The following is a 72,089-nucleotide window of genomic DNA, read 5'->3' as shown; positions in this document are numbered from 1 at the left end:
GCAACAAATCTAACTTATCATCAGAGAGTTCATACTGGAGAGAAACCCTATAAATGTAGAGAATGTGGCAAAGCTTATAGTAGGTCCTCAGCTCTTACTTATCATCAGAGAGTTCATAATATAGAGAAGCCTTTTGAAATGTAGAGAATGTGGCAAAGCCTTTAACCAGTGTTCTTGCCCTATTGTACAGCAAAGTCTATATACTTGAGACAAGCCTTACAGTTACAAATAGTGCCATTAGTACTTTACCAGCAGTGAGAACTTAGTGCCATAGAAGTCACACTGGGATTAAGCCTTATGAATTTGAAAAATGTGGACAAGCCTTTAAAGATATTTGTGATTTACTGTACATGAGAGACTTTATATGGAGAGAAACCTTACAGATGTAAGGAGTGTGACAAATCCTTTCCTTGTCAGTGTGATCTTATTGAACATCAGATAATTCATTGTGAAGAGAAGCCTTACAAATGTGAGGAGTTAGGCATATTTTTAAATGACCATTGGTGTCTTTCTCAACACGATACAATTCGTACTGCAGAGAAGACCTATAAGTATAATGAGTTTGCGATGCCTTTAATCAGGACTGGTGTCTCACTCAACAAAAAATAATGGAGTGAAACATTACCAAAGCAGAATATGGCAAAGCTTTTAACTTGTACTCAGACTTACTAGTAATTGGGAGGAATCATTCTAAATAGAAACAGTAAAAATATAAAGAATTTGCCGACAGATTTAACCAATGTTCCAATTTCATTGAGCATGACCAAATTATGCTTTATAAATTGTAACTAAGGTGCCAAAGTATATATTCTCATTTATATGTTATTCAACATCTGATAATTATTGCTGGTGTGAAGCCCAGCAAATATAAAGAATGTGGCGCTTTAAGGGTTTGGCTCAGTGGATACAGTGTTGCCCTGCAGACTGAAGGGTCTTGGGTTCGGTTCCGGTCAAGGGTATGTACCCTGCTTGTGGGCACATCCCCAGTGGGCAGTGTGCAGGAGGCACCTCATCGATGTTTCTTTCTCATCGATGTTTCTAACTTTCTATCCCTCTTCCTTCCTCTCTGTAAAAAAATCAATAAAATATATTTTTAAAACAAAAGAATTTGGCAAAGTTTCACTTCGCACGTGAACCATATTTGAGATCAGAATTCATACTCGGGAGAAACAATGAAAATGTAAACGGTGTCCAGAAGACTTTATTCCACATTCATAATTTATTCCTCACATTGAAATTTCTAGTAGAGGGAAACGCTAAAGCCAAAGAATTGGGAAATCCTATAGTTGGACCTGCAGTCTCAGTCAATATCAGGGATTGCAATTTGGACTTAATTCTACGTTCATGATATAGGAGGGAAGACTTCTCTAAAAAAAAATATGCTTCTCAAGAGCCTAAAATATTTTCCAAAGTCTGTATTTGAAATTGAATTTTAAAGTATCACAGAATTCACACTAGATGAATAGTCAATACTTTTCAGGTATTACTGTAAATCAGAATACTTATAGACAATAATCTAATGTTTAAATGAACATAAGTAATTTTTTAAAAATAAATCTTTATTGTTCAGATTATTACAGTTGTTCCTCTTCCCCACGCCCCCATAGCTCCCCTCCACCCAGTTCCCACCCCACCCTCTGCCCTTACCGCCCTCCACTGTCCTCATCCATAGGTGTACAATTTTTGTCCAGTCTCTTCCCACTCCCCCACACGCCTTTCCCCGCCGAGAATTGTCAGTCCACTCCATTTCTATGCCCCTGATTCTGTTATATTCACCAGTTTACTCTGTTCATCTGATTTTTTATTCACTTGATTTTTAGATTCACTTTTTGATAGATATGTAATTGTTGTTCATAATTTTTACCTTTACCTTTTTCTTCTTCTTCCTCCTCTTAAAGAATACCTTTCAGCATTTCATATAATACTGGTTTGGTGGTGATGAACTTCTTTAGCTTTTTCTTATCTGTGAAGCTCTTTATCTGACTTTCAATTCTGAATGATAGCTGTGCTGGGTAAAGTCATCTTGGTTGTAGGTTCTTGGTATTCATCACTTTGAATATTTCTTGCCACTCCCTTCTGGCCTGCATAGTTTCTATTGAGAAATCAGCTGACAATCGTATGGGTACTCCCTTATAGGTAACTGACTGTTTTTCTCTTGCTTCTTTTAAGATTCTCTCTTTGTCTTTTGCCCTTGGCATTTTAATTATGATGTGTCTTGGTGTGGTCCTCTTTGGATTCCTATTGTTTGGGGTTCTCTGCACTTCCTAGACTTGTAAGTCTATTTCTTTCACCAGGTAGGGGAAGTTTTCTGTCATTATTTCTTCAAATAGGTTTTCAATATCTTGCTTTCGCTCTCTTCTTCTGGCACCCCTATAATTCGGATGTTGGTACGCTTGAAGTTGTCCCAGAGGCTCCTTACATTATCTTCATATTTTTGGATTCTGTTTCTTTTTGCTTTTTCGGTTGGGTATTTTTTGCTTCTTTGTATTTCAAATCTTTGACTTGATTCTTGGGATCCTCTTGTCTGCTGTTGCATGTCTGTATATTATTCTTTCTTTCAGTCAGTGTATGCTTAATTTCTAGTTGGTCCTTGTTCATACCCTCGAGGGTCTCACTAAATTTATTGGGAGTTTCTAGAAAATTCTTGAAAAACCTTATAACCGTGGTTTTGAACTCTAAATTCAGTAGTTTTCTTTCCTCCATTTCTGTTATTTGTGATCTGTTTCTTTGTCTCCACATTTTTTATGCTTCCCTGTGTTGATAAGAGTGACTTTGTGTGCTAGGTGTCCTTTAGGGCCCAGTGGCTCAGCCTCCCCAATTACCTGAGCTGGACACTCTTGGTGCACCCCTTTGTGGGCTTTGTGTCTTGTAGTTTAGCCTTGATTGTTGGTATCACTGGGAGGAATTGACATCGAAGCCAATTGGTTGTGAGAATCAGCTGTGTCTACAGTGGGAGAACTTCTGTGCTGAAGGCACCCTTATGGGGCAAGACTTGCTTCATTGGGGCTTTTGTCCTCACTGAGTCTGCCCCCTGAGTGTGTCCCTTATAGATCTGAGAAGTTGTAATCTGGATGGTCCCAATCTGACCACTGGGTACACGGGCTCTTGGATCTCTTAGGAGGTGCTAATTTAGCCTCTGCCTGAGGCTACCCAGCAGGAGGTATGGAGAGATCTGCAGATTCCTCTTCTTTGTTTGGGGTTTGGAGGTGCCCAGATGAGGCCCAGCTGTGAAGCAGTGCAAGCTGCTGTGGGGTCTTGGGCCTTCTTTTGGATATTCTGGGTCTCTCTGACCCTGCTTCAGTTTGTTAGGTAATTTTAGATCTCAAGGGGCCAGCCCATTCATATGCAAAAGCCTCTGCTCACAGCTTGGATGGGGCAGGGTCTCAGGGAATCAACAGGGCAGAGCAAACAGCTATGGCTGTTTCTCAGCCCTGTTCGGAGAAGCCCCGGGTCTCATTGTCCTTCGGTAATCGTTGCAAGCACCTCTGAGAGAAAGCCGCCATCGATTTATGCCCGCTGCCATACAGTCCAGTTTCTCCCCACATGAGTCTGGCTCCCCAGGGGTGCGCCGGGAACTGGAGTTCAGAGTCGTGGGGAGCTTGAGACTCCCTTCTGATTGAAAAAGACACCAGTGTCCTCCGTTGCCAGCCCTTTTGCGTGCGCCTCTGTACCTCTGCACTTTACTTCTGCACCTCCTTAGTCTCATTGTGGTTTTCTCTTTCCTTGTAGTTATAGAATTTACACTCAGACAGCCTTCCTGGATGATGTCCATTTTGTCTTTTAGTTGTATTTTTGAAGTGGTTGTGCGAGGCAGCAATTTCCGGTGTTTACCTATGCCACCATCTTGGTTTCTCCCCCAAACATAAGTAATTTTTAGTATTTATAAATATACTAGGGGCCCGGTGCACGAAATTCGTGCACTGAGTGTGTATGGGGGGGAGTGTCCCTCAGCCCAGCCTGCCCCCTCTCACATACTGGTAGCCCTCAGGCGTTAACCCCCATCACCCTCCAATCGCAGGATCGGCCCCTTGCCCAGGCCTGACGCCTCTGACAGAGGCGTCAGGCCTGGGCAGGGGACCCTCATTTCCCCCCATCACTGGTTCTGTCCCCAACCCAGGCCTGAGGCCTCTGGCCCAGGAATCATGCCTGGGCAGGGGACCCCCATCTCCCTCTGATCGCTTGCTCCACCCCCCGCCCAAGCCTGACGCCTCTGACCCAGGCTTCAGGCCTGGGCAAGGGGACCATCATATCCCCCCAATCCCCGGCTCAGCCTCCCGCCCAGGCCTGATGCCTCGGCCAGAGGAGTTGACCCTCATCACCCTCCGATCACCAATCACCGGATCGGCCCCTTGACCAGGCCTGAGGCCTCCGGCAGAGGTGTCAGGCCTGGGCAGGGGACCCCCAGCTCCCCGCGGTTGCAGGCTCTGCCCCTGCCCAGGCCTAATGCCTCTGGCCTAGGCGTCCAGCCCAGCCAGCGGGGACCCGCAGCTGCAGCGGCCCCGTGATCGTGGGCTCTGCTTTAGGCCCAGGCAAGGGACCCCTAGCTCCCGGACTGCCAGCTTCGACCGTGCCCAGCTCCTATCGCTGGCTCCACCCCTACTTCCTGCTATCACTGGCCAGGGCGGAAAAGGCACCTGATTCTCCGATCATGGCTGGGGGGCAGGGCAAAGGCGGTCCCAGGGCTGCCTTTGCCCTGCCCCCCAGCTCTTAGCTCCCCCCTGGGTTTCAGATCACTGTCAGTGGCAGGGGGCTTCTTCCTGCTTTCCCTTTCGCCTCCCTGCATTGTGCCTACATATGCAAATTAGCCGCCATCTTGTTGGCAGTTAACTGCCAATCATAGTTGGCAGTTAACTGCCAATCATAGTTGGCAGTTAATTTGCATATAGCCCTGATTAGCCAATGAAAAGGGTATCGTCGTACGCCAATTACCATTTTTCTCTTTTATTAGTGTAGATTAAAAGAAGCAATGTTTCCATAAGTATAGTTACAGTGTTGTCTATTTTTTATTGACATTATTTGAGACATACTGAAAGGGAAATATTAATGTGATTCTGCTCCCATATCACTGATGCTACCATGTTTTATTCCTGGTGTATGTGTGAAATCATGCGGTTGTTACTGCCATAAAGACTTGTGAGTTATTGTATATTACATGGGTTTCACTGACGTATCCTTTTCCATGGCATATTGCATATATTGTAAGGCACACTGCTTGAAGACCATCTAAATGGAGATTGTGGTTGACTTAGAATTTTGTTTTATGTGATCACTAAGGGCATTATAAATTTCGACTAAATTTGCCAATTACTCCTTCAGGAAAATATGGTGGCAGTTCATTAAAATCCTGATGTATCTTCATAGTAGCCATAGGTAGAAGTGATGCACATTGGTTGATGTGGTGAAATAAAGAAGATATGAGGCATATCTGAGAAGGTATATAGACCACTCATCCCTAAGTGCATAAAATTATTGTATGTCCATGTTTTCTAAATGATTAGCCTCCATTCAAAAGACCAAATGAAGCACAGTTATTACATTATTATATCAGAATGCCACGACCTTCCCGGCGAGTTCAGGATGGCTTGTAGGAGGGTCGACAACACAATAAATACACTATACAAAAAATATGAATTTATCCACAACCAGTAGCTGGTGGGAGTGTGCTTCAACAGAGCAACACACCCATTCTTTTTATAGGCCTGACCCAGAAGAGGCACATAACATTTTCACTGATATCCCACTTGCCAGAACTTTTGTCATACCTGGCTGTAATGGAAGCTTGGAAATGTAGTCTTTGGCTAGGAGGTAATGTGTCCAGCCAAAAATCAGGTGTTCTGTTATTAAAGGAAGGAAGGGGAAAGGAAAATCTCTGAATCATTTTTTCATAAAAATACTGATTTCTTGTTTTATTTGATAAAATTACTACTTGCTCCTTGACTTAAGACAGTTATTGGCCTTCAATATAAAGGAGGAAATTATACTTGCTGCCCATGTAATTATAAACACCTCTGTAAAGTCTGTAATTTAAAGTCTGCTCTGTAATAAAATTGACAGTTTGTATCGCATTATTCAACTCTAAAAAACCCCCATGAATTTAGAAGGCATTTGGGGGGCCAGGTGGAATCACTTTCATGAAGGAGAACACAGAGACTGGGTCCTGCCTGCTTTTAATTCACTCTGAATACACATTTGCCCTTTAGCAATGCATACGGGCAGATCAAACGTAAAATTTGGTCTACAGTGTAAAGATTATCAGGTCAGGAAATTGCCTGGAGCCATTGCAATCGCAGCTGGGCAAACTTGTGCTGATATTCAGCCCTGCTGAAGTCGATTGGCCTTCCAATGTCTCTTTTACACTTTTATGCTAAGTGCTGTTTGCTTTAGCCTCCAGCTTCAGAAGATTAGTAATATATCTTAAGTGCTTGTAATGTGCATTTTGACAAATGGTTGCATTTACGGTGTTGTTTTCATATGTTAGAGTATGGGTGAACTTGCTATTTTCTTTCTTTTTTTTTTTTAAATATATATTTATTGCTTAAAGTATTACAAAGAGTATTACATATGTCTCTTTTTTTTTATCCCCCTTGACATTCCCCGGCCTCCCCTATCCCCCAGTGCCTTGTGTCCATTGGTTCTGCTTATATGCATGCATACAAGTCCTTGGGTTGATCTCTTACCCTCCTCCCCCACCCTCCCTGGCCTTCCCGCTGTAGTTTGACAGTCTGTTCAGTGCTACTCTGCCTCTGTATCTATTTTTGTTCATCAGTTTATAATGGTCTTTATTATCCATAAATGAGTGAGATCATGTGGTATTTTTCTTTCATTGACTGGCTTATTTCACTTAGCATAATGCTCTCCAGTTCCATTCATGCTGTTGCAAATGGTAAGAATTCCTTTTTTTTACAGCCACATAGTATTCCATTGTGTACATTTACCACTTTAAAGTATATTTTTATTGATTTAAGAGAGAAAGGGAGAGGGACCAAGAGATCAAAACATCAATAAGGAGAGGGATTTATTGATTGGCTTCGTCCTGCATGCCCCACACTTGGGATTGAGCTCGCAACCTGGGCATGTGCCCTGTTGGGGAATGGAACTGTGAGGTCAGCGCTTAACCACTAAGCCATGCTGGCCGGGCCTATTTTCTTTTTTATTTTATTTTTTAATATATTTTATTGATTTTTTACAGAGAGGAAGGGAGAGAGATAGAGAGTTAGAAACATCGATGAGAGAGAAACATCGATCAGCTGCCTCCTGCACATCTCCCACTGGGGATGTGCCCGCAACCCAGGTACATGCCCTTGACCGGAATCGAACCTGGGACCTTTCAGTCCGCAGGCCGACGCTCTATCCACTGAGCTAAACCGGTTTCGGTGCTGGGCCTATTTTCATTAATAAAGCTGAGTGAGTGTGGATGTGTTCATGTGTTCAACCTTCAAGGTTGTAGGTAACAGTATTGGCGTTGGTAATGCGGTATAGTCATGTCACTAGCAAACCCTTTTCCAAGTGGTCTTGAAGTTTAAATAATGTGGACAGATTTCTCAATTGTTGATATATTTTTCTTGTTCTTATATCTACAGGGAAATTATGATAGTCACAGCTTTCAACTAATGATATATAAAAAATTGTAAAGAGATATATTAGTAAGAAAATTAGTTCTCATAGGTTAGTGTGGATCAGTGGTGTAGGGTTTGATTCCTGGTCCAGGGCAAGTAGCTCCTGGGTTCCTGCGGTAGGCAGCCAATCCATGTGTTTCTGTCTCTCTTTTACATTGATGTCTCTCTCTTTTTCTCTCTCCCTCCCTCTACCCGTTTCTTACCTCTACCTTCCTGCCAAAAGTTAATGGAAAAAATCTGCCCAGGTGAGGATTTACAATCACAAAAAGGAAACAATAGGTCTAGCTTGTTCTCTATCCTAATGTTTTTCTCCTTATCTGTACTAATAAAACATGCTAATAGGACCAGATGTCCTTCCTGACTAAGCCTTCCCCTGGCAAAGCCGCCACCTCTCCCTTCAGTTGGGGAGACAGGGAGGGGCTGAGAGAGCAGGAGCCCTTCCCCTCCCCCTCCTCACTGAGGTTTTAAAGATCCTGGCAAATCACAGGCAGAAAGTTTCAATCTGCCCGCCTTTTGAGTTCCCTGTAACTTCACTTTAAGAATGTGCTCCCGGCTTGTGAAGATCCTGGGAAAGACCCCTCCCTGGGACACCTGCAGCTGAAGGGCAGACCAGCCAGTAGCTCTAAGCACAGCCTCTGGGAGCTGGGAAACTTGTGTGTGAATTCCAGGTTCCTCCTCCCTCTTCATGCTTTTGCCACAGCTGCCATTTACTCGCTAGCACCCTAATAAAGGAACAGCCCCTCTATCTGGGGTGCCTTGTGCCATCAGAGGGCACCTGGCCCTTTCCTCCCTTTAAAGAAGTAAAATAAACGCCCTCCCTCTGCTCCTGTCTCTTCTCTCCCTTGTGAATCCTTTCGCAGCCGCGTCCCCAGCCATAACCCTGACAATGACGTGGGAAACTCCCCCAGGAAGGGCTGTCCCTGTGGGAGGAGGTGCGGGGACCCGGGGCTGCCCCCTCGCTCCTGCCCCGCCCTCCCTCCCTCTGTCCCTGCACAGGCCTGGCCGCCGGGCTCGGCCCCGCCCCCATCGCGGAGCCGCTCAGCTCAGGCTCTGGCCCCGCCCACCCCGCAGGGAGGCGCATGCGCAGTTCCTTGCAGACGCGGAAGCGGCTGTGGAGGGGAAGGTGGCGGTTCCCCCTGAGGAGGGTGTTTGTCTTTAAAGCTGACGCTCCCCGTCCCCCTCCCCGCAGGGAAGGCTGAGGGCGCTGCCGGCGCTGAAGTCCTTGTTGGGGTCCCCGCCCCGGAGCCTCTCTCAGCGGTGAGTCCGCGTCCCGGGAGGCTGCGCGGTGCGGGCGCCACGTTCCTTTGGGAGGAAACGGAGGCCCGGCCCGTGGTCTCTCCGCCTGTGGCTGTGGCCACCGCCTGCCGCGCGGTTTTCCCGCTGAAAACCGTTCCCGGAGCCGCCTGTGCTCCCCGCGGGGCTGAGAGTCTGGGTCAGGGGGTTCCCGCCCTTTGCGGCCCTCCCCCCGCCCGGCGCTTTCCGCCCAAAGAGCCCGGATGGCTCCCGGCCTGGGGGTCTGCACCCCCTCCTAGGCCCACCCCCATTTAATAAGGGGTCTGCGTGCCCGGGGAGCACAGTGTCCATGGGGGGGCTCAGGGGGAAGGACGCGGTGTCCCCTGAAGAGGCGACCTGCCCGCGGGGAGGGGCTTTGTGGGCGCGGTGACTGCGGGGGGCGGGGGCCCAGGCTGGGGGGTCAGGAGAGGGAGTGAGAGACAGACACGTGGGCGGGAGAGAGGGCAGCGAGGGGTCCACAGAGAGGGGGGCTCAGGGATGAGGGAGCAGAGGGAGCAGCCCTGAGTCAGCAGCTGTGGGAGCGGACAGACGGGAACAGGCAGCAGAGGGGCCGCGGGCGTGGGGAGGGGGAGACGCAGCCGTGTGTGGAGATGGAGCCTCAGAGACCAGGAGACAGAGCCCCTGAAGGGAAGTAGGTTTCAGGAGTTTCATGGTCCAGGTGTAGGACAGACAGAGAGAAAAGGGGAGAGGGGGACACAGGAAAGGACCACAGTGGAGAGAAAGGGAGCAGGAGACAGACAGATCCACAGACAGAAATACATGTAGTGGGAGGAGGGAACCCTGATCTGGGTGAGGGGTGAGCTGATGGGGTGTGGATGGTCATGTTGTGATATACTGGTTTGTGGGTTTATGTGTGTGTGTATATATATTACTATTGATCTCTGAGAGACAAGGAGAGGGAGAGAGAAACATCAATGGCTAGAGAGTATGGTTGATCAGGGGCCTCCTCAGGGTCCTTCACTGGGGATCAAACCTGCCACCTGGCCACATGCCCTGACTAGAAATCTTACCATGATCTGGTTCAGAGGTCCGATCTCAACCACTGAGTCTTGCCGCCTAAGCATGGCTTTATATATTTAATTTAACAGCTGAATTGTTTTAGTTATACAGATTGAATGAGAGTGACAAATCTCCAGTTTATAAGGCTTGGGAATTTATAATAATTTGTTTCCATTTGCAACCTTTCTTCACTCAGAGTGGAGAGACTTGTCTGTTTTCATGGTTCCCCATTTCCCGGGATGGCCACGAGGAGGTGACCTGTTTCTGTCACTATCTGATGCTTTTTTCAAGGAATATTAGAAGCCTTAGGTTTGTTGCTGTGGTGTTTAGTGCCTGCGTGTGTGTTTCTTCCATGGATTTACTTTTTCTATGTCTTGACACTTAATTTATTATTTAAAACCATCCTGAGATAAATCCTCTGTGTCTAATCAGATCCCCCAAAGAGCTTTAAGAAATGCCCTCAGGCCCTAACTGGTTTGGCTCAGTGGATAGAGCATCAGCCTGGGGATTCAAGGGTCCCAGGTTCGATTCCGGTCAAGGGCATGTACCTTGGCTGCGGGCACATCCCCATTGGGGGGTGTGCAGGAGGCAGCTGATGGATGTTTCTCTCATCGATGTTTCTAACTCTCTATCCCTCTCTCTTCTCTGTAAAAAAATCATTAAAATATTTTTTTAAAAAAAGAAGAAATGCCCTCAGGGCACTTTCCCCCTATAGTTGGACAGCTGCTCTGGGTGGGGTATATAGTTGGACAGCTGCTCTGGGTGGGGTATCATTGGTTACTGAGGGCCTCCAGGTGATTGGAAGGTGAGGACAGGGATTAGCAGGAGGGGTGCAGGATGCCTTTGTGAGAGTGGGGAGCAGGCTTTGTTCAGGGAAGGTAAGGGGGTGCTCTGTTTGTTTGGGGGGTTCTGGATAGCAGCTCAGATTCTCTTTTCTGTAGGAGTTTGTGGAAGTCTTTTGAAGGACAGATACATGAAGACAGAATAAAACCCCTCACAGTGCGGTCTCCATGTAGGAGCTCATTATTCCTCACTCTCTCCTGTGACCAAGGACAGGAGGGGTGGCCTTTTCCTCATTTCCAGGTCCTTCTGACTGTGAGTGTGAGGGGAGCTGATTAAGAGCCTGTGTTGACTTCTTTGAAAGCATATCCTGTGATCCTCCACATAGCGTCAGCTGAGAAAACATCCCAGACCCTGATCAGGACCAGGACCAAATGGCTGCTTCTCAGGTAAAAGATGTGTCCTGGTCACAGGCTATCTAACATCTGGTGATTTATTTGTCTACTTCCGGTGAGAAGTAGAGAAATACTCAAAGGGTATTGTTCTTGTCCTTGCAGGTTGTTTTTCCTTATGTCATTATTTTTTTTAAAATATATTTTTATTGCTGAACCGGTTTGGCTCAGTGGATAGAGCGTCGGCATGGGGACTCAGGGGTCCCAGGTTCGATTCTGGTCAAGGGCATGTACCTTGGTTGCGGGCATATCCCCACTGGGGGGCATGCAGGAGGCAGCTGATCTATCTCTCTAATCGATTTTTCTGGCTCTCTATCCCTCTCCCTTCTTCTCTGTAAAAAAATCAATAAAATATATTTTAAAAATATATATATATATTTTATTTATTTTAGAGCAGAAGGAAGACATAGAGGGAGAAAGATCAGTGATGAGAGAGAATCATTAATTGGCTGCCTCCTGTGTGCCCCCCACTGAGGATTCAGCCCGCAAACCAGTCATGTGCCCATGACCGGAATCGAACCTGGGACCCTTCAGTCTGCAGGCCGAAGCTCTATCCACTGAAACAAACTGGCTAGGCCTCATTACTTTTTTTTTTTATCATAGTCAATGTCAGTAGTTATTATTGTTCTCTCTCTCTCTCTCTCTCTCTTTCTCTCTTTCTTTTTTACCCCTCTCTTTTGAAAAATATTTTTTTATTGAATTTAGAATCGAAAGGAGAGGGAGAGAGAGGTGGAAACTCAATCAGGAGAGAGAATCATTGATCAACGACCTCCTGCATCCCCCCCGACTGGGGATCCAGTCTGAAACCTGCAGTGTGTCCTGACTAGGAATCCAACCCTTCCCTCCTGGTTCATAGGTCAGCACCCTACCTCTCAGCCACACTGGCGGGGCTATAATTCTCTCCTTTGTCCCAGAGCCTTCTCTGCATTCATTTCATGCAGCCTCCCCAGGTCAGGAAGCATTCCTTACCTTTAATTAGTGACTTTTAACTAGTATAAACACACCTTCTGTGACAGATCAAACTAAAATCTATACTGTGGATTTGTGGACATGTGTCATCATCATGTGTCAGTGTTAGAAAGCACATCAGAGAATGTTATTGGGGCATAGTGATCTTACTGGATAATTCAGAATACCCCCTAGGTCTAAACCTCTTCTGACACTGTTTTCTTGTTGGCTAACATTGTGAACTCTTCTGGTGACCTCTTGGTAAATGTGTCTTTTTTTTCAGGGACCATTGACCTTCAGGGATGTGGCCATAGATTTCTCTCAGGAGGAATGGGAATGCCTGGACCCAGCTCAGCGGAAATTGTACATGGATGTGATGATGGAGAACTACAGCAACTTGGCCTCCCTGGGTGAGGATGACTTCCTTCCTGACTTCCTCCTCTACCCCTAGGGTTTTGTTTCTTTAATTTTAACATCTCTAAGGGCTTCTGCTTTCTATGGTAAATTCTTGCTCTCAAGGAACAAATTGCACCCTAGCTGATTTGGCTCAGTGGATAGGCTCAGTGGCCTGCAGACTGAAAAGTCCAGGTTTGATTCTGGTCAAGGGCTAATGCCAGGGTTGCGGGCGCACTCCCCAATAGGGGGTGCAGGAGGCAACATATCAATGATTCTCTTTTTAAATATATTTTATTGATTTTTTTCCAGAGAGGAAGGGAGAGGGATAGAGAGTTAGAAACATCGATGAGAAACATCAATCAGCTGCCTCCTGCACACCCTCCAATGGGGATGAGCCCACAACCCAGGTACATGCCCTTGACCCGAATCGAACCTGGGATCCTTCAGTCCGCAGGTAGACACTCTCTCCACTGAGCCAAACCAGTCAGGGCTCAATGGTTCTCTCTTATCAGTGAAGGCTCTATCTCTCCCTCTCCCTTCCTCTCTGAAAACAATAAAAATATTTGTGTGTTTTTTTTAACAAGGAACAAATTAGGGATTCTTTGGTGTAGTAAAAGGCTTTGTGATGTCTGTGAATTTGGAATTCAGTATTTGCACGCATTATGTGTTGTCTAGAGTAATTAAGGTTCTATCAGAAAATGATATTCTGGATAATAATTTTCTAGAATATTCTAATATTCTGCCATGTCTTCTGGCCAGAGGACAACCTGGATTGGAAATGGGAAAGCCTCTATCAAAATTCACACTCCATTTTCCTTTATTTTTTTAATTTTTAAGATTTTGTTTATTTCAGGGAGGAAGGGAGAGTTAGAGGGAGAGAGAAACTTCAGCTGGGCATTAGTTGATTTTTTTGTATGTGCCCTGACCAGAGATCAAACCTATAGTTTTGGTATATCGGTACAATCCTCTAAGCAACTGGGCTACCTATGCAGGCAGATTGGATTCTTTCACTTAATTCTATGTATCTAGGCTTCTATCATGTCTATCCATGGCTTGATGTATTGTTTCTTTATAGTAGTGAATAAGACTTCATTTTGTGTCCTTTAGTATATTTATCCATTACGAATAAACAGCTCTTTGTAGGCTTTAGTGTAGATCAAAGGCTTAACTCTTTAATAGTAGGGAGCTGAGTTATAAATTTTATCGCCTTACATGTCAAATCAAATGAAATCGTTTATTTCAAATGGTAGAGCATCATTATAAAAATAGTCGTTTTTTTCCAGTCTGTTATGTTCACTATTGCAAATAGTGCTGCAGTGGATATATGGGTGGGTATATCTTTTTAAATTCATGTTCTCTGTATAAATCGCCAGAAATGGAATTACTGTGTTAACTGGTACTTGTTTATGAATATTAGAAAATTCTCTATCGTGTTTTGTGAGTGGCTGCATGAATCTATATATATCTGAAAGCCTAAGTGACTATTACACCCTGTCAACCGCATGACTGGATGAACGGTCGCCATGAGGATGCACTGACTCCCCAGGGGGCAGATGCTCAAAGCAGGAGCTGACCCCTGGTAGTCAGTGCACTTCCACAGCCAACCTCCCGCGGCTGGCCAACCTCCCGTGGCCCCTCCCCCTGACCTGCCTGGTGGTCAGTGCGCTTCCACAACTGACTGGCCGGCTCCAATCGCCAGCCAGTCCGAGGGACCCCTCCCGTGCAAGAATTCGTGCAGTGGGCCTCTAGTTTGTTTATAATCTTGCTGACAGTGCACGAATGTTCTCATTTCTCCACTTCATTGGTGATGCTTGTCGTTTTTTGATTTATGGATAACTGGCATCTTGTTAGGTGTTTGGTAGTATTTCGTGGTGGTGTCCATTTGCATTTCTCTGATGATGAATGAGTTGAACATCATTTAGTACCAGTATGTTTATTGTGCATCTCTATGTCCTGTTTGGGAAATGTCTATTCAAGTCCCCTACCCATTTTTCAATCATGTTGTTTGTCCTTTTGGAGTTAACTTGTGTGAGTACTTTGTATTTTTTGGATCTTTAGCTTTTGAGGATGTAACATTGCTGGGTTTTTGTGGTGATTGTTATTTTGTGGTTTCTTTTGGTATGCCAAACTTATTCTTTAGTAGTCTCATTTCTTTATTTTTAGCTTCTTTGTTATGTCTAGAAGATATATGCAAACCAGAATTTTTAAGAGTGATGGTAAAGTTCATTGACTGCTTTTTTCCAGTGTTTGCATGGTTTCAGGTCTTCTATATTAGTTGTTCATCCATGCTGAGTTCATTTTGGTTCATGGCCTATGAATGGGGTCTAGTTTTATTGTTTTTGCATGTATCTGTTCCGTTTTTCTAGTACTACTTCGTGAAGAATCTGTCTTTACCTATTGTGTATTCTTGCCTTCTATCTTATAGATTAGTTAACCATATAGCTTTTGACATTTTTAAAAAAAATAAATTTTTGATTGATTTCAGAGAGGATGGGAGAAGGATAAAGAGATAGAAACATCAATGTTGAGAGAGAATAATTGATTGGCTGCCTCCTGCATGCCCCCTACTGGGGATCAAGCCTGCAACCTGTGCATGTGCCCTTGATTGTATCGAACCCTGGGACCCTTCAGTTCGCATGCCGACGCTCTATCCACTGAGGCAAACTGGCTATGGTTAGCTTTGGACATTTTAAAAGTTTTGTTACTTCTTTTTTCATGTTGATTTTTAAAAGGTCGTTATATATTCTGGATATTAACTACTTATCAGATAATATGCTTCATAGAAATATTTTCCCATGCCACAGCTTGTATTTTGAATGCACTGAGAATTTGCTTTATTGGAAGTTATATTTATATGGGGTGTAATGCCTTTTGACTATTTTGTTTTGTTTACCTTTCCTCTTAGTGCTATAATACAAAATCAAATGTCATAGAAACTTTTCTATATGGCCTAGCCCAGTGGTCGGCAAACTCATTAGTCAACAGAGCCAAATATCAACAGTACAACGATTGAAATTTCTTTTGAGAGCCAAATTTTTTAAACTTAAACTATATAGGTAGGTACATTTTTATTAACTTATAGGGTACTCCTAAGGCTTAGGAAGAGCCACACTCAAGGGGCCAAAGAGCCGCATGTGGCTCGCGAGCCGCGGTTTGCCAACCACGGGCCTAGCCAGATTGGCTCAGTGGGTAGTGTCAACCTGTGGACGAAAGGGTCCAGGGTTCGATTCCAGTCAAGGGCACAAGGCCAAGTTGCAGGCTCGACCACCAGTTGGGGCCATGCAGGAGACAGCCAAACAATGAATCTCTCTTAATGTTTCTGTCTGTCTCTCCCTCTCCCTTCCTCTCTGAAAGCAATAAAAATGTATTTAAAAGAAAAACAAAAACTTTTCTGTAATTCGTCATTTAACAGATTGAGTTATTATTAGCTTTATGTTTCAATATTTTATCCATTTTGGTTTAATATTTGTATGTGATGTTTAATAACAGCCCAACTTCACTCTTTTACACGTAGACATCTGAGTATCTCAACACTATTCACATATGTGAGAATATCCTTTCGTGGTGTAGATACCCTTGTAGAAGATTATTTTACCTCATGAGTGAGAAGTTGTAAGTAGGCTCTTTATCCTACAGTGCTTCTTTTTTGTAGTTGTTAATCCTCAGTGAGGACATTTTTTCCATTGCTTTTCACAGAGAGTGGAAGGGTGGGAGTGAGGACAGAGGACAGAGAGGGAAACATCGATGTGAGAGATACATGTCAGCTGGCCCCCTTCTGTCCCTACTTCAATGCAAGTGGGGTGGGAATTTGTCACTGAGGTATGTGCCCTTTAAGGGGAATTGAACCTGCCACCCTTAAGTGCACAGAATGATACTCTAACCCTGAGCCTCACTGGCCAGGGCCTACCGTGCCCCTCTACTTATCTGTGTCTTAATTTGTAAATGGTACTTTTGGATCACACCAGTTTTGAAATATTTTTTTAAATCAGGAAGCATGATGCCTTTAAGGTTTTACTGTCTCTTCCATGTTTGTTTTGGTTCCCTGGTGTCCTGTGTCATTAATTTTAGGATGAGGTTTGCCAATTTTGTGAAAAGTGTCATTGGGACGTGGATAGTGACTGCTTTGAATGTTTATGTCAACCTTGGGTACTTGTGACAGCTTATATTGTTAGCATTGAAGTTTAAGATCATTGCATGTGTAGTTCATTTATTGAATTCTTATTTAATGACAGCCAGCACTACTTTGTACTTTATTTTTATTGATTTTAGAGGAAGAGAGCAACTTGGGGGGGGCGGAGGGGGAGATGAGAGAGACTTTGAAATATACATTCATTTCCCCACTTAGTTATGCATTCATTGGTGAGTTTTTACTGTGCCCTGAGCAAAGATCAAATCTACAGTGTTTTGGTATGAAGACCACACTCTAAACAACTGGGCTACTTGGGCAAGGCGGGAATGTCCTTTTCTGATCTGTGGTTTAGGCACCCTTGGTGAAGATCTTTAGACCCTATCCACGAGGATTTCTATGTCGGCCTTTTATTCTACCTTGCTTCATTATTTCCCTCTGCCTTAATGTTTGTATCACAGATTTTTGTTTGAGTGTTTATATTTTATTTTTTTATTGATTTGAAAGAGAAATGGAGAAGGACAGATAGTTAGAAACATCAGTGATAAGAGAGAATCATTGATAAGCTGCCTCTTGCACGTCCCCTACTGGGGATCAAGCCCACAAACCTGGCCTGTGCCCTTGAGAGGAATTGAACCCAGGACCTTTCCGTTCACAGGATGGTGCTCTATCCACTGAGCCAAACCGGGTAGGGCTGTATTATAGTTTTTTTGATAGCAGAAGTTTTGAAGTATGTTTTAATATTAGGAAGGCTGAAGCTTTCAATTTCATACATTCTTTTTTATTTTTTTAAATATGTTTTTATGGATTTCAGAGAGAAGGGAGAGGGAGAGGGAGATAGAAACATCAATGATGAGAGAGAACCATTGATAGGCTGCCTTCTGCGTACCCCCACACTGGGGACCGAGCCCACAACCTCCACCTGCTCCCTTGACCAGATGCAAACCTGGGACCTTCAGTCTGCAGGGCAATGCTGTGTCTACTCCAGTGGTCGGCAAACTGCGGCTCACGAGCCACATGTGGCTCTTTGGCCCCTTGAGTGTGGCTCTTCGACAAAATACCAGCTCTTCCACAAAATACTAGCTCTTCCACAAAATACCCACTTCTGCTCATGGGCCATGAAGTTTCAATCGCACTGTACGTGCGCGCCCACATGTGGTATTTTGTGGAAGAGCCACACTCAAGGGGCCAAAGAGCCACATGTGGCTCGCAAGCCGCGGTTTGCCGACCACGGCACTAAGCCAAACTGTCTAAGGCCATACATTCTTTCCTTTAAAAAAAAAATAAATTTTTATTGATTTCAGACAGGAAGAGAGAGGGGGAGAAAGAGAAACATTAATGATGAGAGAGAATCTTTGATCGGCTGCCTCCTGCACACCCCCCACTGGGGATCGAGCCCGAAACCTGGACATGTGCCCTTGACTGGAATCGAACTTGGACCCCTTCAGTCCGTAGGCTGACTCTATCCACTGAGCCAAACCAGTTAGGGCTTGCCAAACATTCTTTTCACAATTCTTTTGTTACATGGAGTCCTGTGACATTCACATTACTTTTAGAAAGAGCTTTTCTATTTCCACCAAAAGTGTCACTGAGACTTTGATAGGGATTACTTTGAAGGTTTAGCTCACTTTGTGTACTAATGACAGCTGATACTGTTAGCATTGCAAACTAGACTCATGGAATGTGTTTTCCAACTTACTGATTTCTGCTGGGGTTCATGTCCCAGCATCAAGAAAGGTTCAGGAATCTGGAAAAGGGGCTGCGCGTAGATGACATAGAAATCCAGAGACTAATAAAGAGTCCGGAGACGAGTTGAAAGGCAGTCGAGGTCAGAGGACCTTCAGCTAAAGGAACTGAAGAGAGCCTCCTTGTCTAGGACCCTTGCTTTTATTAACACAATTTGTCCTAAGGCAAGGTGGAGATAATACACTTCAAAGCGTAAGGTTTCAAAGGGTACAGAGGAATTTTCAGAATGGGGGAATAGCCTACGGCTGTTCAGGTGTTTGGCCAGTAGGAGGCAATAACATGTAGATTAAGATGCCCTTTAACTGTGTGGCAGCCACAATCAGTTTCCTATTCAGGTTTGGGGAAATGCCTTGTTAGTGTCTTAGGAGTTCCTTAAATTCTCTTCATATTTCCTCACGTTTTTTGGCTTTTCAGAATCAAAATTTTAATGATTTATGTACAAATTCATCATTTAATTATTATTTTTTACATGTATCTTTATTGATTTAAGACAGGAAGGGAGAGGGAGAAAGAGAGAAACATCAATGAAGAGAAAGCATCATTGATCAGCTGCCTTCTGAATGATCGGGGATTGAGCCTTCAACCAAGGCCTGTGCCCTGACCTGGAACTAAAGTGTGATCACCTGGTTCATAGATTGAAGCTCAACCACTGAGGCACCACTTCCAGGCAAATTCTTTGATGTTTTAAGTTAAACACGTCTTTCATTAATGATTCTATTGTATTTTTTAATTCGGGTATTATGTTTTTCAATTTCCCCTTTTTGGTGTGGTGTTTATAAAATACTTTCTCATTGTATTTTTACTTTAGTTACATAATATTTTAGTGATATTATTGTCATTTTATTTCTCCTTTTTAGCTTTAAGATATTTAGTTCTATTCTTTTTCAGGTAATTAATATATTCCCATTAATGTAGTGCATGTTTGATTACTTTTATTTTGTATTTCTGACATAATACTTTTTGTTTCTTTGCATGACTTGATATCATTTGTTGAGATTCCAGAATTGTAAACAAGCAGGCTTTTGAACATGCTTTCTATAGGAGGAAACAATAATAACCATCAGTGGAACAAATCCTACTTTCAGTCAACACTGTTTTCAGGATCTGTATTCTAGATTCTATTGTCTGTTTAATTTCCCAGTTGAATTATTCTGTGTTTCTTTCTCAGGCCCACGGTATCTTTTCAGACTTGATATACATCTTTACTCCTGTAGTCTTTGTGGTGCTTGAACACTTTCTCATTGTTTCTTCGTAGCAGCCACTGCAGGTCACTCACATATACTGCCATTCTTTTCGCACTCTGTGTCATGAACAACAGACATATGTTCTTCACGATGCTTCAAAACAGGGAGATCACGGAGCACCCACTTCACTCCTCTCTCTCTCTTTGCAGTGAAGAAACTGGGAATTGGGAGTGTTTTTATAATATTGTCGTTGTGTGCCAGGGGGTTTGAGCAGGTATCATTGGCAAATGTCAGCAACTCTTTCTTCCTCTTTGATGTGTTTTCTTCATTGTACCTATATTGAGCTTTCTTTGAATCCTTCACTGACTCTTGGAGTACTCAAAATTGTCATTTGGTCAATACTTGCTGTTAACTTCAAAGTGCACTCACCTGATTGTCAAAACTGAAAATTTGTTTTCTTTCAGCTATGTCATCTGAAGATGACCAGGCCTTTATGCCTAAGCCCGGAATACAAGATTTATTCTCTGAAATAATACTGGTAAGATATAAAAGGTGTGGTTTTGATAATGTACACTTAATGAAAGAAAGCCTTGGAATTTCAGAAAGAGTGGGATGAGAAGGGAGGATTTTAATATAAACAGAACTAATCTGCAAGTTATCAATAAATTTCTTGTTACCTATAGAGGTCAAGTGTATTACGCATTAGGGGAACCTCCCAATTTAAAGTCAGTTACATTGGAAAATCAGTGTGTTTCTGCACGTGATGGTCGAAAACAACATTAACTGTTATGCATTCTTGGAAAGGGAATCGGGATAAACTAGGAATTCACATAGTCTGTAGTGTAAATAATCATTTGAATTGTTTAAAGTATAGGGTGGTATTAAATTTTCCTTCAATCACTTCTAAAATGTATAGATTTATTCTGTATCCATAAAATTAAAATGTGCTCAATTTAGCAATCTTTTATGATATTTTTTATTTAAAAAATATATTTTTATTGATTTTAGAGAGTAAGGGAGAGGAAGAGAGAGAGGAAAACATCAGTGATGAGAGAATCATTCATTGGCTGCCTCCTCCATGCCTCCCACTGTGGACTGGTCCTGGAACTGGGGCATGTGCCCTGAACTGGAACAGAACCATGACCTCCTTGTTCATATATTGAAGCTCAACCACTGAGCCATGCTGGCTGGGCAGTTTGGCAGTCTTTTATTTTTTTTTTTTAAATATATTTTATTGATTTTTTACAGAGAGAAAGGGAGAGAGACAGAGAGCCAGAAACATCGATGAGAGAGAAACATCGATCAGCTGCCTCCTGCACATCTCCCACTGGGGATATGCCCGCAACCCAGGCACATGCCCCTGACCGGAATCGAACCTGGGACCCTTCAGTCCACAGGTCGACGCTCTATCCACTGAGCCAAACCGGTTTTGGCAGTTTGGCAGTCTTTTAAACAAGGATTCATTCTTCTTCCTCTGACAATTAATGTTTTGTACTAGTATTTACTTTTTGTCTATAATTTTGATAAATTAGGAAAGCTTTTTCTATACAACCATCTTGGTTTAATGAATATCACAGGATGGTTCTTATGAACCAAATGTACATGTTTAATGAAATTATAACTGTTACTAAACGTCTTTCTATCTCCCATTATTACCAGCATACACATAATGGAAATAGCAGCTATCAGTGGATTGAACATTGGAAAAAGTTTAAGCAAAAGTCATATTTTAATCATTGGAGAAGTGAGCTTGCAGAGGGCCATTATAAAAGTGGAAATGTCTTTGACCAAATGTCCAATCACAATATACATCAGGTTATTCCTATTGTGGAGAAAACACACAATGGAAGTAAATGTGTCCAATCTTTTCAGCAGTCCTCAAATTACGTTGAACAGGAGAATATTCATTCTGGGGAGGAGGCTTACAAATGGAATCCATGTGGGAGAGTCTTCAGTCAAATATTCAATCTAAATATAATGGAAAAAATCCATAGTGGAGAAAAACCTTATCAATGTAAAGATTCTGGTAAAACATCTAATTGGCTTTCAAGTTTCACTCTAAATCAGAAAATTCACACTGCAGAGAAGAGTTACAAATGTAAAGCATGTGGCAAAGCCTTTAAATGTCATTCATCTCTTATTGTACATAAGGAAGGAAATCATACTATAGCAAAATTTCACAAACTGGGGGAAAATGGAAAAGGCTTTAGTCAGTCCTCAAGACATAATCAACATCATAGAATTCATACAGAAGAAAAGTCTTATAAATGTTCAGAGTGTGGCAAAGTCTTTAGCCGGCCCTCAACCCTTAATATTCATCTGAGAATTCACACTGGAGAGAACCCTTATAAATATAGAGAATGTGGAAAATTCTTTAACAGCCATGCAATTCTTAGTAATCATCACAGTGTTCATACTGAAGATAAGCCTTATAAATGTAGAGAATGTGGTAAAGGATTCCTCCACATCTCAAACATGATTCGACATCAGAAAGTTCACACTGGAGAGAAACCTTACAAATGTATAGAATGTGGCAAAGCCTTTAACCAATCTTCCTCCCTTAATCGTCATCAGAGTGTTCATACTGGAGAGAGGCCTTATAAATGTACAGAATGTGGCAGAGCATTCAGTGAGTCCGCAACCCTTAATCGACATCAGAGAGTTCATACTGGAGAGAAGCTGTATAAATGTAGAGAATGTGACCAAGCCTTTAGCTGGCCCTCAACCCTTAGTAATCATCAGAAAATTCACACTGGAGAGAAACCTTATAAATGTAAAGAATATGGCAAATCCTTTACCAGCCATGCAGGTCTTACTAATCATCAAGGTGTTCATACTGAAGATAAACTTCATAAATGTAGAGAATGTGGTAAAGCATTCCTCCATGCCTCAAACGTGATTCGACATCAGAAAGTTCATACTGGAGAGAAACCTTACAAATGTATAGAATGTGGCAAAGCCTTTAGCGATTCATCTTCCCTTATTAGACATCATAGGGTTCATACTGGAGAGAAGCTTTATAAATGTAAAGAATGTGGCAAAGCCTTTAGGCAGTCTTCATCCCTTAGTTACCATCACAGAGTTCATACTGGAGAGAGGCCTTATAAATGTAGAGAATGTGGCAAAGCCTTCTGGCAATCCCAAACTCTTACTGACCATCAGAAAACTCATACTGGAGAGAAGACTCATGAATGTAGACAATGTGGCAAAGTCTTTAGCCGGGCCTCAATTCTTACTGCACATCAGAGAATTCATACTGGTGAGAAGCCTTATAAATGTAGAGAATGTGGCAAAGCCTTTAGCTGGTCCTCAAACCTTACCACGCATCAGAGAGTTCACACTGGAGAGAAGCCTTATAAATGTGGAGAGTGTGGCAAAGCCTACAGGCATTCCTCAGCCCTTATTTACCATCAAAGAGTTCATACTGGAGAGAAGCCTTATATGTGTGGAAAATGTGGCAAATCCTTTGGCAACGCTTCAAACCTCTTGGCACATCAGAGAGTCCATACTGGAGATAAATATTAAAGATGTGAGGAGAGTAATAAATCCTTTACCATCATTGAGAACTTGCTGAACATCACAGAATTTTAAATGGGAAGAAGCTTTCTGAATGTGAAAAGTATAGAAAAGTCTTTAAAAGGCATTTTTGTATTACTGTACATGAGAGACTTTCATACTAAAGAGAGACCTTACTAACTTGGAGCATGTTCAAGCGCTCAAAATTTACTGAATAACAGAGACGTTTATATTGGAGGAAACCTTACACTGTAGAAAATGTGAGAAAGCGCTGGCTGGCATTCCTCGGTGGTTTAGCTTTGACCTATGAACCACAAGTCAGGGTGCAATTCCTATTCAGGGCACAGACCCTGGTTGGGGACTCAATCTCCAGTGTGGGGCATGCAGGAGCCAAGTGTTCCATGATTTCCTCTGATCAGTGATATTCCTATTACTCTCTCTCTTTTCCTGTCTAAATCATGATGGCGGCGGCTCTGAGTGGTCCCAATGGCCGCTGACACTTGCCCAGGGCTGGGACGGGCGGGGGAGGTGAGGCCCAGTGGTGGCAGCTGTGAGTGCTCCTGATGGCCCGCAGGCGCTGCTTCAGCTCAGCCCACAGCTCCTCTTGGCACCTCTCATAGCCATCGCCACATGCTGTGGTATAAAACATTGTGTAAGTTAACTGAAGCACAGGCACCACCTCCACGCCACACCCCCACTGAACCTGAGGCGCCCTCCCCATGCTGTTTCTCCTGAGGCCTGTGGGAAGATCCTGCCCTCGGAGAGAACTGGCCACAGAGGAGGAGGGTGGCACCACAGACATCGGGGTGGGCAGCCTGGCTTCCTGCACACCGAGGGCCTGGGAGGACCCCAGCCACAGAGGTGGCACAGGGCCCACTGACAATGAGGCAGCTGTGGTGGCAGTGGCCCCTGTAACTGAAGGTGTGCTGATCATCTGTGGAGCCCTCTCAGCAGGCCGCCCTCGCCCTCCCCATCGCCGCTGGCTCATCCCCGTGCAGCCTCCTGACTCCGAAGGTATGCAATTGCAGGGACATTCACTGTGGCAGGCCAGATTCACACCCTCCTGGCCATGCTGCCTGGGTTTGCGGACCTGCACAGGCACATGCCTCCTGTGCGCACATCATCTTCTCCCTTCCCCCTGCTCGTGTGTGAATGTCCCCCAGCGCATCGTCACCCATGTGTGCCTGGACCACAGCGCATGCACGTTTCCCGTCCTCTGCCACACTTCCCTCAACCCTGTCATACCTACAGGGTTGACACAATGTGCACACGTCCCCTCTGGCACGCTCAAGTCCTTTGGAGCGTGTCTGGGTGCTCAGGGTGAGCACTCTGTGATGTGACAGAGGGCAGAGCAGTGACACCCTGTTCCCGTGTAGTCTAGTGTGGTGATGAGATTGCCTCCGTGGGGCTAATGCAGGTGCTGAGGTGAGAGCAGGTGTGGACAGACACACCTGGTGGGCTTGGCATGGCCCTCGCTGAGGTGCCTTCGCTCAGTGTTCCAGATCAGGAACCCAGAGGAGGTGAGGAGGTTCGTCCTCTCAGTGAAACGGCGGGAGAGCAGTGCGACTGCAGAGGAGGAATGTGCACTCTGGGTGTCGGGACCCATGAACGAAGCCTGCCCTGACTGAATGTTGCTCGCTTGGGGCCTAGCTCACTCCTGCAGGGCAGTGGGTGACAGGACATGCTTTTCCAAGTTAATGAGAGAAAACATTGATTCTCCTGCTGCCCACAAAGGTGGGAAGCAGAGTGGGGAGATATGCAGGAAATGAGTGAGATTCCCCGCCTGGGGGTTCCAAACCTGCTGTTGGTTCCTTTCACCATGACTAGAGAAGTACAGAATGTCCCCACAAAATATATACACACTTTTGAATACCTACTAATTACAATGGGTTTAAGTATGAAAAGAAACAACGGAGCTGTCATCTGTTAAAAGTGTGGGCATAAACTGGCAGTCGGACATCCCCCGAGGGGTTCTGGATTGGAGAGGGTGCAGGTCAGAATTTTGTGCACCAAGCCTCTAGTATATATGTAAAAGCCTAATATGGAAATTATCCGCTGGGGAGTTCAACTGGGAGAGTGGAAGTTTCATCACTTGCCATGATGTGCACTGACTACCAGGTGGCAGTGATGCTCTGAGACCTCTTGCAAGCTACTTCAGGGTAGGGGTGATAGGGCCAGCAGTCTGGTGAGAATGCAGGGTGTCCACCAAAGTCCCTCTTCCCCTGCTACCTGGGACACCAGGGCTCATGCTCCAGGGAAGCCCCCTGTGCTCAGGTGCTGGCATCCACGAGGAACCTGCCCCACAGCTGTGCAGCCTCTCCCAGCCACTGGGACCACAGGGGCTGTTTGGGCTTCCCTTGGGTTCACTTGGGAGCCAGCCTGCAAGGCTGGCTGGGAGAGAACAAGCTGCTGCCCGGCTTCCCTGTGGTACTGCTGGGTGGCCCAGAGGCCCACACTGCGCCCCTGACTGTGGTGTCTGGCTGTGCTCACCACATCTCCACGTGGGTACTCGGGCACAGTGACTCTGTGTGAATAGACACCCCTTCTCAATGTGATTACCTCACCAAAGCCTGTGGCCAAGTTCCATGTTACTGCCTCATGCAGAGACTTGTGGTAAGGATGTTCATTTCCTTATCTATAATAAAAGGGCAATATGCTAATTAGACCACACATATTCTGGAGGTCATTTTGGATGTGCTTCCTGATGAAGCTGAGGCCGGAAGGAAGCCAGCCCATGTCCCAGCTGCCTGCAGACAGCTGGAGGAGAGAAGCAGCCCAGGTCCTGGGTTCTGGAGGGAAGCTAGTACCAGCAGCTGGGGGAAGGAAGGCCTACTCTTGCATGAATTTTAGTGCATTGGACCTCTAATGTGAACATAAAAGGAAACAGTAAAACTAGCTTTCAAATTTTTACTGGCATCATTTATACCCCAAATAATTTTAAACTTGAAATATACAAGTTAATATTCATTATTATATTTATTGTGGAAATTCTGAAGATGGTACTGGTGGATTTTGCATAAACCAGATCACGTATGTATGTTCCACAGACATTTCTAAAAGCTTATTTCCAATGGAGGGCTTCCTGGTTCTTTTTTCAGAAATAATATAAGTTTTGAAAAATTTAAAGTGTTTTTATCCTAATACGATTTTATTTTATGTTTGTACTAGAGGCCCAGTGCACAAAAATTTGTGCACTCGCGGCCAGGGGAAGGGGGGGAGGTCCCTCAGCACGGCCTGTGCCCTCTCGTAGTCTGGGACCCCTCAGGGGATGACCACCTGCTGGCTTAGGCCCACTCCCCATGGGGGGGGGGGGATTGGGCTAAGCTGGCAGTCAGACATCCCTCTGGTAGCCCGGGAGCCCTCGGGGGATGTCCACTTGCCAGTGGCAAGCAGACCTAAGCTGCAGTCAGACATCCTTAGCACTGCCGAGGAGGTGGGAAAGGCTCCCAACCCCACTGCTGTACTGGCAGCCGTCAGCCTAGCTTGTGGCTGAGCAGAGCTCCCCCTGTGAGAGTGCACTGACCACCAGCGGGCAGCTCCTGCATTGAGTGTCTGTGTGTCATAGTGACTAGTTATTCCCAGTCGTTCTGCTGTTAGCAGCAATTTGCATATTGCCCTTTTATTATGGGGATAGAGGCCTGGTGCATGGGTGGGGGCCGGCTGGTTTGCCCTGAAGAGTGTCCCGGATCAGAGTTGGGGGTCCTGCTGGGGTGCCTAGCCAGCTGGGGTAAGTGGCTGATGGCTGTTTGCAGGCTGGCCACAGCCCCATCAGGGAGGGGTGTCTGGCCAGCCTGGGTGAGGGGCTGAGGGCCGTTTTCAGGCTGGCCACACCCCCTTCAGGGTGGGGGTCCTGCTGGGGTGCCTGGCCAGGCTGGGTGAGGGGCTGATGGCTGTTTGCAGGCTGGTTAAGCCCCCCAGGGGGAACTCACCCCATGAGGGTGTGGCTATCGTGGATGAGGGGCTGAAGGCTGTTTGCAGGCTGGTCACAGCCCCCAGCCACTCAAGCTCCCAGTGTAGGCTGGCTGGAAGCAGGTATATGGTATTTATTTGTCTTCTATTATTGAAACTTTGTTGCCTTGAGCGGAGGCCACACGGCTGTGTGGAGGCCACACGGAGGCCAGGGCAGGCAGGAAGCTTGGCTTCTTCCATCGCTGGGGCAACCAAGCCTCGTGCTTGCTCCAGCTCTGTGGCTGCTGGCCACCATCTTGGTTGCGTTAATTTGCTCTGATTCGCTGGTGGGCGTGGCTTGGGCGTAGCAGAGGTGCAGTCAATTTGCATGTTTTTCTTTTATTAGATTAGATGTTCACATTGAAAGCATTTTTTTTTATTGATTTCAGAGAGGAAGGGAGAGGAAGAGATAGAAATACAAATGGCGAGAGAGAAATCATGGATCCCCTGCTTCCTGCATAGCCCACACTGGGTATGGAGCCTCCAACCAGGGCATGCGCCCTGACCAGGAATGGAAACCTGACCTCCTGGTTCTTGGTTCTATGCTCAACCACTGAGCCACGCCGTCTGGGCAAATTTCATTATTTTAAATAATTATATGCTTATGCTGAGATAGATTTAATGTTCTGGACAAAAAGTATAAATAAAATAAGCCGATATCCCAGGACTCAGCTTACTCCCACTCATGTCTACTCACTAGGCAGAGAATGTCCTGCTGTTTGTTTATAGATGAAATCTTTTTCAGTGAAACATACTTCATATTAGATGTTCACTAACACATATTGTGGTAAAAATTGTTTTGGGTATAGAGGGAGATGTAATTATTGGGTATTTGATCAATGGTTTTAGGCCTACATTTCAGAGAATGTGCCACCACACAAAATGTTGCAGAATTAATGATTCCTTTGTTGTTTATTTTTGACCCTAAATGTGCCGCAGTCTGGGCTTGAACCCGCAAGCCTGGCACAATGGGATGAGGTTCCAACCAACAAAGTTACTTGTTGGCCAGGACAAAATTAATGAATCTTTTTGTTGTAAATCCTCACCTGAGGCTATTTTTCCATTGAATTTTAGAGAGAGTGAAAGGAAGTGGAACAGACAGAGAAACTTCTTTGTGAGAGAGACACATCCATTGGTACCTCCTGCAAGGGCCAGTGATCCACCCTGCAAGGTAGGTACGTCCCCTTTACCACAATCTAAGCCAGGACTGTCAGTCCATGAGCCAATGCTGTATCCACTAGTGATGCCAGCTAAGGCCAGATTTAATGATTGTTGAGCTAAAAATATATCCCAGTGTCTTCAGTGTGTATATTTGGTAGGTTTGTTATCCATACATAACAGATCACTCAGAACTAGAAAATAAGAAATGGGGGATTCGGAACTGAAGAAGTGGCCAAATAGGTTATAATCTTATATAATAAAAGCCTTATACACTAAGTGTCCAACCATTCATTCGACCGACTGGTCACTATGACGTGCATTGACCACCAGGGGGCAGATGCTCCTACCAGTAGGTTAACGTGGTGTGGGTGTCTGGCCTATGGGGACTTGGCAAAACAGGCCAGACACCCCATGGAACCCTCCCGCGGTACCTCCCTGACCCCAATTGTGCACTGGTGGGGTCCCATGGCCTGGCCTGCTTCCTCTCACAATTCGGAGCCCCTTGGGAGATGCAGGAGAGTCAGTTTGGGCCTGATCCTCGCAGGCCAAGAGGAAGAGGGATCCCACCAGTGCACCAGGCCTCTAATAATATAAGAACTAAACGTTCTGGCCCAGCCTGTGTTGCTTAGTGGATGAGCATTGACCCATGAACCAGGAGTTCTGGTTAGATTCCTGGTCAGGGATCATGCCCAGGTTTCCCCTTCAATCCCCAGTCAGTGGAACATTGATTCTCTCTCATCATTGATGTTTCTTTCTCCCTTCCTCTCTGAAATCAATAAAATATTCAAAAAAATAAATGTAGTTGCTCTTTTTTATAAATCCTTGTCCAAAGATATTATTTCCATTGATCTCAAGAGAGAATGGGTGGGATAGTGGGCAGAAAGACAGAGAAACATTGATATGAGAGACACATCAATTGGTACCTCCCTCAGACACAAAGGGCGGGCTGGAGATCAAACCCTACACCGAGGTACTAGACCTGACTGGGAATGAAATCTGTGATTGTAGGGAGGACGGCACTGTAATCCACTGAGCCACACCTGCTGAGCTGTAGATTCTCTTTGAAGGGACTTAAAATAAATTTGAAGGTACATTATATGAGATATGACTAACATAAACATATCACCATGTGAAGAAGTTTATCTCAAAGGTATTTCTAACCCTGTCCCCTTTGGCTCATTTGTCTGCATGTAATGCCATCCACCAAAAGGTTGCAGGTTTGATTCCTGCTCCTACAAATGCCCAGATTGGGGGAGTGATTCTAGATCTCCTCACGGCGCTTTCGGGAAGCAACCAATGGATGTTTGTTTGAACATGGATGTTTCCATCTCTCCCTCTCTAAATTCAGTTTTAAGAAAAAACACAAACTTTAAAAATATCTTCAAAGCAAGGCATTTCCCAGCTTTCTGCTGCACCAGAGAGCTGTTCTGCCAGCTGGAGGCACCTGTGTGTATGAGCCTAAGTGAAAGCAGTGGAGAAGGGCTCAGCCACCCCGGAGCTATGTGCAATGATGAATTTTGCTTGATGTAAGCCACTAAACTTTGTGGTGTTTTATTCCGCAACAAAGACGAGTTGTAAGAGAAAAGACTTCCTGAGATTGAGGTGCTCAGTAATAAAAACCTAATGCATGTGACTTGGCTGGATGGAGACTGTGGACGCTGCAAGCGAAGCAACTAGGATGGCAGTCTGGAAGCACAGAAATCCTGTTTTTTTGTTTTGTTTCTGGAAATCATGTTTAGATCTAGGGGAAAAAACTTCTGCCAATAGCACATGAAGCAGAGCAACCACCCCATAGATTCATAAGACATACTGAAGTATTGTTGCATTAAGAGAATCATTTTGGGGTGGTTTTATATAACAGATAATGAAATTGAAGCGCTCTTAAGGACTGAATTGTGTCCCCTCAAAATGGATATATTGAAGCCCTAACCCCCAATATGTCTGTATTTCTAGACATATTGGAAATATGGGGGTTTAGGGAGGTCTTTGAGGCTATATGAGGTCACAAGAGTGGGTTCCTTATAAAAGGAGGACATAGAATAACCTGTCTGTATGTATTCTTGACATTTTATTTGGATAATATCAAGAAAGGATAGTTCAGCCCTGACTGGTTTGGCTCAGTGGATGGAGCGTCGGCCTGCGGACTGAAGGGTCCCGGGGTCTATTCCAGTCAAGGGCATATACCCTGGTTGCGAGCACATCCCCAGTCGGGGGTGTGCAGGAGGCAGCTGATCGATGTTCCTCTCTCATCAATGTTTCTGGCTCTCTATCCCTTTCCCTTCCTGTCTATAAAAAAATAAAATATATTTAACAAAAAAAAGAGGATAGTTCAATGTCTTTTTCTGAGGTAAATGGGCAATGTTTATTTTTGATGTGATTATTTTGGATTAAGTGTTATATTCAAATGCTTGATGGAATAATAAAAGGTGTGTAGTGAAAAAACAGTATTTAAGGTAATTCAAGTGTTGGACACAACATTTGTTTTAGTTTATAACAATGTTCTTTAAAAGGTTTATTTTTAAGCAATGCTAATGTCCTAAATGATCACATGTCTTAGTCATCCAAGTCTCATATCCCAGGTCGAGTCCCTTTGTAAGACTCTGGAACTCAGCCATGTTGAGTCTTGGTTTCCTGGGGATTGAGGAAGGGAGCAGGAAACAGGAAAGGCTGCTGGTGTGGGTATGAAATTGCCCATCTACCCAGGGAGAGTTGTGGTTTCACTTTCTAGTTATTCATGCTCACACAGACCATTGCAATTTTTTGTTTAATGAAAGTGCTAAGCCTTGCATGAATTCCAATTAGAGTCATGTTCCTGGGTTCAAGCCCCTCCTCACCTCCAGCCCCTCACTGAGATCCCAGTTCCTGCAGAGTTGCTTCAGCCTCACTACCAACATCAGCCTGCATGGCTGGGGGATGGAAGGGCAAATTAGCTCTTGACATAACCCTTTTCAACTGTTAGTTTCCAACACACATGGATATTTTTCTTACTGCTTTTTAAAAAATATATTTTATTGATTTTTTACAGAGAGGAAAGGAGAGGGGTAGTTAGAGACATCGACCAGCTCCCTCCTGCACACCCCCTACTGGGGATGTGCCCGCAACCAAGGTATATGCCCTTGACCAGAATCAAACCTGGGACCCTTCAGTCCGCAGGCCGACGCTTTATCCACTGAGCCAAACTAGCTAGGGCTTTCTTACTGCTTTTATAATATACTAGAGGCCTGATACACCAATTCGTGCAAGAGTAGGCCTTCCTTTCCCTGGCTACCAGTACCATCTTCCCTCTGGCACCCGGGACCTGGGCTTTCTGCCCACTGCTGGCAGGCACCCAGACTCCGGCTTTCCTCACAGCCCTGGCTTTGTGCGGAAGGATGTCTGGTCTAATTAGCATATTACCCTTTTATTATTATAGATATGAAGTTAAATGTGTGAGTCACTGACTTCCAAACTTCACGATTGGAAATGGAGAGGGATGTTGATAAGCAGGCATCACTTCCAGATGGTGTTTCATTCCATCATCAATTTTAAGGAGGGAATCCACAGAAATGTCAGAAAGTTGGGGATCATGTTTAACACATCATTTCTGGAGGTTGCATTTGCTCCTCTGCCACAGAGAAGGCTCCTGTTTGATACATAAGGCTTCATCAGGGTTTAAGTGAGGGCATTCCCCTCTGTTCCATTGGTGTATGGATCTGTGTTAATCCAGGATCACACCCACTTAGTTATTCTTGCTTTGTAAAATTTTTTCCAGTGTAAAAAAGTGAATCTTCCAACTTTATTAAATTTGAAGTATTTTGCCTCTCCTGAATCTGTTTTGCTTAATTTTCAGCCAAAACTGTCTTGAATTTTGATAGGCCATCAATTTATTGTGTGGACATTGGGACATATTAAGGAATGTCTTTCAATTTATTTGTATCTGCTTTCTTTAGCATTGTTGTGTCATTTTCAGTGTGTAAGTTTTTCACCATCTTTGTAGAATGGATTGTCTTTATGTGTTTATCTGTTTATTATATATGGTGTGTTTCCTGGCTTCAGGTGACAATACTAAGAGGTGATATTTCATTGGCCTAAAGCAATTAAATACTTATATAGTTTAAACATAATCCTCTGTTCTGGCTTACTCTAAATTACATGTTTCTAAACAAGTCATATCTTTAAAGTAAATAAAGATTTATAAAACTCGAATGAATACCTATATTCATGAAAATACTGAAAAGTAACCAAAATAAAAAATGGTGATGGGACTAAGTACTCTGGTAACAGTTATTATTCTTATAACTCTGTTTTAAATATTCTTGATTTTAAAATTGTATTGTTTCCCAGATATAAGGAAAACTAACAGGAGATATTCTACATTAATATCCATGTTCCATTAACTAGGTTATAGGGACTACTAATGTCAAAATATTCATTCAAAAATGCATTCCCAGAACACAAAAACTTCAGAGACCACAACTTACAACCAGAAAATTTTTATCCCTTGAAAAATACCTAAATTAAAATCTGTTTCCCACTTTGATGGATGGGACTACCTCATCAGGTGCCTAACCATGAATGGATATCTGGGTCTGTCTCTGACACCCCCATCCACCTGCTTCCCTAACTCAAGCTGCCTCTCCCTTCACATGGGGAGACAGGGAGGGGCTGAGAGAGCAGGCTGCCCTTCCCCTCCTGCCTCTTCACTGAGGGTTTAAGGACCCAGGCAAATCACAGGCAGGAAGTTTCTGGTTTCAAACCCAATCTGCCTGCCTTTTGAATTTCTTGTAACTTCACTAAGAATATGCCCCCGGCTTGTGAAGATCCTGGGAAAGACCCCTCCCTGGGACACCTGCAGCTGAAGGGCAGACCAGCCAGTAGCTCTAAGCACAGCCTCTGGGAGCTGGGAAACTTGTGTGTGAATTCCAGGTTCCTCCTCCCTGTTTATGCTTTTGCCACAGCTGCCATTTACTCGCTAGCACCCTAATAAAGGAACAGCCTCTCTATCTGGGGTGCCCTGTGCCATCAGAGGGCACCTGGCCCTTTCCTCCCTTGCAGTGGTTCTCAACCTTCTGGCCCTTTAAATACAGTTCCACATGTTATGACCCCAACCATAAAATTATTTTTTTAAAAAATATATATTTTATTGATTTTTTACAGAGAGGAAGGGAGAGAGATAGAGAGTTAGAAACATCGATGAGAGAGAAACATTGATCAGCTGCCTCCTGCACATCTCCGACTGGGGATGTGCCCGCAACCCAGGTACATGCCCTTGACTGGAATCGAACCTGGGACCCTTTAGTCCGCAGGCCGACGCTCTATCCACTGAGCCAAACCGGTTTCGGCCATAAAATTATTTTTGTTGCTACTTCATAACTGTATGTTGCTACTGTTATGAGTTGTAATGTAAATATCTGATATGCAATATGGTAGTAGGCAACCCTTGTGAAAAAGTAATTCGTGTGCCAAAGGGGTCGCGACCCACAGGTTGGGAACCGCTGCTTAAAGACCTAAAATAAACGCCCTCTCTCTGCTCCTGTCTCTTCTCTCCCTTGTGAATCCTTTCGCAGCCGGGTCACCAGCCAAAACCCTGACAATGACGTGGGAAACTCCCCCAGGAAGGGCTGTCCCTGTGGGAGGAGGTGCGGGGACCCGGGGCTGCCCCCTCGCTCCTGCCCCGCCCTCCCTCCCTCTGTCCCTGCACAGGCCTGGCCGCCGGGCTCGGCCCCGCCCCCATCGCGGAGCCGCTCAGCTCACGCTCTGGCCCCGCCCACCCCGCGGGGAGGCGCATGCGCAGTTCCTTACAGACGCGGACGCCGCTGTGGAGGGGAAGGTGGCGGTTCCCCCTGAGGAGGGTGTTTGTCTTTAAAGCTGACGCTCCCCGTCCCCCTCCCCGCAGGGAAGGCTGAGGGCGCTGCCGGCGCTGGAGTCCTTGTTGGGGTCCCCGCCCCGGAGCCTCTCTCAGCGGTGAGTCCATGTCCCGGGAGGCTGCGCGGTGCGGGCGCCACGTTCCTTTGGGAGGAAACGGAGGCCCCGGCCCGGGGTCTCTCCACCTGTGGCTGTGGCCACCGCCTGCCGCGCGGTTTTCCCGCTGAAAACCGTTCCCGGGGCCGCCGGTGCTCCCCGCGGGGCTGAGAGTCTGGGTCAGGGGGTTCCCGCCCTTTGCGCCCCTCCCCCCGCCCGGCGCTTCCCGCCCGAAGAGCCCGGATGGCTCCCAGCCTGAGGGTCTGCACTCCCCTCCTAGGCCCACTCCCATTTAATAAGGGGTCTGCCTGCCCGGGGAGCACAGTGTGCATGGGGGGCGCTCAGGGGGAAGGACCTGGTGTCCCCCGAAAGGTGACCTGCCCGCAGGGAGGGGCTTTGTGGGCGCGGTGACTGCGGGGGGCGGGGCCCAGGCTGGGGGGTCAGGAGAGGGAGTGAGAGAGAGACACGTGGGCGGGAGAGAGGGCAGCGAGGGGTCCACAGAGAGGGGCCCATAGGGGGTGTGGGGGGGACTGGACGGCGACGGTAGGAGTGAGGGGGTCACTGGGGAAAGTGGCCTGAGGAGGAAGGAAGTGGAGACACAGGGAGGAGGGGGACCCAGAGAGAGGAAGGGGGGCTGAGAGGGGGCGGGTTCTGGGGAGCGGGGGCCTCACAGGAGGAGGCACTTGAGACAGAGACACGGGTTCAGAGGAGAAGAGTTGGGGAGCGAGTGCAGGGACAGAAAGGGGGGCTCAGGGGTGAGGGAGCAGAGGGAGCAGCCCTGAGTCCGCAGCTGTGGGAGCGGACAGAGGGGAACAGGCAGCAGAGGGGCCGCGGGCGGGGGGAGGGGGAGACGCAGCCGTGTGTGGAGATGGAGCCTCAGAGACCAGGAGACAGAGCCCCTGAAGGGAAGTAGGTTTCAGGAGTTTCATGGTCCAGGTGTAGGACAGACAGAGAGAAAAGGGGAGAGAGTGCAGGGGAGAGGGGGACACAGGAAAGGACCACAGTGGAGAGAAAGGGAGCAGGAGACAGACAGATCCACAGACAGAAATACATGTAGTGGGAGGAGGTAACCCTGATCTGGGTGAGGGGTGAGCTGATGGGGTGTGGATGGTTAAGTTGTGATATATTGGTTTGTGGGTTTTATGTGTGTGTGTGTGTGTGTGTGTGTGTGTGTGTGTATAGATATTTAAAGATACTACTATTGATCTCCTGGAGGCAAGGAGAGTGAGAGAGAGAGTTAGAAACATCAATGAGGGAGACAATCATTGATCAACTGCCTTCTACACGCCCCTCCCTGGAGATCAGACCTGCTAGCTGGCCATATAACCTGACTAGGACTGTAACTGTGATCTCCTGGTTCACGGGTCCAATAACAATCGGCGAGCCATGCCGCCTCGGTCTGCCTTTATATATTTAACAGCTTAATTGTCTTAGTTATACAGATGGAATGAGATTTATAAATCTCCAGTGTGTAAGGCTTGGGAATTTTATAATAATTTGCTTCCAATTGCAGCCCTTATTCACTCAGAGGGGAGAGACTTGTCTGTTGCTCCTGGGTCCCTTGTCATTTCTTAGGATGGCAACCAGGAAGTGACCTGTGTCTGTCACCTTCTGATGCTTTTTCAAGAAATATTAGAAGCCTTAGCTTTTTTTGCTGTGGTTGTGTGTGTGTGTGTGTGTGTGTGTGTGTGTGTTCCATGGATTTACTTTTTCTATGACTGAGACTTAATATATTATTTAAAAACATCCCGAGATAAATCCTCTGTGTCTTCTCATATCCCCCGAGGATCTTTAAGAAATACCCTCAGGTGGGCTTTCCCCCATGGAGGTGGACAGCTGCTCTGGGTGGGGCATCATTGGTTACTGAGGGCCTCCAGGTGATGGAAGGTGAGGACAGAGATTAGCAGGAGGGGTGCAGGATGCCTTTGTGAGAGTGGGGAGCAGGCTTTCTTCAGGGAAAGTAAGGGGGTGCTCTGTTTGGTTTGGGGCATCAGGACAGCAGCTTAGCTTCTCGGTTTTGTAGCAGTTTGTGGATGTCTTTTGGAGGAGAGACACATGAAGACTAAATAAAACCCCTCACAGTGCGGTCTCCATGTAGGAGCTCTTTGTTCCTCACTCTCTCTCGTCACCAAGGACAGGAGGGGTGGCCTTTTCTGCATTTCCAGGTCCTTCTGACTGTGAGTGTCGTGTGAGCTGATTGAGACGCTGTGCTGACGTCTTTGAAGGCAGATCCTGTGACTCCTCAACATATCCTCGCCCGAGAAAAGATCCCAGGCCCAGATCAGGACCAGGACCAAATGGCTGCTTCTCAGGTATCAGATAGGCCCTGTGTCAGAAGCTATGATTGCTTTTCCTCTAACATCTGGTGATTTATTTCTCTATTTCTAATGTATTGCCTCTGCCAGTTGTTTTTCTTTCTTTATTTCATTACTTTATTCATCATAGTCAATGTTAGCAGTTTCTAAATTTTTCTCTCTCTTTTTGTGTGTTTTTTTCTTTTTTTCTGTCTCTCTTTTTTAAAATATATTTTTATTGATTTCAGAATGGAAAGGAGAGGGAGAGAGCGATTGAAACATCATCAGTTAGGTTAGAGAATTATAGATCAGCTACTTCCTCCACTCCAGCCTGCACTGAGTATGGAGTCTGAAACCTGGAGTGAGCCCTGACCAGGAATCCAAACCTGCTCTCCTGTTTCATAGGTCAGGCCTCTAACTCTCAGCGACACTAGCCGCGCTATAATTCCTACCTTTAGTGACTTTCAACTACTCACAATATCCCTTTTGTGACAGATCAAACTGGGACGGCATCTATGTCTACCATCCCTACTGGGATGGAGTCAGAGGCTCTGGTATAATTGAAGAAGGCAAATGCAGGTTTTAGGTTCACGTGGCCTCAGCATCAGCTCTAGATCAGGGGTAAGAAGATGCACATCTTACTGCTCAGAATAGCCCAGAAAGTTCTGAAAAGAAGGGCAAATAGAAGAGACTTGCTCATTAGATTAGTATGAGAGACTTGGTCGGTAAATGTACTGTTAGCTTACAGAGCATGAGAGGTACACATGGATTGACACTTACAAAAATTAATGTTTATTTAAGATCATTTCCACAAATTTATGTATTTATTTATTGATGTATTTTTAATAGTAATGTCAGCAGTGGTAACCTGACCTTCCATGTGCCTCAGTGCACCTGATGTTCACATGGCAGAGGTGCTCCCCTCACTGTAGAGTTAACAGTCTCCCTTTCTCAGGAACAAGGGTTTAGTTGGGATTTAATGAAAGTTACACAAAGACCATCACTTCACATCTGGAAATATCCCTCTTCTTAGTTTGTGTTTCCCTGGAAAAGGGAAGGATTTACTTTTCTTTCCTACAGATCATTGGCTTTTGCATGGGAGCTTTAAACTAATCAGGCTTTGATTTTTTACATTTTTCTTATATTCTCTACTCCCATCATGCACATCCCCTGCAGTCTCATATTTTGTATTTTCTAGAAAGTTTCCAAGAATGACATTATTATTATTTTTCTAATTGCGTAAAGTATTACATATGTCTCCTTTTTTTTTTTTACCCACCCCCCCTTGACCTTCCTCCGGCCTCCACTACCCCCCAGTGTCTTGTGTCCATTGGTTAAGAATGACATTATTTTTTTTTAATATATTTTATTGATTTTTTACAGAGAGGAAGGGAGAGAGATAGAGAGTTAGAAACATCAATGAGAGAGAAACATCGATCAGCTGCCTCCTGCACATCTCCTACTGGGGATATGCCCACAACCCAGGTACATGCCCTTGACCGGAATCAAACCTGGGACAAATGGAATCCTCGTGTTATAATCTCCAGTCAAATATTCAAGAAAAAAATCCACAGTGGAAAAAAATCTTATAAATGTAGAGAATGTGGTAAAGGATTCCTTTCTGTCTCAAACCTGAATCGACATCAGAAAATTCATAATGGAGAGAAACCTTACAAATGTAGAGAATGTGGCAAAGCCTTTATACCGTTCTCACACCTTACTACGCATCATAGAGTTCATACTGGAGAGAAGCCTTATAAATGTAGAGAATGTGGCAAAGCCTTTAGCGAATCCTCCTCTCTTAATACACATCAGAGAATTCATACAGGAGAGAAACCTTATAAATGTAGAGAATGTGGCAAAGCCTTTTGCGATTACTCCTCTCTTAATATACATCAGAGAATTCATACAGGAGAGAAACCTTATAAATGTAGAGAATGTGGCAAAGCCTTTACTGGTTACTCCTCTCTTCATCATCATCGGAGAGTTCATACTGGAGAGAAGCCGTATAAATGTAGAGAATGTGGCAAAGCCTTTAGTGCTTCCTCCTCTCTTAATCAACATCAGAGAGTTCATACTGGAGAGAAGCCTTATAAATGTAGAGAATGTGGCAAAGCCTTTACATCTTCCTCCTCCCTTAATCGACATCAGAGAGTTCATACTGGAGAGAAGCCTTATAAATGTAGAGAATGTGGCAAAGCCTTTAGACGGTCCTCACAACTTGCTAAGCATAAGAAAGTTCATATTGGAGAGAAGCCACATGAATGAAGAGAATGTAGCACATCCATTGGCAGCTCCTCAAACCTTACTGCACATCAGAGAAGTCATACTGGATAGGAGCCTTATAAATGTGAAAATGTAACAAAGCCTTTAATCAGTATTTTTGCCTTATTGTACAGAAGAGTTCATACTTGAGAGAAGTATTACAGATATGTGAAGTGTCATAATCCTTGACCAGCAGTGAGAACTTACTGAACATCACAGAATTCTGACTGTGAACAAGCCTTATGAATGTGAAAAATGTAGTAAAGCCTTTGAAATCCATTCATATATTACTATACATGGGAGACTTCATACTGAAGGAGACACCTTTAACATGCAGAGCATGTGCAAGATCCTATACCTATAGATGTAATGAATATCAGATTCTTATAGTGAGGAAAAGCTTTAAACTATAAAAATGTGAGAAAGCACTGACTGGCTTGCCTCAGTGGTTTAGCTTAGATGTATGAACCAGGAGGTCAGGGTGCAATTCCTGCTCAGGGCACAAGCTCCAGTTGGGGGCTCAATTCCAGGTGTGGGTCATACAGGATCCAGCCGATCAGTGATTCCCTCTCATTGATGTCTCTATAGCCCCATCTCTTTTCCTGTCTGTGCTATAATAATGGCATCTAAACTTCTTTCTCCCCCACATCAGCCCTTCAGGCCCCTGTAGCTTCTGTTCAGTACTTTGGAATTTTACTAATGATGTAACTGACATCAGAATTTGGCAAATATATAACTTTACATTCATGAAGTAGGAACTCACCATTCTATTTTTAGCAGGATTCTAAAGTTTTGAATATTATTAATTTTTGGAATATAATAAATTGGCTTCTGTGTACTTTATAACTGGAGTGATTTTTCTTGTCCTGATTTTCATTGGAACCCTGAAGAATTTCTCAATGTAACCTCATTAACTTTTTTCTTGGGGTAGAATCAACTGGCGTAAAACTGATTTTATTCTCAATTACTTGAATGTAGCTGAATGTTGGTCATTCTTTCTAGAGGAACCGCAGAGACCATGGCAGATTTGCAGTTGAAGAATTTTATTTTGCATCAAAAGTTACTTTGTATAGTGATAGCATGACCACAGGTATGTTTATAGGCAATAGTTATTCTTCCTGGGTTTCCCAAGCCATCACTATAAGTTCCAGGGACAGGAAGCTAGCAGAGATTGAAATGAAAGCCCCCCATTCATTGCTTCTCCAATGTACTGTTGTAAATTGTACAAGCTGGTAAATATCAGATGCTTGGCATGGGCCAACCCAAAGGATCACACAATGATTAAAGAAACTAGATGTTGGATACTCTTCTACTCTACTTCCTGACATTCCCATGGAGCATTCATATGTATAAGAATCTCCTGATATTTTGTCTCTAGTTCTCATTATCTGGCCCAGGGGCTTTATGGTTTTGTTCTGTTCCGGACAAACTATTGGATCCAGATCATTCATAGGAATTCGGTTCCATGTTTTGGTACTGTAGTGAGGAATATGGAGGAAGTGTATTGATGTAAAATATACATAAGATTTTTTTTTTCACACGGTCATTAGGAAAATAGATGAAGTAGACATTGTCCCTTGGGTTAGAGGGTATTCTTGTCTTCATTTTTTCCAGAATGCATATTCTTCTGCTGTGAGGTTAAAAGCTCTTAAGTCAAAGATTTTAGCATTGGCTACCAGTGGTCAGCAAACTGTGGCCCGCGATGCACATGCGGCTCTTTGGCCCCTTGAGTGTGGCTCTTCCTAAGCCTTAGGAGTACCCTAATTAAGTTAATAACAATGTACTACCTATATAGTTTAAGTTTTAAAAATTTGGCTCTCAAAAGAAATTTCAATCATTGTACTGTTGATATTTGGTCTCTTGTCTAATGAGTTTGCCGACCACTGCGACTTGGGTCAGTGGATAGAGCGTCAGCCTGTGGACTGAAGGGTCCCAGGTTCAATTCTGGCCAAGGGCACATGTCTGGGTTGCAGGCTCGATCCCCACTGGGGGTATGCAGGAGGCAGCCAATCAGTGATTCTCTTTAATCATTGATGTTTCTATCTATCCTCCCTTCCTCTCTGAAATCAATAAAGAAATCTATTTTTTTTTTTAAAAAGATTTCAGCATTGTTTATCTCATGGCACATATGAGCTAACTACAGAAATTCAGTGGTCCACCAAGATATATATTTTGCCAGTTTGCCAAAAGAAATGTGTCATGTGTGTTTCCTTCCCATGTCCCGCGTGGGTCAGGGTTCAGGACTTAGAAGCAGAGCCGCACACAAATGAAAGAGAAAAGACACGAGATAATTTGAAATATTGGGGAGCCAGGCGGGCAAGTCCAACTCAAAGAGAAAGACTTCCACTGATGCTCAGGCCGCTCCAATCTTTTATATGATCTGGGGTAACCCTAGGGTAAGGAGGTTTCAATGACACACAGACTAGGTCATAGCATGACCCTTTGGTAGGCAAGTTCCAGTAACAGGCAGAAAATCTAATCAACAATAATCAACAAGGAACTAAGGTGGGGATGATGCTTCAGCTACCATTATCTAGATTAACTGGGTGGTGCACCTGACCGTTGGTAGAGATTCAAAGGTCACCAGGTTTTGGGGTCCCTACACTTCTCAGCTAGTGAAGACAATAATTGGTTACCGACACAAATGTATGATTTTGATTAATGCATACCACACAGCTGTTACTCTGTTGCCTGTTGTCATATATATTATTAGACATTTTATGGATAATGTAGTTTGTGCTGCTTACTAAATAGTCAGATGTTGCTTGTTCTAAAAATTCTTGCAGCACACCAGTTTTCCTGTGTGACACTTCAGTAGAAAATCTCTGGTGTAAACTTATCCAACCCATTTTGTGTAATGTGTCATTTAATACCACTTTTTCCTTATTGATTTATGTCTGGGAGAACTGTCCATTGATGTCAATGGGAAGCTAAAGTCCCTTACTATGAATGTATTAATTTAAAAATGTCAAAAGCTATTCACCTGTCAATAATCACTTAAAATATAAATGGGCCCTAACCGGTTTGACTCAGTGGATAGAGCGTCAGACTGCGGACTCAAGGTCCCAGGTTCGATTCCAGTCAAAGGCATGTACCTTGGTTGCGGCATATCCCCAGTAGGGGGTGTGCAGGAGGCAGCTGATCGATGTTTCCAACTCTCTATCCCTCTCCCTTCTTCTCCATAAAAAGTCAATAAAATATATTAAAAATATACTATATAATAAAAGCCTAATATGCAAATTGTCCCATCAACCTGGAATTTGACCAGGAGTTTGAACGGGTGGGGGGTGGGCGGTGAAGGGCCAGCTGCAGCAGTGGCTACAGGTAGCAGGAGGCAGGGGGTCGGGAGGCCCTTCCCACAGTGGCAGCAAGTGGCCGCTAGGGACCCTACATGTGCATGATTTCATGCACTGGGCCTCCAGTATATATATAAATGGATTGCCCTAACCGGTTTGGCTCAGTGGATAGAGTGTCGGCCTGCGGACTGAAATGTCCCAGGTTCGAATCTGGTGAAGGGCATGTACATCCCCAGTAGGGAGTGTGCAGGAGCCAGCTGATCGATGTTTCTCTCATCCATGTTTCTACCTCTCTATCCCTCTCCCTTCCTCTCTGTAAAAAATCAATAAAATATATTAAAATCTACACTAATAAAAGACAAACATGCAAATTGACCATACCTTTGCTATGCCTTAAGCCACACCCACCAGCCAATCAGAGCGACTATATGCAAATTAACCCAACCAAGATGGTGACCGGCAGCCATGGAGCTGGAGCAAGCAGGAGGCTTGGTTGCCCCAATGATGGAGGAAGCCAAGCTTCCCACTTGCCATGGCAGCTCTGAGCTCCACTCAAAGCAACAAAGTTTCAATTATAGAAGGTAAATAAACCCCCGATACCTGCTTTCAGCTGGCTGTGGCTACGGAGCTGGAGTGAGCAGGAAGCTTCCCTCCCGCCCGCCCTGGCTGGCTCTGAGCTCCTCTCAAGGCTACAAAATTTCAATTATAGAAGGTAAATAAATCCCAGAATAAAAAAGCAAAAAAGGAGAGGCTGGGAGCTACCGTTGCCGGGGGGCTTGGCCACCTGAAAACAGCCCTCAGCTTCTCAGACTGGCCAGGCACCCCAGTGGGGACCCCCCACCCTAATGTGTGTGTGGCCAGCCTGAAAACAGCCATCAACCCCTCACCCAGGCTGGCCAAACCTCCATGGAGTGAGGGTCCCCACTGGGCACGGGGGCTTGACCATTCTGCAAACAGCCATCAGCCCCTCACCAGGGCTGGCCAGGCACCCTGGCGGGACCCCCACCCTGATCTGGGACACCCTTCAGGGCAAACCAGCTGGCCCCCACCCATGAACCAGGCCTCTATCCTATATAATAAAAGGGTAATATGCAAACTGACCCTAATAGCGGAACGACTGAGAATCACTTGTCACTATGACACCCACTGACCACCGGGGGGCAGATGCTCTATGCAGGAGCTGCCCACTGGTGGTCAGTGTGTTCCCACAGGGGGAGCTCTGCTCAGCCACAAGCCAGGATGACAGCTGCCAGTACAGCGGTGGTGGTGGTGGGAGCCTCTCCCGCCTCAGCAGCGCTAAGGATGTCCAACTGCAGCTTAGGCCTGCTCCCTGCTGGCAAGTGGATATCCCCCAAGGGCTGCTGGGCTGCCAGAGGGATGTCTGACTGCCAGGTTGGGCCTGATCCCCCAGGGAGCGGGCCTAAACCAGCAGGTAGACATCCTCTGACAGGTCCCAGACTGCAAGAGGGCTTAGGCCCGGCTGAAGGACCCCCCCGAGTGAAGACACTGGGTGGCTGAATGCGTTAGAAAATAAAACCCATACATATGCTGTCTAAATGAGACCCACTTCAGATCAAAAGACACAGCATGAAAGTAAAGGGCTGGAAAAGAGTTATTTCATCTCTACCTTTGGGTCCCCAAGATTCTTTTCTACAGAGAACTTTACTGTAGTGAGAGCTCTAATTGTGGACTGTGTATATTTAATGGGTGTGAGAATAAATGTGCTCAGAGTTAGCTGACCTATGTGGAAGCGCTGACTCTTAAAGAAGTCAGCATGTAAACAGTTTTTCAATACCGAGAAACCTGTGGTGCATGGAGCTGGAGCAGGTCAGAGCAGGCCTGCTGGGAATCTCAGGTAAAGATGCCTCTTTTATGTGAACCACTTAATTGATGGCTTTACGTTCTGTTTCTAAAATTTGGAAATCCTATAAAGGAAAAACTGTGCCCTTGGAGGGGAAAAAGTTTGCTTAAGGCATGCAAGGGAATTGAATGCAACACAATTATAGTAATCAGTCATTTGCTAACATTGTAGTTCATTGTTAATACCTAGATGCCAGGTGCAAGAATTCATGCTGACTACTTTGAAGGCACATTCTGTGACTCCTCAACATTTTGTCACCTGAGGAAACAAACCAGTCCCTGATCAGGACCAAATGGCTGCTTCTCAGGTAAAAGATGTGTCCTGTGTCAAAGGCTGTTTGCTTTTCTTTGAACTTCTGTTGATTTATTTCTCTTTCTCTTCCCACACCTGTGTCTCCTCTGCTGCCACTGTTACAGTCTGCCCTGTCCCCCACAGCTGGCTGGCTCTCATTGCTGCTTCTCCCTCTGCCCCGTGATCCCTAAACCCCCCCTTTTTGTCCCTACACTCGCTCCCTTTAATTTATCTCCTCTGAACCAGTCTATCTGAAGTGTCTCCCCCTTTGTTGCCCCCTCTTCTGTTCACCATGACCCCTCTCCCTCCCAGCTGCCCTTCATGTCTCTGGGGCTTCTTCCTCTCCTCCCTATTTCTCAAACTTTTGATGTTCTTGCCTTTCCAGGTTTATTTCCTTTCCTTATTTCTTATGATAGTGTCAGCAGTTTCTATATGTCCCTCGCTTTTTTAATATATATTTTTGTTGATTTCAGAATGGCAAGGAGAGGGAGAGAGAGATAGAAACATCAATGAGCAGAGAGAATCCTTGATCAACTGCCTCCTGCACACGCCCCACTGGTGATCGAGTCTGAAACCTGGAGTGTGCCCTGACCAGGAATGGAAACCGGCCCTCCTGGTTCAGAGGTTCACGCTTTTCGTCTCAGCCACTCTCACCAGGTATACTTCTCTCCTTTTTCCCAGAGCCTTCTCTGCCTTCATTTTATGCAGCCTCCCCAAGGCAGGAAGCATTCCCTCCTTTAATTAATGACTTTCAACTACTCAGAACATCCCTTTTGTGACAGATCCACCTGGAAAGGCAGCCATGTCTAACATCCCTATTGGGATGGGGTCAGAGGCTCTAGTACAGGGGTGGGCAAACTTTTTGACTCGAGGGCCACAATGGGTTCTTAAACTGGACCGGAGGGCCGGAACAAAAGCATGGATGGAGTGTTTGTGTGAACTAATATAAATTCAAAGTAAACATCATTACATAAAAGGGTACTGGTCTTTTTTTTCAATAGTTTTATTCATTTAGTTTGCCCACGGCTGCTCTAGTATCTTGAAGAAGGGAAATGTAGATTTATGTTCAAGTGGCTGCAGCATCAGCTCTTGATCAGGGGTAAGAAAATGTACATTTTACTGCTCAGAATAGCTCAGAAAGTTCTGATAGAAGAGTAAATAGTAAATAGAAGGGACTGGCTCACTAGATTAGTACGAAAGACCTAATAGTTAAATGTACTATTAACTTACAGAACATGAGAGGTACATGTGGATTAACACTTGCAAAAATTAGTGTTTACTTGTGATCATATCCAGATAATTATATTTTTAAGTAAATTTTCTTTTTTAAAAAAATATTTAAAAAAATATATATATTTTATTGATTTTTTACAGAGAGGAAGGGAGAGGAATAGAGAGTTAGAAACATCGATGAGAGAGAAACATTGATCAGCTGCCTCCTGCACACTCCCTATCGGGGATGTGTCCGCAACAAAGGTACATGCCCCTGACTGGACTCAAACCCAGGACCCTTGAGTCCTCAGGCTGACGCTCTATCCAATGAGCCAAACCGGTTAGGGCTTTTTTATTGATTTTTTTACAGAGAGGAAGGGAAAGGGATAGGGTCAGAAACATTGAGAGAGAAACATCGATCAGCTGCCTCCTGCACACTCCTCACTGGGGATGTGCCCGCAACCAAGGTACATGCCCTTGACCGGAATTGAACCTGGAACCCTCTGTCCTCAGGCTGACGCCCTATCCACCGAGCTAAACCGGTTAGGCCACATCATTATTTCTTTATTGAAGTATTTTTGGCAGTAATGTCACAGCAGTGGTGACCTGACCTTCCCTGTGCCTCAGTCACCTGATACCCATTGTCTCAGTCCACCTGATGATCACGTGGCAGAGGTGCTCCCCTCACTGTAGAGTTAATAGTCTCCCTTTCTCAGGAACAAGGGTGTAGTAGGGGTTTAATGAAAGTTGTGCAAAGACCATCACTTCACATCTGGAAATGTCCCTCTTAGCTTGCATTTGCTTTGGAAAATGAAGGACTTACTTTTGTTTCCTACAGATCATTGGCTTTTGCATGGGACCTTTAAACAATCAGGCCTTGATTCTTTACATTTTCATTATATTCTATACTCATATGAGAGACATACCCTACATTATCACTTTTTGTATTTTTTAGAAAGTTTCTCTCTCATCACTGATATTTCTATTTCTCCCTCTCTGAAATCAATAAAAATAAATATTAAAAAACTAGCCAACAACCACTACTTCCTCATTAGTGAACTCAGGAGCGAGCCTCAAGATTGAGGGGCACAGGCCTCCTGGATCTTATCAGAGTTGTCATAGTGGGACTTGTGGCAAAGGCAGTAATAAACACCAAAATTTCCTGCATTTGCAATGGGCATACAGCCAAGGCGTGAGCAAAAAAACTATCAGGATGGCCCGGCTGGCATGGCTCCGTGGTTCAGTGTGGACCTGTGAACCAGGAGGTCATGGTTAGATTTCCGGTCAGGGCAAATGCCCAGGTTGCTGCTAGAGCCTCAGGATCCCGTGTGGGGCTTGCAGGAGGCAGCTAATCAACGATTCTCTCTCTTCACTGATGTTTCTCTTTCTCCTTCCCTCGCTGAAATCAATAAAAATAAACAAACTATCAGGGCCCTAACCGGTTTGGCTCAGTGGATAGAGTGGCGGTCTGTCGACTCAAGGGTCCCAGGTTCGATTCCGGGGTCAAGGGCATGTACCTTGGTTGGGAGTGTGCAGGAGGCAGCTGATCGATGTTTCTCTCATTGATGTTTCTAACTCTCTCCCTCTCTCTAAAAAATCAGTAAAATATACTTTAAAAAATAAAATTAAAAAACTATCAGGATGACGCACTCATTGTTCTAATCTAGATCGTGCTGCGGATCCCTCAGGTGGGACATGTCCATGGCGGCTTCCTGGTCAACTTCCTTCTTGGTTCTGTGGCCCTGCGCTTGCCTTCGGGGATGACGGGTAACTTCATTTTGATTCTGGACCTGGCAGAGGCGCTCCTGCTGGAGACAGTGATGATATTCCTGGCGGTGTACGCGGCGGCCACTGGTTGCTGCAGTTGCCAAAACAGAAGAAGCCCTTTCTGGCCTTTGGAGACTTCGTACCATGTAGCACTTCCGTGGGGCCGCCATCGTAGAAGTCGGGCACTTGGCCGTCTGTGTGGGAATGACGGACAGAGCGGGGACATGGAGGCCCCCGAGGCGACCCAGAGGCCGGCTCGCGGCCTGGCCGCTCAGCGACTCCCGTCAAAGGAAGTTCCCCTTCTTGTCCCCTACCAGCGGCGCCGAGCCGCAACGCCCGCCACAGCGCAGGGCGTGGCCCACAGGACCGGGACGCTAGCGGGCGACGGCCGAGGACATGGCGACAGCCGACCTCAGAGGAGCATTTCTTTACCCGAAAAAGACACTTTGGGAGCTCAGCCCTGCCCAGACGGCTTCCCACGCAGGTTCAGGTTTATTTTGTCGCGGCTACTGCGCATGCTCAGCCTCTTGGCTCCGCCCCTTCCCTAAAGCTCCCCTCAGGCCACGCCCCTGGCGGGTGGGTTTTTGTTTTTTTGTGTGTGTGTTTTTTTTTTTGCTGCAAACCAAGCGGAAGCCAGACTGAGGACCGGTCCCGCCTCTGCAACGATTTCCTTCGGCTGTCTCCCGGGCCTGCGCATGCGTGCCCCCCCTCACTAGGCCCCACGCCTGCGCATGCGTGCCTCCTCACTAGGCCCCTTACTAAACATGCAGGCCAGTTCCATCGCAGATTTTTTTTTTCACCTGCAGGTGGTAGCGCAAGCGCGGCCTCTCCAAAGCCCCGCCCCTCGCGCGAGCCCCGCCCCTCGCGCGAGCCCCGCCCCCGGGACGCCTCTTACCCTCCGCCGCCATCTTGTAGGAGCTCGGAAGGTGGGAGAGACGTCCCAAGTCACACTGCGGAGCGTGAGTTTGTCTTTCTAGTTTCATGACCGTCCCCTCCTCTCCGCAAGCCCTAGGGGTCGCCCTGCACCTTGACGTCCCCGCAGGCGGCCCTGTCCTCCGTGTAAATGTAGGCGTCGTCCTCCTCAGAGGCCCGGGCACTTCCCTTGGGGTTTAAAATGGCGCCTGCCCTAACCGGTTTGGCTCAGTGGATAGACTCAGCGTCGGCCTGCGGACTGAAGGGTCCCAGGTTCGATTCCGGTCAAGGGCATGTACCTTGGTTGCGGGCACATCCCCAGTGGGGGATGTGCAGGAGGCAGCTGGTCCATGTTTCTCTCTCATCGATGTTTCTGTCTCTCTATCCCTCTCCCTTCCTCTCTGTAAAAAAATCAATAAAATTTTTAAAAAATTAAAATTAAAAAAATGGCTGGCGCCCAGGCTGCTCCCTACCCTCAGCAGTCGGTCCGTGGGTACCGTCTTTCCACGCGTTTCCCTTTTTTTCCTTTAGCGACATTGCTGCCCCTTAGGGGCCACTGACGTCTCTAGGTGGGTTCTCTGCTTCCGGGCCTTGGAGCGTCTTCTCCACCAGGACCGCCAGGTCCTCCCCTGGGTCCTAGGATTCCGAAGACCCCGTCCAAGGGCCCAAGACACCCTTTTTGACCCCATCCTGTGGCGACCTCTATCCCCGAGTTTCGGCTCCTCAGGTTTGTTTCCCCGGGTGTCGCCTGACACCGGAAGGGAAGTGTTGGCTCTGCAAAGGTTCCTACCGCTGGTGGGTGTGTGTGTGTCCACGCGCGCACAAGATTTGAAGAAAAGGTTGGGAAGGGGCCCTAGCCCCTTTGGCTCAGTGGATACAGCGTCGGCCTGTGGACTCAAGTGTCCCGGGTTCGATTCCGGTCAAGGGCATGCACTTTGGTTGCAGGCACATCCCCCGTAGAGGAGGTGTGCAGGAGGCAGCTGATCTATGTGTCTCTCTCATTGCTGTTTCTAACTCTATCCCTGTCCCTTCCTCTCTGTAAAAAGTCAGTAAAATATATATATTTTTTTTAAAGGGGGGGGTGGGTGGGAAAACTCACTTGTCTCTGCTGTTTACTGCCCCTAAAACCTCCTGTGGCCGTGAGGAGCAGACCCAGTCTTTTCCACATGGTGAGGTCAGTCCTGTGGATGGTGGCGGCGCAGGAAAGGGGGTGTGTTGGTAAATGGCATACTTTCATCTGTCCATTCGCTGCTAAACTCTCTTGTTGCCCGAGGCAGAAGCCCAGAAGAGGAGGAAGAGGAAAGGGTTCAGTAGTGGCTGTTTCTCAGGTAAAGTCATATTCTCAGTGGGTTGTGTCCGCCCTTCCTGCAATGCCCTTTGACTTGTTGATATTCTCTGACCGAGTTGTCCCGCCTGACATTTGTTTGTTCACACTCAACCCGGGCCTTCCCTCAGTCCCTCATCTTAAATTCTGGATCATGTCACCATGATCCAGTGACATCAATTTTTTATCAACCCGGATAAAAGAACATGCCGATAGGCCAGCTGGTGTTGCTCCGCAGTTGAGCATGGAAGCAGGAACCAAGAGGTTACATGGTTGGGTCTGGGCTTGGTTCCCGGTAGGAGGCGTGCAGAATGTTTCTCTCTTTCTCTTTCTAAAAATCAATTAAAAATTTATTTGTGAGCCCTGATTGGTTTGGCTCAGTGGATAGAGTGTCAGCCTGGGTATTGAAGGGTCCCGGGTTCGATTCCAGTCAAGGGCATGTACCTTCGTTGTGGGCACATCCCCAGTAGGGGGTGTGCAGGAGGCAGCTAATCCATGTTTCTCTCTCATCGGTATTTCTGTCTCTCTCCCTTCCTCTCTGTAAAAAAATCAATAAAATATATTTTTAAAATATATATATTTGAAAAGAATATGCACATAAAAGTCACATAATAATACGCACAAATATTTGGTAAGTTCTGGTGAAGAGACCAATAAGCAAAAATATTTCTGTGTTGATAATACATTTGAAGCTAAATGAGCAAATCATGCCATTATCAATTTTACAATAGGAAGTCAGCAGAAATGTCTGACAGTGGGAGGTTCTTTGGATCATTTTTATCACATCCACTTTTTTGGAGGTTACATTATTACCCTGTGGATTAGGTTCTTTGAGACAGAGAAATCTTTATGTTTGTTGCAGTTTGGGTTTATTGCAAGGCATTTTTTTATGTTCTATTCCTTTAAGTATCTGTGTTAATATGCTCTTCAGTCTAAAAAGGTGAAGCCTCTAACATTCTTTTATGTGAAGAAAGTTTGGCTTCTGCTAGATCCCTTTGCTTGCTTCCATATGAATTCTAGTTTTGTTTCGTTTTTTAATGCAAAAAGATTTATTTGTCCACACACCAGTGAAGGAAGGCAGTCTTCTGTCAAATGGAGATTAAGATTCTTAAGTGGCTGATTTTGGGACCTACTCCAATGGGAAGACTTGCTTTGCTGCCTTCGGGCGTTAGGTCTGTTTACCTAATACTACAGCAGGCTTTTTCAATGGGGCTTCCTCCTCCTGGGCCTGATTTTCTAACTCCTTATGATATACTAGCTGGTTTTGCAGGTACTTTGTGTTACTCTTTGTTCATCAGGCACTTTCCCATGAAGCATAAGACATATTCATTTTTGGCAGAAGCTATGTTCTTCAGGTCTAGCAAGAGCTAGCTAGCTTATTCTCCAACTCCAGGACAGACTGTAGAGCTTGTGTGCCAATTCCCCAGTTATCTGTTTCTTAGTCACTGGAAGGCAGTTATTACTCTCACATCCTGTATCTCAAGAATTGCTTTCCATGTTCCCTCTTCACCTCAGCTTGGTCTTCAAAGAATGCAGCAAAACAAGGTTCTCCTAGGCCTTCAATGTAATAACAGGCCATAGATAAATGAGCATCACTGATGTGCAGCTCGTAAGATGCCACGTGATTAATAGCAACCCTACAGTCTTCAGAGAGTGGGTGCTTGGCTGCCATCTCAGCTTTGGAGAATACCAAGCATAAACAGTGTTCTAATTTTTGATGTTTTTATTTCTGCCAAATTGCCCTTGTAGAGTGAGAGTGAGAGAGAGAGAGAGAGAGAGAGAGAGAGAGAGAGTGTGTGTGTGTGTGTGTGTGTGTGTGTGTGTGTGTTTTGTTAATCCTCACCCTGCGGAGGTTTTTCCATTGATTTTTAGGTAGAATAAAAGAAAGGAAGGTGGAGAGGAGGGAGAAACATCAATGTGAGAGAGACACATCAATTGGTTGTCCCTTGCACCAGTCTGGGGATCAAGAACCTGCAACTCAGGCACTGTGCTCTTGATGGAGAATTGAACCCAAGACTCTCTGGCCAATGCGCTAACCATTGAGACACAGGTTAGAGCTGACTTGATAATATTTTAAAATATATTTTTATTGATTTCAGAGAGGAAGGGAGAGGGAGAAAGAAACATTAATGATGAGAGAGACTCATCAATTGGCTGCCTCCTGCATGTCCCCTATTGGGGATCGAGCCCGCAACCCGGGTATGTTCCCTGACAGGTAATAAAACCCTGACCTCCTATGAACTCAACCACTGAGCCACAACGGTCAGGCTAAATCACATATTTTTATGTAGTCAAGTTTACTTGCTGCAGTTTTCCCATTTTCTTCCTGAGCTATTTTGTTACCGTCATTATTCTATGGTATTTGATGGATCATGTCTCTGCTTGGGCATTTGTGGAAATGAAATAATGCTTTTTTAAAAAAAAAAATATTTGAATCCTGGTCAGGTGGCTGAACTGGTTGGAGCATCATCTCATACACTGAAAAGTTGCTGCTTTGATTCATGGTCAGGGCATATATGTAGGTTTTGGATGTGATCCCTGTTTGGGGCCTCTAAGAGAGACAACTCATCAGTGTTTTTTCTCACATCAATGTTTTTTTCTCTCTCTCCCTAAAATCAATAAGCAGATCCTTGGGTGGGGACTAAAAACAAGTATTTGACATTTCAGTATTTAGCAGGTTGAACGTAGAGATCTTTCTCTTGTTTTCCGATAGGTAGCACTGAGGCACATGTTTTTATTTTATCTTGCTTATACTGCTGAGACTTCTGTTGGGTGCTGTTGCCTTGGCTGTGGAAAATGCCCTGTATTCCCTAGGGTGGTGGGAATGCCCACTGTTTCCAGGTCACCTGTGTCTAATCGTACCACCTTCGTGGGGGAATGTTGTGGCCCCGCAAGATCCCAGTGCTGCCTCCTGCCACCAGACGCTGCCACTAGTGCTGTTCTCCCTGAGGTGTCCCAGGTGGCTCTACTGGGTTCTGCTGTCATGGGCTGTGTCAGGGAGAGGCTGGTTCTGCATTTACGGACTGGTTCTTTTCCCAGTGATGGCAGCTGGTGGACCTTAGCTGCTACACCTCTTTATCTCTGCACCGTCACTGGATTTAGCCACCGTGTGCACCTGCCGAACAGAAATATTTTTGCTCCACTGGTCCTCAGGGCGGCTAAGAGTGTACGCTGTTATTCCACACACTTCCCCTGCTGCAGCGTGTGCAGGCTCCTCTGGGAGCTCTAGGATTGTGAGGGGAGGTGCTCCATGTCCTACTTTTGTTCTCTGCTTGGTAATGCTGGCTGCTAGACCACAGCTGCCACACATTTGTGTACCATTTCTGCTCCTATCTCTGGTTTCAGCTGCAGTTACACTCAGGCAGGGATATTTCTTTTAACTTTTTGCTCTTTAGGGATGCAAGTGTGTGCCGGATGCCTTGACCCCTCTTCTAAGGGCCATGATGGCTCTATTTGAAGCACCTCTCTCCTTTGCTTATCACTGTTGTTTTAGAAACATCCACCTTCGTATGTTTTGATTTGAGGGTTTCTCAGGTGGTCACTTGTCCTTAACCATGAGAACTTGTATCTGGGCGCTCTCTTGTGCTTACCTCTATGTCTATCTTTCTTTCTGTACTATAATTTTAGGAGAACACTAGCTTTGGAATATGTTTTAAAATCAGGAAACATGCTGCCTCCAACCTTATACATTCTTTTCATGATTGTTTTGGATTTCTGATGTTCTGTAACATTTTATGTTAATTTTAGAAAAAAACTTTTTCTATTTCTCCCAGAAGTGTCATTGGGGATTTTGCTAGGGATTGCTTGGAATGTGTGGATCGCCTTGGGTAGTATTGACAGCTTTTTTTTTTTTTTTTTTATTGACAGCTTATAATACTAAGTATTTCAACCCAGGACCATGGGATGTGTTTTTAGTTTTTTAAGTTAACTTCTTAAGTGTCTTATAGTCCTTGACTTTGTTACTGTCAACATATTCTTAATTTTTCAGATTATTTATTGTTACTGTGTAGAATGAGAAGTAATTTTTGTGTTGATTTTGTATCTTGCATTTTGCTCTATTTCTTTGAATTCTGTATATAATAATTTTTTAAAAATCTATTTTTATTTATTTCAGAGAGAAAGGGAGAGGGAGAGAGAAAAACATAAACGATGAGAGAATCATTGATCAGCTGCCTCCTGCACGCCCCCTACTTGGGATTGAGTCTACAACCTGGGCATGCGCCCTTGACTGGAATCAAACCCAGGACCCTTTAGTCCACAAGCCGATGCTCTGTCCACTGGTTAGGGCTATAATCACTTTTTAAAAATATTTTTTTATTGATTTCAGAAAAATGTGGAGGGGAAGATAGAAACATTGATGATTAGAAAGAATCACTGATGGGCTGCCTCCTGAACGCCCGACTCTGGGGATGCCCACAACCTGGGCATGTGCCCTTGACTGGAATTGAACCCAGGAACCTTCAGTCCACAGACTGACACTCTATCCACTGAGCCAAACCGCCTAGGGCTATACTAACTTTTTTTTTTAATCCTCATCTGAAGACATGCTTTCATTATTTTTCATCTTTATTGTTGAAAGTATTACATTTCAACATTTTGTTAAAATTATTATGTATGTCCCCTTTTATCTCCCACTGACCCCTTTGAGCTTCTGGGGTGTTTTTTATTTTGTTGAAATTGGGGTATTGAGCTTTCTTACTACTGTGTGGCTATTTTTTTAAAAATATATTTTACTGATTTTTTACAGAGAGGAAGGGAGAGGTATAGAGAGTTAGAAACATCGATGAGAGAGAACCATCAATCAGCTGCCTCCTGCACACTCCTCACTAGGGATGTGCCCGCAACCAAGGTACATGCCCTTGACCGGAATCGAACCTGGGACCCTTGAGTCCGCAGGCCGACGCTCTATCTGCTGAGCCGAACCAGTTAAGGTTATTTTTAATTCTTTCATGTGTTCTGCCTGCATTTGGGAGCCCTGAGATTGCACATCCATGTTATTGTATATTGTTATAGTAATTGTTATAGCTTTCTGTTGAATTCACACTTTTATCATTATATAATATCCTTTTTGTGTTGTGACACTTCTTTAAAAAATATGTTTTTATTGGTATTAGAGAGAGAGGAAGGGAGAAGGGTAGAGAGATAGAAATACTCACGAGAGCCCTGGCTGGTTTTGCTCAGTGGCTAGAGCATCGGCCTGGGGACTGAGGGGTCCCAGGTTCGATTCTGGTCAAGGGCACATGCCTGGGTTGTGGGCTCGATCCCCAGTAGGGGGGGCATGCAGGAAGCGGCTGATTGATGACTCTGTCATCATTGATGTTTCCATCTCTCTCCCTCTCTGCAATCAATAAAGATTATATATATATATATATATATATATATATATATATATATATATATATATATATAATATCGATGAGAGAGAAACATCAAGCCTGCAACTCAGGCATGTGCTCCAACCAGGAGTCAATCCGGTGACCCCTTGGTTCATAGGTCAAAACTCAGTCACTGACCCACACTGGCCAGGCTGTGGTGACAGTTTTTAAACCGTACTGTGTATTTGTCTGGTACTAGTATGGCCAGCCATACCCTTGAATCAATTGAGACGTTTTTCTGCATTGTGAAAGTTTCAGCTGTTTACACTTAAATTACTGAAATGGATGGATTACTACAACCATTTCAGATTTTCTCTACATTTTGAAGCTTTTTTTTTGTTTTACCTTTCTTATTTTGTTCTATTGTGTTTCTTAGATTTGGGGGTGGAGGGGATTATAAAATGATCTGATTTATTTTTTTAATCTTTGTTTTTGTGTGTGTTTTCTATAGATATTGTGGTTGCCATCAGGGTAACTTAAGACATTGTAAAATTATAACAATATAGAATTCTTGGTCAGTAATTAATATATCTCTATTATTTAATATTGGTTGGGTTTTTTTTCCGGCTCTAATATTTTATTACTATAAAAGCAAAACCCACATTCCCCACCCTCTTCTCAGAGGTCATACAACCTCCCTGATGGCAGTGGTAGTCTGGGTCAGTCGAGGCCACTGCCTGGGGTAATTGGAGGAATCCTGCCAACACGGCAGACGCAGAAAACACCTGATCTTTCCCTAAACTCCCGCCCTCCCGATATTTCCGGTTCGGACCCAGATCATCTTCCGGAACACTAGCTCGTGCCAGACTCCGCCCTTCCACGAATCTTTAGAGTCCACTGGCTGTTTCTTTGAGGAAGCGGAGCATTTCCTGACGTTGATTGGTTTCTGCCATTGTTGACGGGTTAGTTACAAACAAGGCGTGCCTGGTCTCCCTGGTAACGCCGTGCCGGTAGCCCTGATTGGTCCGTGTCATAATCCCATCTTCCATCCCAATAGCGAGTGGTAGAGTCCCCTGCGGGGCGCGGCGGTGGTAGGTGTTGCCATTCGGGATTCCCGAGTTGACGTGGCTTAAATTTGGGAGGGGGCAGCTGGAGCCGCAGGCGGCAGCCTCTTTCAGGTGAGTGGGGGACGCTCCTCAACTCCTCCTCTCCGGGAGTCTCTTAACGGTAACCCAGCCCCGCCGCAGGCCCGCAGAGCTGCCAAAGCAGCCACACGCTGGTCCCCTCCCCGCCCGTCCTCCCTGATTCAGTCTGAGATCCGGCCCTTCACTCGCCTCCCGCCACCTACCAGGCCTAGCTCTCGTCGCCCAGCGCGGCCTTGGGCACGTACGCGCGACGCGGTCGGTCCCCTCCCCAGAATGGTTCTCCGCATTTGGGTCAGTCCTTCCTAGTGCCTCGCTCTCTGAGCCGCCCGCCTCGGCCGGCCTGGGTACCCAGCTGCTGACGTTAGAGAGAACCTGCTCTGCTCAGGCCCTAAACAATCTTAGTGTCCGGAAGGGGAGGCAGGACCCAAATAAATCAAAGGTCTTGAGGGCGGAGATCGCAAAAATGTTGGAGAGAGAAGCGCAAACAAGGGTCTTTGGGAATGATCCTGCTAAGGAGTTATTGGAGAGATTAGGAGAGAGGGATGATTCGTGCAATCCCAGCAACACTAAAATCCCAGAAATCAGAGGTGGGCTGGCTGTTAGAGGAAAGGGTTCCCTGAAGAGAGTCCCGGAGGAAAAAGAAATTGATTTGGTGTGGAGGATGTTTATTCTGCATAGCGCGAGTGGTGTGTAGGCGTGTGAAGGGGAGGATGAGCCTCTTCAATATTGTTTTTAAGTTGACTTTTAGTAAAATATAAGGAGGAGGGCAGAGGGAATACAACGGGGGTTGAAGTTGTCCCAGAGGCTCCTTAAACTATCTTCATATTTTTGGATTTGTTTTTCTTTTTGTTCTGATTGGATGTTTTATCCTCCCCCATATTTCAAATCGTTTTGATTCTCAGAACCCTCTACTGTTGAATCCCTATAAATTATTCTTTATTTCAGTTAGTGTATGCTTAGTTTCTGACTGGTCCTTTTTGATGTTTTTGACATTCTCACTAAGATCTTTGAAAGTCCCACTAATTCCCTTGAAGCACTCATGAAGATACTCGAGTAACCTTATAACCATGGTTTTGAACTCTGTATTGAGTAGTTTGCTTTTTTCCATTTGTTTCACTTGTGACATATTTGTCTCCCACATTTTGGCTGCTTCCCTGTATTAGTTTCTATGTATTAGATAAAGCTGCTGTGTCTCCTGGAGTTGGTAGAGTGGCCGTATATTATATAGTATATGTCCTGTAGGGCCTAGTGGCTCAGTCTCCCCAGTCACCTGAGCTGGGCACCTTAGGTATGCCCCTGTGTGGGCTGTGTGCAGTCTGGTAGTTGAGCCTTGATTGCTGTTGGTGTCACTGGGAGGAACTGGCCTCCAGGCCAGTTGGCTGTGAGGACCAGCTGTGACTACTGTGGGACAGCTGTGCAGGAAGAAGCTACTGCAAACACCTTGGGTGGGGCTGCAAATTGTATGGGGCGGGGTTTCAGGGATCACCAAGGTGGAGAAAACAGTTTGAACCAGGTTGATGGAAACTCAGAAATGGCTGCCAGTCAGCCCTTTGATAGGGGAGGTCCCAGCACAGGAATAATGATCCTTGTGAGCACCCCTATCTGGGAGAAAGCCGCCTTGAATTCCTGCCCAATGCCAGACACTCCAGTTCCTCCCCATATGTTCTCGTAGGGGTGGAGTCCGAGTATGTTTGTGCACTGGCCCTTTAACAGGGACACCTGGGTTCCCGGCAGCGTCACTCCCCTCTGGTTTTTACAGCCCTAAGTTAGGGGATTTCTTTACAGCTCTGAGACCCTGGGTTTGGGGCTCTGGTGTGGGCGGGGACCCCCTTGCTCTTCACCCGCAGCCTCCACCAGGACAATCTCCCTCCCAATTAAAAAACAGCACAGGTAGGGGTGGGCAAACTTTTTGACTCGAGGGCCACAATGGGTTCTTAAACTGGACCGGAGGGCCGGAACAAAAGCATGGATGGAGTGTTTGTGTGAACTAATATAAATTCAAAGTGAACATCATTACATAAAATGGTACGGTCTTTTTTTTCAATAGTTTTATTCATTTCAAACGCGGGCCGTAGTTTGCCCACGGCTGTTAGACCATCCCGTTCTGCACCTCTTGCGCTCTTACCAGTCTCAATGTGCTTTCTTCTTTACTTCTCAAGTTTTATAGGACTCCCAGCCAGCCAGCTTTCAGGTGGTTCTGAATGATTGTTCTGTATTTTAGTTGTAATTTTGATGTGGTTCTGGGAGGCATCGAATACCCACGTTTACCTATGCCGCCATGTTGGTCCTCCAGAACCTCTGTGCTAGAGGTTCTAAAGCCTGTCAGACCGGGTCTGCGGATGTGTATGCTGTGTTTTTGTGTGTCATTTTCCACTTTAAGATGTTTTCTCTTTAGAGCAGTGGTTCTCAACCTTCCTAATGCCGCAACCCTTTAATACAGTTCTCCTCAAGTTGTGGTGACCCCCAACTGTAAAATTATTTTCAATGCTACTTCATAACTGTAATTTTGCTACTGTTAAGAATCGAAATGTAAATATCTGATATGCAGGATGTATTTTCATTGTTACAAATTGAACATAATTAAAGCATAGTGATTAAACACAAAAACAATATGTAATTATATATGTTTTCCGATGGTCTTAGGCAACCCCTGTGAAAGGGTCGCTCAACCCCTCCAAGGGGCCGCGACCCACAGGTTGAGAACCGCTGCTTTAGAGGCTATGAAGTTTTCCTTTACCTCACACCTATCTTCAATACTGTAATCTCTTTGTGGTTTGAACAGTCAGCTTTTTTCAGCTGCTGCCACAATGCAGTGACAATGTACGCCCTTACTTTAGTGCTCTGTGTCAACATAAAAAAGAAACTAGTCCCTCAGGCAGCTGCAAAAATGCCAGATCATTGGACATAGTACACTCATCTATTTATCTTCAAACTGGGAGTTTTCTCACAATATTTCCATGGTGTGTCAGGGAGAGTTTGCATTTATTGGAGGCAAATATAAGCATCTTATCTATCTTCTTTGAATTGATTCTTGTCTTTCCTGGGACTGCTGTGGTTTAATTAAACTTCATGAAATGCTGTTGGGTCAGTAACTGTCACTAAGTTCACTTCTCCCTTGAGGAGCAAAGTTTTGATGCTTCCTATTCTGCCATGTTGCTTAAGTCCTATAATTAGTATTAATTTTGTACATTAGAATTTAAAGTATATTCACCTGAGTGTAGTGTGTGATAATTCATTTGGTATCTTTAAATTATGTCTCCTGAAGACGCCCAAGACTTACTTCTAAAGCCAACCATAAAAGAATCATTCCAGCCCTGACCGGTTTGGCTCAATGGATAGGTTCGATTCTGGTCAAGGGCATGTATCTTGGTTGCAGGCACATCCCCAGTAGGGGGTGTGCAGTGGGCAGCTGATCAGTGTTTCTCTCTCATCGATGTTTTTAACTCTCTATTCCTCTCCCTTCCTCTCTGTAAAAAAATCAATAAAAAATATATTTTAAAAAATCAATAAAATGTTTTTAAAAAAGAAATCAAGGGTCCTCTGTCTGCCCCATCATAGCCAGATAAATCTATTCTGGGGCTGTGTACAGTTCTACCTCATGCTGGTCTCTCCCCACACTGAACAGTTTAGAGATCAGAATATTGGTTGCTTGCTGCTCCCATCTCTCTAGTGCTGGTGTTATAAATGTTCAAAACTTAAAAATATGTAAATGGGAGCAAAGACCGGTTTTAGTGCCTTTTCATCTTTCTCATTAAAACCTGTGCTTTAAGAATCATCTTGTCCAGCAGTTTGTTTTCCATTCCTGTAGATCCAGGAGTGGGTCAAGGTCCAAAACAGTAAATATACATTATTAAATGGGTTGCAACAAATTAATTGACATGTCCATACCCTTATGATCTACTCTCAGCAAATCTAAAGTGTACGATCCATTATTATCTATATAATCATACAATAAATTGGAATTCCACAACTAAGTCATTCTGCATAACTGAAACATGCTGACATTTGACCATCATCTCCGCATTACCCCCAGTCCGAGGCAACTACCACTGTCCCCTTTGCTTTTATGAGATTGACTTTTTTAGATTCTACCATTAAATGAAATCATAAAACATTTGTCTTTATGTCTTGGTTTATTTTAATTAACATAATATTCTCTAGATTCATCGTTTTACGATATGATTATCTCTTTTTCCAAGGCTACGTTTTGTGTATGTGTGTATGCGATACAAGTATACTTTAACTCAAGTCACCAGGGAAACTGTAGTGATGCACCAATTCATCCTTTTGTTTTCTACAATATTTGAAAGTTTTCAAATAACAATGAATATCAGTAAGACTCCGCTAGAAAAAGTTGTATTTCTGCTATTCTTGCACAAAATCTGTAGGCTGTAAATCTATCCTACAAAAAATAAAACCCTTAATTTCTAAATAAAGGAATAACGAAGTTTTAAAATATGAGCTATAAAATAAACGTTTCAAATTAAAGTATACCTTGAGTAACAGACATGTTGAGGAAAAGCAGATGAAAAACAAATACTTTTTGTTTGAGGTAAATTTAAACTGAAGGACCAAACATTTTCCTAAATAATGGGTGCCTAATAATTCTGTAACAGTCTTACCAAGGGAGTGCACTGGAGCATGATGGGTCAGCACTTCTGAACATAAAAGGACAAATTTGAAAAAGGTGAAAACATAAGACACAGTCCCAGGCAGCTTTGGACTGAACAAGACAAAAGTATAAAATGACAGTGATAAAGAAAGCAGGTTAAGTGGTGAACACTATTATATGATGTATTATAGAATTGTACACCTAAAACCTATGTAATTTTATTAACCAATGTCATCCCAATTAATTCAGTAAAGAAGAATTACAAGTGTAGGATTCCATGTTCTATTCTAATTTCAATTTGGAAAGTCCCAGAAATAAAACTTTTTTTGTTGTTGCTATTAATCCTCACCCAAATATATTTTCTCCATTGGTTTCTAGAGAGTGAAAGGGAGGGAGGGAGGGAGGGAAATACTGATGTGAGATGAGGGACACATCTATTGGTTGCCTCCCACATGTACACCAACAGGACCTAACCTGTAACCCAGGTAAGTGTCCTTGACTGGGAATTGAACCTGCCACCTTTTAGTGGTGCCCAGACAGGCACTCTTAACTACTGAGTCACTCCAGGTAGGGCAAACTTACATAGGAAATGGTGAAATAAAAATAATTAAAACCTGGAATTTAAAAAATCAATAATGGGGACTACCTAACCAGTGGTTGAGCATCAATCTATAAACTAGGTCACTTTGGTTACCGGTCAGGGTATATATGCTTGGGTTGCCTGCTCGGTCCTCAGTGTGGGGCCTACAAGAAGCCACCAATCAATGATTCTTTCATCACTGATGTTTCTATCTCTACCTCTCCTACTCCCTTCCTCTCTAAAATCTACACTAATAAGAGAGAAAAATGGTAATTGGCGTACGACGCTACCCTTTTCATTGGCTAATCAGGGCTATATGCAAGTTAACTGCCAACTAAGATTGGCAGTTAACTGCCAACAAGATGGCGGCTAATTTGCATATGTAGGCACAATGCAGGGAGGCGAAAGGGAAAGCAGGAAGAAGCCCCCTGCCACTGACAGTGATCTGAAACCCAGGGGGGAGCTAAGAGCTGGGGGGCAGGGCAAAGGCAGCCGCCTTTGCCCTGCCCCCCAGCCATGATCGGAGAATCAGGTGCCTTTGCCGCCCTGGCCAGTGATAGCAGGAAGTAGGGGTGGAGCCAGCGATAGGAGCTGGGCACGGTCGAAGCTGGCAGTCCCAGGAGCTAGGGGTCCCTTGCCTGGGCCTAAAGTGAAGCCCACGATCGCGGCGCCCCCCGCTGCCACTGCAGGTCCCCGCTGCCTGGGCCGGACGCCTAGGCCAGAGGCGTTAGGCCTGGGCAGGGGCGGAGCCTGCAACCGCGGGGAGCTGGGGGTCCCCTGCCCAGGCCTGACACCTCTGCCGGAGGCCTCAGGCCTGGTCAAGGGGCCGATCCGGTGATTGGTGATCGGAGGGTGATGAGGGTCAACTCCTCTGGCTGAGGCATCAGGCCTGGGTGGGGGGCGGAGCCGGGGATTGGTGGGATATGATGGTCCCCTTGCCCAGGCCTGAAGCCTGGGTCAGAGGCGTCAGGCTTGGGCGGGGGGTGGAGCCAGTGATCGGGGGGGAGAAGGGGGTCCCCTGTCCAAGCCTGACACCTCTGGCAGAGGCGTCAGGCCTGGGCAAGGGGCCGATCAGGCGATCGGAGGGTGATGGGGGTCAACGCCTGAGGGCTCCCAGTATGTGAGAGGGGGCAGGCTGGGCTGAGGGACACTCTCCCCCCCCCCCCCAGTGCACGAATTTTGTGCACCGGGCTCCTAGTCAATAATCAAGAAGAATCAAAAAACATGAATAGGCAACAGCGACCAAAAATTTTCCAGCAAACAAAAGCCCTGGTCCAGACAGCTTTACAGGGGAGTTCTACCAAGCATTCAAACAACAACTAAAACCTATCCTCCTCAGACTATTCTAAAAAAGAGGAAGGCACACTTCCAAGCTCTTTCTATGAAGCCAGCATTACCCTAATCCCAAAACCAGGTAAAGACACCACAAAAAAACTACAGACCAATATCCTTGATGAACATAGATGCTCTAATTCTCAACAAAATTCTAGCAAATTGGATTCAGCAATACATTAGAAAGATCATACACCATGACCACAAGTGGGATTTATTCCAGGGAAGCAAGGATGGTACATTATCTGCAAATCAGTAAAGGTGATATATCACATAAACAGATAAAAATCACATATCAATTGATGCAGAAAAAAAGGTTGGGCAAAAGATACAGAAATCTTAATGCCCAGGAAGGTTGTACAGACACAGATGGAGAGGGATACTTGGTTGTCAGTGTGGTCCTGGGTGTGAAAATGTTTCAAGTACAAATAAAGGATGAGCCATAATGAACACAGGGACAGAGTGGGGGAGGGAGATGAATGAAGCTAGGAGGACAGTGCGTCAGCTGGGACACAGGCCATAGTCAGGGATTGTAGGGTAATGGCTTCAGGGTTATGGGGAAGCTGTGGACAGCTGGTGAGTGCATTTAAGGGTGTTTGGACATAAAGAACACAAGAAATGGCTGAAGTCACTGGAATGGGGGGGGGGGGGGCGAACAACAGGTAAAGGGGAAAAGGAGGATGTGGTTGATGGAGGTTCTGGGGGTGATAGGAGGTCAGGTGGGCTGGGCGGGCTCTGGAGTCAGGACAACAGGAGTTCCTTAAGATCAGATGTCTAAGGCACAGGATGTTGAGTCTGCACCACCGGCATTGACTCACCTCTAACAGATAAACATGGCTGAGACCAGAGTTCAGGGAGCCGAGAACATAGTCTGACTAGTGTTCTGTTCCTTCCAGGGTTTTTCACAGCCTCTCCCATTTCTGCCTTGTTTTGCCCACACCTTCAGAAATGCAGATGACAGAGCAGACTAGACATGAGGGACTGGCCACTCAGAATCACTGTAATACAGACACATCAGGCGCCATCAGTCCCTCCTCCAGGCCCCACTGATATCCTGATTCTGGTTTAAACTTCAGCCTGAACATGGAGGGCACAGAGCTCAGAGGCCCCAGAATTCGGTCCCTCTGCCTAAATGGGCTAGAAACCCAAACAGAGCGTCATAAGTTCCGTTTCTGTAGAAAAGGACTCATACCAAGAAATTGCCCTGTCGTGGCCCCATTTGCTGATCCTCCCTTCTCAACTCCGAACAGTTACTGGGGTTCCTTTACCTGTGTGTCCTGAGCTGACAGTCTCAACTTCCTGATGATCAGACTCAAGACTCTAAAGGACTTAAGGAATTTTGCGTGATTTTCTGTCTTTCTGTTTAAAACCTGTACTTTCAGGGCAACACACAACACCCTGGTAGTTCACTGGTAGTGAAAATTCCCTAAGATCCACTAATCCACCCCTTTTCTTTGTCTCTTAATTTCCTCTACATTTGGTTGTCATCACATCTAACATTTTTGTTGTTGATAATCCTCACCCAGATATTTCCCACTGACTTTTTTTTTTTTTTAGAAAGAGTGGAAGGGAGGGGAGAGACAAACATTAGTGTGAGAAAGATACATTGATTGGTTGCCTCCCGTACATGCCCTGACCAGGGCCGGGGATTGAGCTTGCAACCGAGGTACATGCCCTAGGCCAGAATTGAACCCAGGACCCTTCAGTCCACAAGCCAATGCTCAAACACTTGAGCCAACTGGCTAGGGCCCAACATTATTTTTATGATTAGTGATAATGAAAGAAGAAACAAAGAGAATCTATGCTTTCAGGAAAGCAAGCCCAGCACCTAAATTCTCATGTGAACTGGGGGCGACATAGTAATCAATTTCCTGGGTATTCTGAAGACTACAATGCCCAGGACACAGTGCAGCCGCACACAGCTGGCAGCACATAGTAGATGCTCAATAAATATTGCTTTCATGAAGGAACACCCTACCAAGACCAGTCCAAATCATGCAGACCCTCACCAGCCACAGGGAGACCTATGACTCATCAGAAATGCTAGGGAAGATCCTAGCAGCAGAAGACCCTTAGAGCAGCGGTTCTCAACCTGTGGGTCACGACCCCTTTGGGGGTCGAACGACCCTTTCTAGGGGTCGCCTAAGACCATCGGAAAACACATATATAATTACATATTTTTGTGATCACTATGCTTTAATTATGTTCAATTTGTAACAATGAAATTGGGGGTAACTGTATTAAAGGGTCGCAGCATTAGGAAGGTTGCGAAGCACTGCCTTAGAGGATAGAGGAGCTAGATCAGAGTGGAGCAGGAAGGATCTCTCTGTGACAAGAGATATTAACCTGGGCTTCTCAAAATCTTTCCCATTCAGGAAGAGCTTCCCACACCACATTTCAAGGTCTGGCTTCCTCAACTTCAGGACCTATATAATCTGCATCACCTGCTCCATTCATTCCCACATACCTGGGTAGATGTCTCCTGTCCTTTCACATTCCAGGGTTCTTTTCTTTCCTCCAAAAAGGTGAGTAGGTTCAATTAGAGACAATGAGACCTATTTAAGAAAAGGGGTGGGAACATGACTTTTATGGGGTATCTGTAATTTTCAATCTAGTACTTTGTTCAAACAGAGATCATTATAGAAGGTTGTAGGAAATTATTTCCCCAAACACTATTTCCTGATTGCCCCTTTTAATTCCTGGATCCTTAATTCCTCTTTCCTGCACGACTGAATCAAAAATAAGGAATGGAGGCCCTAGCCAGTTTGGCGCAGTGGATAAGAGCATTGGCCTATGAACTGGAGGGTCCTGGGTTCAATTCCAGTCAAGGGCACATGCCTGGGTTGTGGGCTCGATGCCCAGAAGGGAGTGTGCAGGAGGCAGCTGATCAATGATTTTTTCTCATCATTGATGTTTCTCTCTCTCCCTGTCTCTTTTCCTCTCTCAAGTCAATTTTTTTTTTTTTTAAAGGAATGGCCTGACCGGTTTGGCTCAGTGGATAGAGCGTCGGCCTGCAGACTGAAAGGTCCCAAGTTCGATTCCAGTCAAGGGCATGTACCTTGGTTGCAGGCTCATCCCCAGTAGGGGGTGTGCAGGAGGCAGCTGATCAATGTTTCTCTCTCATCGATGTTTCTAACTCTCTCTCTCCCTTCCTCTCTGTAAAAAATCAATAAAATATTTTTTTTTTTAAAAAAAGGGAATGGAGATATAATTTTAAATGGGGGCAACAATATTTTATGTCAAAATTTCTAGAATTCTCATTAATCTAGAGTGAAGGATGCATATCATTGCATAAAGGGAAGGTGAAAATCAAAATGAAATATCGTGAATTTTTTCTTTATCCAAACAAACCCCTAATTATTTCCTGGAATTAACATTTGTGCTGAGTCATATGATAGAATCTCCATTTTCCAGAGCAAACTACCAGCAGAGAGAAACTAAAAAGAAGGGGGAGTCTTCAGATTAATATGATAGTTTATGCACATCTCAGTAAATTCGTAAAAGACCCTTATTAATGCTAACAGGGTAAATATTAACATAAAGGAGGAATCTGGCAGACAGCCCTGAACCAAGTGAACATCAGCTGCCTGATGCATTCATCATCGTTTGCAAAAAAGCCAACACTCACAGCATGAATCTAATCATTAGAAAACAGTAGTTTTGTGCAAAATTTCAAGCTAGATAACGTTGTCATACACCATATTCTAGTGCAGTGATGGTGAATCTTTTCAGCTTGGCGTGTCAGCATTTTGAAAAACCCTAACTTAACTCTGGTGCCGTGTCACATACAGACATTTTTTGATGTTTGCAACCATAGTAAAACAAAGACTTATATTTTTGATATTTATTTTATATATTTAAATGCCATTTAACAAAGAAAAATCAACCAAAAAATTGAGTTCGTGTTTCACCTCTGATACGCACGTCATAGGTTCGCCATCACTGTTCTAGTGTCTCTGAAATTGCAAATCTTTCTGATAGATCCTCCCTTCCCCCAACTGGTGGGTGGAGTATGACGTAACCTGCAGCCCGGAAATACCTGAATGCCTAACCATGTACCTTATATGGACTATACATTGGACCACCAATCCACACCTGCCAAATAACCTAAGCCCTTGTCCTATATGGACAACGCAGTAAACCACCAATCAGTGTGCGCCGAGTACACTAAGCCCCCACCCCTCCCATTCCGCCCCTCAAAAGGCATGCCCACCCCTGCACGTGCTGCTGTCCTCCCCTTGGGAGACAGCCTGGCAGGTCCAGCAGGTCTTTCTCTAATAAAGCCTGTAGTCCTGGTTTTGGCCTGTGTCTGATTTTTCCACTTTCTTTGAAGCAATTAAGAAAGCAAGGCTCTCTTTTTCAGAACTTGTAGTTCTGGGCCAAGTAACAATTGTGTGATTTAATGAAATTTTTAATGCCACATCAAGATGGGACCCAGCTGGTTTGGCTCAGTGGATAGAGCATCGCCCACAGACTGAAGAGTCCCAGGTTCGATTCCAGTCAAGGGCACATACCTCAGTTGCAGACTCTATCCCCGGCCCTGGTAAGGGTGCTTGAGAGGCAACTAACCTATATGGATGTCTCTCCCCTTCCCTTCCACGCTCTCTAAAAATCAATGGAAAAATATCCTCGGGTGAGGGTTAACAACAACAACAAAAGAAGGGGCCTAAATATGAAATGTTCCTCTTCACTGATAACCCAGGCCAGAGTCCACCTCCAAATCAAGTGGGGATCTTGTTACCAACACCCCCCCCATGTTGGTCTGTCAGAACCTTTTCAGTGGTTGCAGGTCATCAGTTCATGGTGGGAATCCTTTATGTCATATCAGAAGACAGGAGGGACAGCATGGAGAAAAGCTCTGAGATGAGAGAGGAACATCCTTAAAGAGCTGGCTTTGATCTCACTCATATGTGAGTAGACCCAGAGACAAGGAAGCATGGAACAGAGTGCGGAACTCCAGAGGGAAGGCAGGGAAGGGTGGGTGGGTGGGAGGTAATAAAAAGACCTTGTATGAGTATGTGCATAACCCATAGACAGACAATAGGGGGCTGAAGGATTGGGGCGGGGGATGGGCTGGAGGAGGGCCCAAAGGTTGGGAGGGAAAGGGGATATGTAATACTTTCAACAATAAAGACTTTTTTGTTAAAAAGTAGTCAACAGATTTGTTTACAGGGCTATCAGAGTAAAGAAGTAAATGTGTGCAGCTTCTAAATCCACCAATTGTAGGAGGAAAAGCAGACACAGCCTGTGACCCTGGACAGAACATTTACCTGCTGTGGGATGAAGCGAGGCTATGGCCCGATTCCCCCTCCCAGTCAATGGAAAGGTGTCCGCCTAGCCAGCAGCCACAAGAAGCAGAGTAGTTCATACCCAAGTGTTTCTCATGACCTTGATGGCTAACAAGCCTCCCCAGACTGTCCTTGGACTGCAACCAGGCTATGCCTAGCAGGCCTCCCACCCTTGCCCTCTCCCCTCTGCTTAGATAAGGCCTGACTAGACACGGGCCATACAGAAACTCATCCGTCAGCCTCCATTGCCACCTGGTCTTCCCCAGGTGTTAGTAATAAAGGCTTGGTCTCTCCCTCCGGGGTCGCCCTAGTACAGTGGTTCTCAACCTTGGCTGCACATTAGAATCACCTGGGAATCTCTTTAAAATCCTGATTTCTGGGCCTCATTGTTTGTTACTAATGTTGTAGCCCCACCCCAAAACAAACAAACAGAATTTCCGGAGGATGAAGCCCAGAAATGAGGATTTTAAAAAGATTCCCAGGTGATTCTAATGTGCAGCCAGGGTTGAGAACCACTGCCCTAGTGGTTTTCTAGGACTAGCAGAGAACAGCAGGATGCTCCCTGGTTGGAGCTCCCACAGCACACCCGAGACGCAGCCATGTGGTCGTGGTCATGGTCCTGGTCCTGCTGTGGGTTGTTTACTAAGGAGTCGAGTCTGCATCTTGAGAATGTGCCCCCAAAGGTGTCGGCACTGCCCTTTCATCCGCTACCACCACACTCAGTCACATGGACCTGGAATGCTCAAAGGGCCACCCCTCCTGTCCTCTGTACAGGAGAGTCAGGAACAGTGAGCTCCCACATGGAGACCAAACAGGAGTTTCCCCTTGCCTGTCCTGCGGGGGGGGGGGGGGGGGGGGGGGGCGCCACACATTGAGCTGTAGTACCAGCATGTGGGCTGTGCTCCTGCCCCTTCAAATCCAGGCAGGGCAACTTGCTACTTCCCTGAACCAAGGGCTGTGCTCAATTCTCACAAATATGTTCAGAGCCCTCGTTGGTGCCGGATGCTGGCCGCACCTTAGAATCACCTCATTAAACAATGAGGCCAAACCCAGACCAACAGACTGTGGGGAAGGAAGGGCGCAGGTGATGATGTGACGTTTATTGTGAACCCAGCTCTCAACTCAGCCTTGTTGGGTCTTGGCCTCTCTGCTGATTGGGGTGTAGGAAAGAAAATGCTGTTTTGCGGGGTGTCGGTGAGAAAAACAGGAGCATATTGCCAACCACGGAAAGGGAACCCTGGGCGTGAAGCCAGGTATTCTCGCCCCAGTTCCGCCCCTCCGCTAGCAAGTTCCCCGTTGGTGGCTGTGGCTCCCCCAGACTTCTTGTTAGCGCCACATCAGAGAAAGCCCGTTCCAAGCCCTCGCACCACCATCTCATCTCACACAACCAGCATCTGTGGAGATCCCCGTAAAGGAGTTACTGCTTGCTGTCAGTTCCCAGTAAAGGCCACAATCACTACCCTAAAGGAGCACGTGCCTTGCTGGCACTGGAAGGTTTATAAAAGGCTAGTCGAGGCAGTAACACCTGAGCAGGTCTCTCTGGCGAACGAGGATACACACATTCACCAAGGCATGCTTACTGAGCAGCTAGGATGGGCTCACAAGCAGGTTATGGTCACCTCACCCATATTACCTGAGTTAATCCTCAAAACACACTGGGGGGTGGGCACCAGGAGTCCCATAATAACCATGAGCACCAAGATGCTGGCCCTGCCTTTCTCTCACCTTCTATTTGCCTATATTGGGTTTTGTTGTTCTTAATCCTCACCTGAGGATATTTTTCCATTGATTTTTTTCCCGGGAGGGGGATGTGGAAAAGGGAGAGAGACATTAATTGTTTACCTCCTAAAAGCACCCAGACTGGGCAGGGGATGAAACCTGCAACCCAGGTAGGAGGAATGGAACCTGTAACCCTTCAGTGCATGGGCGGACGGAGCCACACCAGCCAGGCCCCCTATCATTGATTTTTGATGTCTGTATACAATAGGAGCTAAATAAGAACTTAGGGACACAGAAAGGAGGAGTAGCTGAGAAGTTCAGAGTTGTCATTGTGTTTACATTTACATTTATTGTAACAGGACAGGACATGTTTAAACACGTAAGAGCCAGTTTTCCCAACTGGAAGTACTTTTTACACTCCCATCAGCAATGCAGGGTCACTGAAATTCCTCACGTGCTCACTAAAATGTGGTGTTACAGGGTTTGTTTTTAAATTAGCTTTTCTAGAACATAAAAAGTAGGATCTCACTATTGTTTCCCTGGTGTCCAGGAGGAATGGAGAAACAACTGCATATATGACTATATAAAGAAAAATGTATATGAATGTGATTCACTCTTCAAAACAGATGGACATCCTTCCATTGGGGACAACACAGACAAATCTGGAGGACATTATGCTAAACAAAAAACCCAAAACAGAAAGCCAAATACCGTATTATCTCACTTAAACATGGACCTATTAAGTCGCACTCATAAATGCAGAGTACAGTTGTGATTGCCAGAAGCTGGCTGTGGGAGAAATGGGAGATGTTGGTCAAGAAATACAAGATTCGCCCTGGCCGGTTTGGCTCAGGGGATGGAGCATTGGCCTGGGGACTGAAGGGTCCCGGGTTCGATTCCAGTCAAGGGCATGTACCTTGGTTGCGGGCACATCCCCAGTAGGAGGTGTGCAGCTGATGAATGTTTCTCTCTCATAGATGTTTCTAACTCTCTATCCTTCTCCCTTGTCTCTGTAAAAAATCAATAAAGTATATTTTAAAAAAAAGAAATACAAGATTCAGTTATGCAGGAGCAATAACTTCTAGAGCTCTAAACTACAGCACGGGGACTCTAGCTGATTCTAGTGGATATTATACTTGCTACTGGCTAAGAGAGTACATCTTCAATGTCCTCACCACACACACAAATGGTAACCATGGGAGTTAATGGTATGTTCATTAACAGAATTGTTGTAATCATTTCATAATGTATACATATAATTACTTTTCTGTAATGTGAGCAATTACTGGATCTGCAGCAATGCAAAACCAGATGCCGGGTGAAGGTTCTTGAATCAAAGAATTTAAAGAAAAAGATAACAGTTAAGATACCAAAATCTACAGTCCTTTGAATGTTTGGATCCTGGATGACTTGCCCTTCTCCCTCTGACATGGAGGCAGACTCAGCTCTGCTGTCGGTCTGACCAGTGTGCCCAGGGCATGCCCAAATCCCAAACTAGCTGGTGCCGGGGAGACAGCCCCTAGGAGCCCTACCCAATGTCCCCATACTGATCCAAGTAGGAGAGACCCAGACTGACTCTATGGCTTCAGGTAGAGCATGGACAAGGCCAGGTGAAGCCATGACCCTTCAATGCAAAGCTCCTGGAATAAGCAGCCTCTACTTCAGTTAATGGCTTACAGGTGGGCACAGCGTTGACATGATTCTGTGGGTCTTTATCTTGCAATGTTAAAGGCTCTTCTGCCCTGGATGGTGTGCTCCATGGTTAGAGCATTGACCTGTGCACCAAAGGGTCTCAGATTTGATTCCCAGTCAAGGGCACGTACCCGAGTTGCAGGTTCAATCATGGGCCCTGCCCATCCCCCAAAGAAAAGATGTCACAGCCCCCAAAATAATCTTGTTTTTTGTCAATAGCTTTTTTGCCCCACCCTCTGGCTATAAATCCATCTTTTTTGGGGGGAGGGAGGCCGAGGATATTTTTCCATTTATTTTAAAGAGAGAGTGGAAGGGAGGGGGAGACAGAAATGTGAGAGACACACTGATTGGCTGCCTCACGCACACACCCAACCAGGTCCGGGAATCGAGCCCTTGACCAAAATCGAACCCGGGACCCTGCAGTCCTCGGGCTGATGCTCTATCCACTGAGCCAAGCCAGTTAGAGTTCAGTTTGGGTTTTAAGAAAAAAAACGACATGAAAGGCGGTCTCTGTGGACCGAAAGCAGAGAAACCAAGAAGGGAGCGCCCTGGGCCATTTCAAACCGCAAGGGAAGCGGGGGGTCCCCCGGCGAGGCCAGAATATAGATGGGGGGCGCCGACTGCGGGGACTTTAAGGTTCAGGTCAAACCCCAGACCCGGCAGGGCAAGGAAGAGGTGAAACGGAGGTTTAAACTAGAAAAACAGAAACTCACGCTCTACATACAGCGCCACCTCCCCTCCTGGGTCTCCTTTCCCGGTGCTAGGAAACGGCCCCGGAAGAGAGTGGAGAATTCCGGGGGCGGGACCTGATTAGAGGGTGCGCATGCGCTGTGAGGGTTAAAAAGCGAGGGGGGGGCGGGGGGGGGACAGTGGTAAATTGGGGCTTCCGGAGCTCATGCGACAGGGGGCGGGACCTGGGGAGGCCAGCACATGCAGTGACCACCAGGAAGGGAACTAACCAGGCGGAGGGGCGGAACTGGGGCGAGAATACCTGGCTTCACGCCCAAGGTTCCCTTTCCGTGGTTGGCAATATACTCCTGTTTTTCTCACCGACACCCCTCAAAACAGCATTTTCTTTC

The 72,089-nt window shown here is 45.5% G+C and overlaps 1 long non-coding RNA gene across 1 annotated transcript; it reads left to right on the top strand.

Moving 5' to 3' along the window:
* The first annotated feature begins 21,299 nt into the window (after positions 1-21,299).
* On the top strand, positions 21,300-48,408 carry LOC308530462. Its single transcript, XR_013996853.1, has 6 exons — positions 21,300-24,070; positions 28,079-28,175; positions 34,041-34,108; positions 36,271-36,417; positions 44,011-44,128; positions 46,992-48,408. It is a non-coding gene; the product is annotated as an uncharacterized lncRNA (long non-coding RNA).
* Positions 48,409-72,089: the final 23,681 nt, after the last annotated feature.

Source organism: Myotis nattereri, assembly GCF_964212035.1.
Source record: "Myotis nattereri genome assembly, chromosome: 15".
NCBI lineage: Eukaryota > Metazoa > Chordata > Mammalia > Chiroptera > Vespertilionidae > Myotis > Myotis nattereri.
Note: the sequence above shows the minus strand (reverse complement) of the source record. Positions and strands in the feature narration are given on the sequence as shown.